Source organism: Passer domesticus, chromosome 3, assembly GCF_036417665.1.
Source record: "Passer domesticus isolate bPasDom1 chromosome 3, bPasDom1.hap1, whole genome shotgun sequence".
NCBI classification, from domain to species: Eukaryota; Metazoa; Chordata; class Aves; order Passeriformes; family Passeridae; genus Passer; species Passer domesticus.
The window spans coordinates 55780774-55841721 of record NC_087476.1 but is presented as its reverse complement, the minus strand read 5'-3'; the positions used below and the strand labels follow the sequence as shown (position 1 = coordinate 55841721).

The 60948-nt window shown below is 39.3% G+C and overlaps 2 protein-coding genes across 2 annotated transcripts; both read left to right on the top strand.

Moving 5' to 3' along the window:
• Positions 1-730: 730 nt before the first annotated feature.
• On the top strand, positions 731-1806 carry LOC135297822 (trace amine-associated receptor 2-like). Its single transcript, XM_064415776.1, is given in 7 exon segments — positions 731-807; positions 846-1054; positions 1057-1161; positions 1164-1375; positions 1377-1470; positions 1473-1576; positions 1579-1806. Coding segments are annotated over 7 exon segments (1029 nt in total).
• Positions 1807-15181: 13375 nt separating this feature from the next.
• On the top strand, positions 15182-46909 carry STX7 (syntaxin 7). Its single transcript, XM_064413208.1, has 10 exons — positions 15182-15312; positions 21762-21902; positions 36339-36408; positions 37938-38028; positions 39655-39792; positions 40447-40499; positions 41135-41225; positions 41875-41947; positions 42917-42999; positions 45518-46909. The coding sequence occupies exons 2-10, from the start codon at positions 21821-21823 to the stop codon at positions 45608-45610; spliced, it is 774 nt and encodes a 257-aa protein (XP_064269278.1). The 5' UTR covers positions 15182-15312; positions 21762-21820; the 3' UTR covers positions 45611-46909.
• Positions 46910-60948: the final 14039 nt, after the last annotated feature.

The window sequence follows — 60948 nt, the reverse complement described above, 5'->3', positions numbered from 1 at the left end:
CTTACTGAGTCTTGCACAATGTTACATGGTTTTGCACAACCAGATACATTTAATTTCCTACTTTTGTAGGTTTATTAATAAGATCTTTTCACCTTCATGCTGCCACTTCAAGTCCAACTAGCTGCATGGGTAATCAAAAATGTTTCTGTGAAATGATTACGCAACACCCTTTGTAAAACAAATTAATTTCTTAAGAGACTGGATCCACAGGTAACTTAGACAGTGGGAACTTCCACGGCCTGCTCCTAGATATCTTGACTTCTTTTTTCCCAGAGGTATAGGAAAAGTCAATTTCCTTAAACACTGGGTGCTCCTAGACTAAAAGCTATCTGCCGTTTAGAGAGGGAGCACTGAAAAGAGAGTGCATCCCATATCCTTTGGACTTCCTCAGTTACCAACAGGAGAAAACAATTTTTCGGGAAAACTTGAGCTTGTCTTTTGCTGTTGTTGCTTTAGCGAAGTTAGCCCAGAGGAATAAAATCCGTTAGTAATAAATAATCAAATAGTTCTCCTCAGTCAGTATTTAAGGCCAGCATGGAAATAATGAGGCACAACATGACTTGTGTCTACCTTAAGTCACCAAAAGAGCTCCCCTAAACATGAGGATAAAGGAATTAATACAGCAAACAAAAACAATGGTGTTGGAAATACAGATACTTGGACACTTGTGAAAATTAAATCTGCTGATGGGACTGCACTTCTGAAAGAAAAGTCTCAGAAAGGATTGACTATGCTTTCTCCAAATATCTCAAAAGATTTGACTGATTGCTCTGAGTTTGGAAACAGATCCTGTCCTGGGAACTTTAGGTCAGCAGGAATATGAGGGGTAATGTACGGAACTTTAGGTCAGCAGAAATATGAGGGGTAATGTATTTGTTCATAACACCAGTCTTCATTCTCACCGTCTTTGGGAATCTGGCCATAATCATTTCCATCTCGAATTTCAAGCTCAGTTCTCCAACCCCTTTCCTCATCTTATCCGTGGCTGTAACAGGTTTTCTGCTGGGCTTTGCCATTATGCCCTACAGCATGGTGAAGTCTGTAGAGAACTGCTGGGTTTTGGGATTATATTCTGCAAGGTTCATTACAGTTTTGACTTGATGCTCAGTTTAGCTTCCATTTTCCAAATTTGTTCCATTGCCGTGGATTGTTTTTGCAATCTGCCACCATGCATTATTTCAGCACCATGACTGTCACAGTCATAAAACGAATAGTGGCTGCATGCTGGTCAGTGCCAGCTGCTTTTGCTTTTGGTGTGCTTTTCTCAGAAGCTTATGCTTCTGGAATTGAGGGCTATGAAATGCTGATTAAATGCTCGGGCTTGTGCCTGATTGTGTTCAACAAACTGTGGGGGGCTTTTTTATTTTATTTACAGTGGTTTATTTGCTTCTGCTAGCATTATGATAGGCATTTATGTTAAATTTTTTACTGTCTCCCAAAGGCACACATCAGAGTTGAGTCAGGCACACAGGCTTTCAAAAACAATAAGAAATATGAGTTTTCTAAGAATAAAGACAGGAAAACTGCTAAGACTTTGAGTATTGTTATGCTGGGTTTCTTAATATGTTGGTTTCCTTGGTTTTTTTTTCAGTCTTAATTGATCCATTTTTAAATTTTTCCACTCCTTTGCCTCTGTTTGATTCTCTAAACTGGTTTGGATATCTAAATTCTTTCTGCAATCCATTGTTATATAGATTTTTCTATCTACGGTTTCAGAAAACATTTAAATATATCTTAAAAGGCAAAATATTTAATTCACATTTTCACACAGTAAAAGTTTTATCTGAAGATCACTCACAGCAATAGATTCTATAAGTGAGACTATCTCTAGAAATTAAGAAGAAATACTGGATTGCTGAATATTCATGTTTCAGTATGACTGCAATATGAATTTTATAAGTCAGTCCTGTAGAATTCTTTTTAATTTCAGAAATTATTTACATACAGCCCATAAACTCAGTATTTCACCTAGTCTTGTATTTATGCAGCTAGTCTTTCTTAGGGTTCACTCTTAATGACTCTAAACTGAATGTATCCCAGGATCATTTTGTGAAGAGGGCATTAGCAGATGTATAGTCTCCTGCTATTCCCAAGGAAATAGAATGGGAGTGTAATTTTGGCTTGAAGTCAATCTTTTCCTCTGAAAACAATACAATCAGGATTTCACCCCTTATCTTCCATGTGCTTTGTACTTGGGAAGGAGTACTCAGGAACCAGAGCATGGCTCCCACTCAGCTCTGTGCTTGTCTGGTCTTTGTTTAGACATCAGGCTCCAGTTGTAAAAAATATGCTTGCTGACAGCTCACCATACCTTCATACTGAACTGGAACCTCTAACTTAAGTCCTTGCCATGCTGACCTCCCTCTGAAATCAGAAAGAAGCACTGTCACTTAAACTAGTTACATGTTTAAAATAAGCTCAACTGAGTTGTCTTTACTGAATGCAAGGCACAGCAGTGTTTTTATTATGAATTGTACCCCTGACTTACCTTTTGCATTATGCCTACAGTGTATACTCTACCCTTATTAAAGAGTGACTACCAGAAAGCCGTCCATTTTGTCCACTTGTTAGCTAATCACATCTGCACTAGCATGCCATGCCAGTGATGGCTGCTTGTTTTCTTTGCTAAAAACTTCTAAATGGATCTGTGGTAACAGGGACATGTACTATTTTGGATCTGGAGAATTCAAATTTCATGTCAGCCCTGAATCATTTAAGACAGCAAGGACCTGGAAGGTCACAGACTTCTCTGAAGTCTTGTTCAAGGCTCTCCCCTTTCCCAACAGAAACATAAGCCCCAAGGTCTTTAATTTGACACAAGTTCTCTCTTTATGCACAATTGTCCATAGCTGAACAGCCAGACCAGGGAACAGAGAAGAGCTGGATGCAATAAAGTCTTTAGTCACCTACCAGGTAGGTAATGTGCTGTCCCATACCATTGCTCCATGCTTGCCTAGGGAGACCCCTGGATTAAACAGAAGGGCAGCCAGAGCAGTGCTTGAGGAGAGCAAGAAAACTGAGCAGCAGGTTGATTGCAGCCAGGGACTCAGTTCTGGAAAGCTGAATCTCCAACACAGCCTAGCTCTGACTTTCAGGGCCTGTGCTGTTGCCTCAGGTGTTTCTAAACTCATTTTAATCTGGCTTTGCTCCTGCAGTGCATTTCTGGGTGTCAGCTCTCTGGGGAAGCAGAGGGCAACCTTTACATACAACACCTCTCACACAACACCTTAGTGGCCAGGAACGTTCTGGTTCTACTTTTGGGGCTGAGCCATGTGAGATACACAGTGTTTGAGGGTGATACATAGGGCCTGTAGTGTGTCAGCAATGGCAGGGAGAGGTGAACTCTCTGCAACAGAGAGTTGCAGCCAGCTGTGCCAGATATTGTCTGCATGCAGCTCAAGCTGCCTTCTTCAGAGAAGTTTGCATGCCAGATTTGTCTTTGTGTTAAAACTAGTCCATGATGGGTTTTTATTGAAAGCTAGTGAATTATGTATGGTTCCTGATATCCTCCCAGCAGTGAGACCATGAGTCAAATGATGAAGCACAAAAAATTATAGCCCTAGTCTCAGAGACAACTACAGATCCTTTTTAAGTGTCTTCACAATGTTTGCTGCCAGCAGTATTTTCCACAGTACTCAACTATCTCTTCTGTTAGTTTCACAAGAATGTGCTACATAAATGTTAGGTGTCTACGTCTGTAAAGAAATGCTTAGGTATTTCTGAAAGCTCTTGTAAGTATTAAATATTTAGCTGGTGACACACAATGCAATTGGAGACATTTAAGTAATGATAAAATTACTTCATTAACATACAGTATAAATACAGTCAACCCAGTACATTTCCTACAGTGACAACTTTTGTCTTAGCACATCTTCAGGGAATAATATTGACCTGTCTGTGAGGTTTCAGTGTGTCATGTCCTTCTGTGTGCTCAATGTATGCTCTTGGATGTTAAATGAGTATCTACTTAGCTAGTTTTGCTAAACAACTTGCAACCTCTCAGTAAGTCTTCAGTAGTTCTTCTGGCCAAGGGCTCTTACAGATCTGCCACATGGTGTAATTTGGCTCTCAAGTGACTTTGTGGCATGCCATGTTGTTCTCCCTGTTGTTAAGCCTGATGCTGGTGCTAAACTTGCTGCTAAAAAATACCCCACTGCTTGGCACAAAATCTAGTGCATCAGAATAAAAGGGATTTTTTTTTTCTGCAGACCACCCCTGCTGGTACACAGTGGAACAGAAGTGTCTGTGTCAGTTTTTCTGTTTTGTTTTGGTGGGGTTTTGGGGGAGTTGGGAGTTTTTTCCATGAAAAGCATTATCATACTTTAATCTATTTTTCCACACTACACAGCAAACTGTTTTAGTATGAATTCTGGTCTATATGAAATACAGACAGTGTTCTTATTCCTCAGGGAATCAGCCAGGATGGTTAGGACGTCTTGATTCTAGCAAGAGTTGACATTGCCCTCAGAGGAAGGGCGATTCTGGTTTCAGGAGGAAGTTCAAGCTTCCACATCCAGGCAAGGGCCTCAGTCTAGGAGCACCTCCATGGTCTTTTTCTTTTTTGGTACATCCAAGTTTGAACATACAGGACAGCTACATGTGGTTAAGAGTATCCTGCCCAGGAAATCTGCCCTCAGCCTCCCTGTTGCAGTGCCTCAAAGAGCAACATTCAGAGTTCTCTTCAAAGACAGTGATTTTTATTCAGAAAAGTGTTATATTTTTACCCTCTAATGATTTGTAGATCAGGAACTCGCAGGTATTTTCTGCAGTGCCTGCTTGTGTTCAGAACAGTTAAACTCTATTTTACTATTTTAATCTTTTCTATCACAGCCTAAATATTGAGGAAGGATTTCTTACCCTCTTGTGGAGTCTGCAGGCAAAAACAGCTTTAACAAAAAGTGTCAACAACACATTATATTAAGACAGGGGTAAAAAAAAAAAAAAGCAAGCTAAATATCTAAAAACTTCAAGAAATAGATTGGGTTAATTTTTGCAATCTGTGTTGACTTTTAGCATGAAGTTTCAAAATTGATTTTTCAAGATTTAAATTAAAAATTTTGGGTTACGGGCATTAATTTTTCTACTGGAAACTAAAATATGCCAAAGAAGTCAGATAAATTCCGGTAAATTAGTGCTTAATAGCATCCATTTTTCAGCTACAATGTTTTTTAACAAAAAAAACCCTACAACATTTTAATCAGCTTTAGTGAAAATTAGGTAAATTAAAGTAACTGTTCCAAGAAATTCCTGACAAAAGAGCATATACAGCTATAACAGTAATATATTACAGTAATTTATTTGTTGTTCTGTTTGCAGAACCTAATCAAATTATCTTCAGATCAGTTGTGTGATCAGCTTCAGAAGCTGAAGTTACAGCCAACATTGACATTAGAAAGGATGTGCAGTTTCTCAAAATACAGCCATGAATCTTTTTAGCTGTATATAAACCAAGAACTTTACAGTTTTTCCTGTAAGAAAGAAGGAATGTTTCCACTTTTATTTTTAATTACCCATTTTTTATTTTTAATTACCTATTTCCACCAAAATGCAGGATGGAGAAAAAAGACTCAAATAACAGATTGTGTACTAAAGAACATCTTTTTCCTTAGAACACTTTCCCCAACAGACCTTTTTCTTCAATGTGTAAGTATTTTTTCATCTGTTTTTTTCCCTCAGGACTGACTGTGTTGCAATACTTTGTTGAATACTTCAAGTTGCCAAATCACAATTTCATCCAGACTCTGGAGCTGATGTAGCATTGGTCTGACTTTGTTAAGATTTCAGGGTCTAGAAATGCAAAGTGTGGGCTTTGCCCCTGTGCTACATGCACGTACACGTGTGGAACCATCCTGTTAAAAATGGTGGGAAATAAGTCTGTGAGTGAATCCATCCATCATCTCCAGAAATCCAGTCTCCCAACAAGTTTCTGGTCTGCTCCATGGCCCATTTCCCCAGTGTCATGCTATGGCCCACGGCATAGCCAGCTCCATGAAATCATGCCAGTACCTTGGAGCTCCCTCCTACAGCCCCTGCACATCTTGTGATGCAGTTGTGTGCAGCACCTCACCTTCCTGTTGGATTTCTCTCTCTTGTCTCTAATTATACCATCTTCCACCCATTTCCTTAGATCACAAAAACCACTATCCCTGTGAAAGAAGTAATTTTCTTAGATAGCTTTTCAATTTTACTTTTGTTAACTGTCAGCTTGGTTTTCTCAGGGTTAAATACTAGCTGGTTTGTACAGTTCTGGTTTGGCTTTTTTTGCTGTTGTTGTTGGTTCATTAGATGTCTTTTTTTGTGGTTGTTGTTCTTGACTACCTTTCTTCAATAGCTGAAATTTTTATCAACTTCTCAGCACCTAAGGACTTGTGCAATGACACCTTCTGGATGGATTATTTCAGCTCTGATTGCTGGTTTATAATTTATGCTTTATCATTTGATTAAAAAACACTTTGAAAATAGTCACTGCAGTTGCAAGACTCAGACTACTCAGACTACTACTGCCTTCCTGTTCTATTCTTTATAAATTAATTAGCAATTCTTGGAATTCCTTTCAGAAAACTTTGCAAATATTTATATATGTTCCTTTATCTTTTCTGTATTTGCATTTACTGTCACATATAGTAACAGGTAACCTATGAGTGGACTTAGATCCAGCAAGACAATACAATAACCTAAGAAACGTTGTATCGGGTTCTGGGAAATGACCCAGCACACTGAAACATGTACAGGATACATTATCCAGATTCTCTGCTGTGTGTACAATGTCACAAGTTACATGGCCAAGTCACGGAAGAACCATTGTATCCATGAGTCAGTGGAAGCACTCATGCTTAAATCACAGGAGGTAGTTATTTAGATATCATTGTCTGAAAATTAGCGCCCTAGTTACACCAATCTTTCCAAATGAGCTAGGGGATGAGAACAGAGCTAAAACCTTTTCCAACTGAAAATACTCCCATCATTTTTACCTACTCACAGGACTGCAGACATGGCAAACCAATCTCAGCCTGATTTTATAAAAGTAATTTTTCATTCTGTAGCTGGAAAATATTTTAAATGTGGGTTAATTTACGGTATGATGGCCTACTTTTGGAAAAACTGTCAGCCTTTCCATGTGCTACACTGCATTCCTTATGAAAATAAGTTATCCTTTAAGAAGGTTGGTTCATTTCCTCAGGGAAATGAAAGGGAATAAATGAAATATAAATAAAAACTCTATAATATTTGTCAAAGATTGCATGGGCAAAGCTTCAGCTATGTCTCCCCAGTGTTTACTTCTCTGCACCCCTTTCCCACAGACAGGACACCGCAGTGATGACTGTGTGCTGCTATGCAGCTATTTTAATGTGTGAGTACAGAAGGAAGGTGACACTATTTGGTGATGCAAAACATTCTGGTGCATCTGGCTTTTCTAATTTTATGAGCTTTTTTTTTTTTTAATCGGCCCATAATACTAGTGATACTGACTTTTATTTCTCACTGTGACAATTTAGCAGAAATCAGTATCTCATTCAAGTAACATGACCAGCAGTGCAACATGGTCCACTCAGAAAGGAAGAAAATGTGTTTCTACAGAGTTTGAAAATCATGTTTAAAGTCTATGGAGCAGCCCTGGACCAGAACACCTCTAATCCTGCAGATTCACCACTGGACAAGCAAGGAAGGAATTGCAGGCAATTATATTGGCCATTTCTGCTTCCTTTGGTGGAAATTGCAGGTAATGAGTGGTATCTGCACAGCCTGGGACTGGCAGTCTGGCTGCAGGTCAGGGCTGTGCTGGTGCCTGGAACCAGCAGAATATGGGAGATGTGGAGGTCTGCTTCAACCCACCTTGCTCTCTCCTACCCCTTGCTCAGGCCAATTCAGCCATCTCAGCCCTTTTTGTACCACTAAAATATTGCTCAGCGTGAAAAGGCAGCTTTGGATGGGCCATATCCAGGTGGTTGAAGGTCATTTGGTGCTTTCCACAGGCTGGACTAATTGGTGACTTGCATTTCAATACATTAATTCTTCATTTATTTTGTTCTGTGAAGCTCACCACCTTACCTTCCCCTCTCCCTTACTTTTTTACCATCTTAAAATAGCCTGAGTTTCTAATTTTTCTTCTGAAATGTGAATTAACAAGTCCTGGTAAGACCTTGCTTGTTTTGGTTAGATTATTCCTAGATGACTTGTGTTTCGCTCATTGCAAGCAACAGCAAAGGGAATTGGGAGCTCTGGAGAAGGGCTGTATTGGTTGTACCTGCAGAACACTTGTGCAGTTTAGGGATTACTTTTAACACCTGTTAGTAACTAATTCTTCTGCAGGGAACTATTGACCCAAAGACTGTCACATTCAACTATTCAACTCTTTTCTATGTGTATTTTGACATTTTCTGTCAATGTTTTCCAATTCCTCTACTTCATCAATAATCACTAAAAACTGTACTTTGGGATCACAATCAGAAGAAAGTTTGGACAGAAAAAAACGTATGAAATATAATGTTTTGAATATGATAAACCATTGGTATTTTTCACTTTATTATGAGATTAATATCTGCAAATTTGTCATAAAAGAAAAAAGACAAAGGATAACATGATCAATAAATTGAAAGAAATAACTTTTTTTTGGTGTTAAGACAATCCTAGAGTGAAATAAATATATAAGTTGTTAATTTCAAAGATAAGAGACAAAATATCTTCTTTTTGTTTACTTTCTGAACTAAATTATCCTTTTTTAAATCCTTCTCTACAAATGACTGATTTGGACAAAGATGCTACAGTTGGAGAAGACAGTGATTTCTTTTCTCTGCATATTCACTTCTAACATGATTTAAGCTGCTTACAGAGGTACTGCTTCTAAAGCTGATCGTGTCAGCTTTAGAAGATGTGTCCTACATGAGCAGTTCAATAGCTAGAAAGCAGATCAATATAACCAAAAGCAGGAAAACATAAAAGCAAAAGTTACATAGAAATAGGATGCAGCAGGTGGAGGAATTTATTGCAAGTGCTTTAGACTAGAATTTTCCAGCTACAAAGCTTAAGGTCAAATCTTTACATTTGTATAACAAGTAGGAAACTGCACACCATATCCTATTGGGACCCCTGTCTGGGAGATGGGGTGTGTTACACCTAGCAGGATCTTAAAAGGAACTGAGAGAGTATTTACTCTATGCACATTCCCACCACTCTGCATTAATGATAAAACACTTAACCAACTTCTTCAGAGGTGGTCACTGCTCACTACTAAGGGATAGCAAGAGCCAGCACTATAGGCTATAATACAAGTGATGGGAGATTTGAGATATGAGTGTTCTAGCTCTGTGTAGGTCACTTCAGTAAGCCCATAGCTTTCTCAAACTGTTATATTCTATTTAAAGATCCCAGACTGGCTCTTTTGGTAGCTGTGAGGAAAAAAAAAAATCACAGTAAAGGGGCACAGATGATGACCCTTTTAGAAAATCAATAATCCTCTGCAATTTTCTTCTTCTATTTTAAGGAACTGAGATTCAGATGTTACTTAGAGGTATTTAGATCTTAGAGGTTATGTGCAGCAGTTTCAATAAAAAAAGACATTGGCTATGCATGACTTCGCTGCAGATTGAGCCATATCAGATAGTTCACTTATCCTATTTTTGGGGGTTTTCCTGTGGATTGCTGGGCTGCATAGCACATTCAACAAAAGTTCGATTTGAGACTGTACCCAGCAATTTTGTCTGAAGAAGGAAGAGAAGGAACAATATGATGGGCAGTTTTAAATTTTGTGATAGCATTCTTAACATTGTAAGTTAATACATGATAAAAATCTCTACTTGTTCCAAATTAGAAAGATGTAAATTGTCATTATTTGACCCTTCTCTTAATTGTGAACTCGTTTCTTTTTCCATGATCAGATGAGAAGGGGAAAAGTACAAACACTAGAAGAAAAAAACCAGCTGCGGGAAGCATGCAGCTAACAGCGAGAGACCAGCAGATGCCTGACAGCCTGTTGAAAGGTGGTAAGATTTTACAACATGCAGCAGGTAATTGAATCAGGCCCTACAAATGTAAGAAATAGAAAAAGGAATGGCACGGTAGATGTTCTGTAGGACACCAGTGCAATACGGTGATTGTTTTAGCTGCTACATATTTTATTGCACATATTTATATATGTGCAAAAAAAATAAATGGTAAAACTATTTTACCTCTGTTTTATCTTGTCATTATTTTTTGAATGTCAAGAACAATTTCCTTTCTTAGTACAAGTTAGTTACAACTTTGAGATTATGTAATATGTTTTGACATCTGTTTATTTCAAATCCTTTTTGGTTTTGTCCATAAGGTTAAGACTCTGGTCAGAGAAAAAATATTTGTATTCAAAACATGTGAAATTAGAGTAAGTATCTGAATGAAGGAGACCAGAAAGAGGATTTACGTGATATTTTTGTGATTTCCTGAATAGAGAGTAATCATAAATTTATAGTGGTTTTAAACTGTGATTTATAGGAAGCCTTGTGCTTGGAATTGGAGTGTAATTCAATTTTACTTCATTCTCCCAGTGTCTGATGTCCCCCCATTTTGCCAGATTAATATTCATTGATTCTTGGAACAGAAGCCAAAGCTGCTTTTACTTTTCTTCTGTCCATTCATGCTGTAGCAGAAGGTAAAAACCTGTCCCATACTGCCCATAATTGCAGATTTTCTATAATAAATGTCACATAAGGTGTAACAAGGAACCTGAGATGCCTGCACAATAGCTGAGAGCCAGGTGAGACACATCTGGGCATCTAAAATGGGGCATCAGGCTTAAGCAAGGCAGATAACAGAAGTTTTGACATTTAGCAGTGCAGAAATCTGCAAGCCTCAAACCAAGTCATGACCTAGGGGCAACTTAACAACCTTGACACCTTTAAGAACTTACAGGGACAACTTTTGCTCTGAATTCACTGCAGCCAAGGCTATAGAGAAAGGGAACATTCACAAAGTTGCTAATTTGTTTTTTAGATATTATCTACCAGTCCTTAACAGATTACCGAGGCTATATGCCATGAATGCAGTCAATTAGGTTGTGGGTGTTTTTTTTTTTGGTTTTTTTTTTCTTTTCTTTTTTTTTTTTTTTTTTTTTTTTGTTGAGTCCCTTTGCATAATCTGCTTTCATAGTTTTCTTCTGTGGAAGTGGACGACATTTAGACCCTTGGTGGGTGACCACCATCTATGCTGTTGTGTGAGAATTGTACCATAATATCTTGTGATTGTTGCTAGATCTCCTTTTTGGCTAAGTGCAGGCTGGAATGATGGAGAAGAGGAAAGCAGAACCCAGAGTACTGATGTGTGCAGTAGCAACGGCAGAGCAGGTAAGTGAGGAGCAAATACTGCTAAAATTCTGGGAGTAGCCAAGATTGCCTGATTTTCTGACACTACATTTTGGAAATATCATTAAACAATGTTTTCCTTATCTTTATAGCTTTGTCCTGTGTCCTCTTACCTTTGATATCTGTTTGGTTTACCTAGACAAATTTTGGCAGGATTCCTTTGTGTAAGTTTCTTCTTTTATTTTGCATGGTTCCTGAAAGCAATTAAGGTAATTATGAATTGAAAATGAAGAGACGGACAAAGATGATGATGAGCTGTAAAATAATGAATATTGGTTGCTTAATAATAACCTCATTTTCCAAATGAAAACCTATTGGATTCTATCAGAGGTAGTTGCTGAATTTGCAGTCCATAGATTCTTTAAATTTTATTTTTTTTTCTTCTGTAGGGTTGTATTTCTATATCTGAACAAAGCAATGCTGTTTGATTTTATGCCTTTTATAAATGTTAATTGTTTCACAATGGTGTGTGTGAAGTTAGAGAAAATATGTATTTTCAGGTACTACTTAATTAAACATTGGGCTTTGAAATATTAATGTCAACTCATTTCACTACTGCAGATGAAAGTATAACATGTCTTTGAAAATTAAACTGTTAGGGAAAGAAAGATTTGAAAATAAGTTGATAGTGAATTTTTTTCTTTTTTTTAAAGGAAATGTTATCAATATTGGGAATAGAATTCTCTGTTTATTTAAAACATATGCTACTATGTTAATTACTATTGCTGGAGAGCAAGTGCCAGCCTAAATAACATGCAAATGGTCAATGCTTTTCTTTTTTATTGATTTATTTTTTTAATAAAGAGGTTTTACAGGTCATTCTGCAGTATAATAAACCTATAAATCTGTTCAAGCTGGAAACCATCATCCATCATAATTATGGGCAGGCCTGGGTATAATAGGAACTTAATCTCATTTCAGGTTCTCGAGTGGATATTTTGATTAAATTAGCAAACAGAGATGACAATGATAATAACAGGAATTCTTGCTGATGGTGGAATGCATCAGTAATAACTGTCTGGGAAGCTCTGCCAGACTCTTTACCAAATACTGAAAACATTACTCTTCCTATGTAAAGCCAGAGGTGCACAAGTGAGATGTGATGGCAGAGAATGAAACTGGCCCATATGGTAAATTACACACAGCTTAGGCACTGCTTCTGCCTTGGAAAGAGGATGCTCATCAGGAACATGAGACCAGGGCTGGGCTGCTCCCCTTCATTTCATCATGCATGGTGCTGGCCCAGGGAGCTGCCTGGAAATGAGTGCCTCATTTCTGCGTCACTGGTGGCCCTGGAGCTTGTGCCACCCACGCTGCCGCGCCTGTGTGCCTGCTCATTAGGGGCCAGGGCAGGAGCAGGAGCTGGGAGGCAGAAATACAGTCAGGAAGGTGAGTCCTGATCTGGATACTGGGTTTTTCAAAATCACACCATGCTGGTGTGGCTTAACTTCCATCTCTTTCAGGCGTTACATACCATACTGGGCATGGATCCCCAAACGGGACATACTTTCATTTTCGTTTTACACACATGGCAATATAAATGGCAACGCTCTGACCTGTCATTAAATATCCAGAGCATCTTCCATGGTACACAGTGACTGTACATAGCAGGGGCTCAACATTTCCCCTTTTCTTTACCCAGAGCTTTCCCCATTTAATTCAGTCATTTGAAATCGGATTACGTTCCACAAGGAACAGGAAAGGTAGGGGAATGTTGATTCTTAATTCAATTCCCAGGTAATGCTGATGTGAGAGCTCTAGAGAGGAGCCAAATGCATTTAGAGGCACAAATGCATCAGCATCTCTGATAACACTCAGCCAAGGCTTCTTTACAACCCCTATTCATGCACGATTGCTAGAATAGGAAACAGAGGGAATATTCTGGTTTTATTTAAAAGGGTGAAACAGGGCATGTTCTCCCTGTCAATGGCTTTTCTATAGGAGTTAACAAAAATATTCTGAGGGCATACCATGCTCTTAGCAGTTCTGATCAATAAGTATGATCAATAGTCTAGTAACTGTACATTCATAATTATTTTATGATTCTATTACAAAGGCTATTTAGGTATTTTTATAGTACAGACATTTCATTGAAAAAATTATTTTATAATCCATATAATCCTCTCAGACTTTTATATTATTCTTTGACTGGTTACTTTAAATAGTCATGACTTTGAGATATTTAACAGTAAAATGTGGATGCTTATGATGTGAGCTAACAGCAGGTGAGGAGCAGAATTTTCTTCATGAAGCACTCAGCTTCACTAGGAAAGTGTTTGGATACCCTGTTTCTATAGGATGAGAATCAACATTGATCAGCAATGACTGGGTCTTACCTCTGAGCCTAAAAAAAAAGTACCCGAGTGGTGACCTGCAGGAAAAGTATTCTCAGGGATGAAGGGTCACTTTTTTAAGGGGAAAAACATTTTTGAAATCATAAAGTGAAAGCTGTACTATTTTCTGGAGGAAAACTGACAGTGATCTCTGCTGAAGTTTTATGAAGCGGGAGTGACTGGGTCAATCAATGGAGTTTATATGACAGAAGTAATAATTGAGGCAGGCCCTTAATTTGGAAGGAATGTGCATTATACTCTCATTAGTGCACCATCTAGTGGGATTTTGGGGGAAACACCCGCACATGTAGCAAAGCTAAAATCTTCACTAATAAAATAGCCTGGTAAAAATAGATTGGCTATGTATACAGCATTCCTGCAGCAAAAAGACATATCAGAACGGCTTTTTTCCTTAGTAACTTCAATTCATGAAAGGAATAAAATGGCACTTCCAAACAATTAATGTCAGAACTCTATATAAGTTTGGGAGACTATGTTGCCTCTCCCTTCAGCATGCTTTGAGACCCAGCAAGAACCACCCATGTGAGGTAAAGTGTAGTCTTGCCTATTTCAGGCCTTTAACTTAACACTCCATTGTGTCTGCAGTTTATTAGACTTCTCTGTTATTATTGGGTTAGGATGCCTAGTGCATTTTTCACTGCTTCAGCTATTTCTAAATTTTAACGACCAAGATGTATGATGAAGCAGAATTAAGCTTGCAGTTCCCAGTTTCTGCAGCTTTTGCTCAGGCGAGGCTGGGCTGTGTGGAGGAGGCGGCATTCCCAGCAATCGGATCTGCGGGCTCTGCGGGCTGTTTGCTCTGTGCTATTTAATGCGCACGGGGGTATCCTGCAGACGAAGCAGCTCAGCCCCGGGGCTCTGGGGAGCGTCCCTGTCATTGTCCCTTTGAAGAGGTGGGGAGGGTGCAGAGATGCCTTAAATGCTGTGCAGGCAGCCTGGAGGCTCAGCTGTCACTTCTCAGGTAGCTGGGCCAGGAGGAGCCCTGGTGCTGTGGCTGCCGCATCCTCCTTGTCCTCCCGAGCCCGGTACCGGCAGCCGCGTGAATTCATCCTTCGTTTTTCGTGCTCCTGGCATCGCTTGCCCCCCATCCCAGCTGCATATTGTGAATCTCTGCATTCAAAGGCACCTTTAAAGAGACCTACAATTTACCACGCACTCTCTTTGAATTCCCCTTTAGAGAAGAAACAACCCCAGCAGAAGGCAGGGCGGGCAAAGCAGGCTATTAACAAAGTAACGCCGCATTTTTCACTGTAATATTATATCCTTGCCCAAGTTTTCCCCTTGCTTCCGGATGCAACAGCAACCATGCAACACCCTGAGGGACACTCTCCCCGCCCTTCACCCTCACTTTTTTCAATCTCATAGGGCTGCGACTGCCGGGGCTGCCCCTTTCCCCTCGGCAGCCGCCGGGGCCCGGCAGCAGCAGGGCTCCCCGGCAGACCCGGGCGGAGCCGCCCCTCACTGACTGCCCGGCCCCGCTCTCGCAGCCGCCCGGGCGGGCCCGCGCCTTCCCCCGCCTCTCTCGTCACGGCGGGCCGGGCCGGGCCGGGGCCTGCCCGCCCCTCCCCGCCCTGCGCCGCCGCCGCCCCCAGCCGCGCCCCTGGGAGCTGGTTCGCCGGGGCCGGGTAAGACCCGCGGGAGCTCTGCTGGGGCGATGGGGGTACCGTCCGCCGCAGGCAGGGGGACCTGGGCGGTGTCCGGCCAGCCGGGACGGGGCTGTCAGGCCCGGGGAGCCTGTCGGAGGGCGGCGGGAAGGGGCTCGCTGGAGCCGGGGCCGCGCCCCCGTGCCCGGCTCTGGGGCGAGCCGGCGGCTGTGGGCGAGGCGGGGGTGGCGGGGCCGGGGCTGCCAGGGGAGCGCGGTCGGTCGTGCCAGCAGCAGCTCCTTTCCCCGCACCCTTCCCTGTGACACCCACGGTACCAGGGCTTTGGGCTTGGCGATGCTCTCGGGGCCTGCGGCCGGTGTTTTATAGCAGCTGGTGTGGAGCTGTAGGGTAGGACGGGCACCCCGGCCTTGTGGAAATGCTCCCCTTGCTGCTCCAGGTCCGAGGTGAGCATGTCAGCGGGAGAAGGGGACAGTACAAACGTGGCCGATGTAAATAGTGAGCCCGGGCCTGGCGCGCCGGCCCCGGCCCGACCTTATCGCTGTTTTCCTGGTGAATCACTCGGCGCTGCCTCAGAAACGGGCGCCTCTTCTAACTCAGCAAGTCAGTGGAAGGTTTCACTCCGCTTTTTATGCAATGCAGGGCACTACATCTTAATTGAAGACGCCCGGTGTTGAAATCTCAGGATACTTGGGCAGAAGCAATGTGCTCCTGTGCTGAGATCCCCTCCACAAGCCGTTCAAAGGCAGCGGGCTGTGCCAGCAGGGCGAGTGGAGCCCTCCTGACGGGTCATTATACTGTACAGGCTTGTGCTTTGCATAAGGGCAGTGCAGCCCTGCTGCTTGGAGCCTGGGGTTTGTGCAATTGCTCTTAATGGAAAAAAAAAAAAAAAAAAAAAAGAAAAATGGGACAAAAAAAATTGGTCAAAATATGTCAAAATTAGAAGAAAGTGGTGCTAAATGGTGGCATTGTTATAACCTGTGTCTGTGTTTGCCTCATGACGACCCCTTTTGTAGTCTTTGGAAGAATATGAGGTAGCACTCTTCTTGGTGGCTTACACTGAAGTGAAACCCTTGAGAGAGAAGAAGAAAAGAGACCATGAGCTATATGCAGTCAGTAGCACCCTGGTAGGCCTCAGAGAGACTTGGTATGTGTTGCAATCAGATTTTGTGCAAAGGTAACTTCTCCCTCTGTGCTCTTGATCTGTTGGTAGCGAACAAGCTACCATGAATCGGGCTTCTCATCCATCTTCTTTTTCCCATGAAATATTGTTTGCCAACCAGCTGCACAAGAAACTCGGCACTTTGAAATGGTCATCAGGTCCATTTTCAGACTTCCCATTCCCTCTCTTCCCCCATAGTTCCAGTTCCCAGTGTTCATTTTCCTATTCCTTGCTTTGTTGTAAGACTTTTAAATGCCTTGTGCGCTCCTAGGAAACATAATTCTCTTACTTGAGGCATTTTGCCAAACACTAATATGTTCTCTTAGGCTTGTGAAAGCTATGCACTTCCTTCACCGAGTTCATCATAAATATCAGTGTGGATGAATCAGACAATTGTAAGCATGTTAATTTTTATCCATATATGCTAAGCTTTGATGATGCGTTAGGCCAAATAGAATTTCAGGCTTCTGTAATTTAGTTTTTCATTCTGAGCAGTTTAAATGCTGCTGCTTTAAATTGCGTCCTTGTTCAACAGAATCATTTTTAGGAAAAATGACTAAAACACTGACCAGTGTTACAATCTAATAATTATTTCAGAAAACTCCAAACATACAGGTGTTAGATGATGTGAGATTGCTTTTGGTAGGTTTCAGCATCAGTAATGTGGCAAGGCTAAGAGAATTGTGCAGAGTAGGTATGCAGTTACCTTTTGACATCTTTTCTGTAGTGTTGATGCAGTTTTAAATAAACTTTGCTTTTTGCTACCATATATGGATTTAAGTTTGACTTCTACCTAAAAGTGGAGGATTTAAAAAAATAGTCTGGAAACTCTTATTTTAAGAAGGCAAGAAGAATTTAATGCTGCTACTTTGTTTGCTTATTTCTTATGCTCCATGGTGGGTTTTGTATTATGGGGGCCTACAGCCTGCCTGTGGACCAGGATTTCAGCACATTAGAAGTTGTAAAAGCAGAAAGTGGGAAATGTAATATCAGTCTCTAAATATTTTAACTGAAGTATAAAGGAAAAAGAGACATAAGTCCAGGAAAAAATGAAACCTCCCTTATCCCCTAGCAAAAATAATGACAGATTTAATGCTTACCTGTGTCTTAAGTCAATTGCTAAGAGAATCCCTCTGTTTTGAGAGGGACTATTCTCTCTTATGAGAATCCCTCAGGAGCTGTAACAGGAGGTCCTTATCTTTTCTGTAGCTAACATTGTGACTTGCTGAAATTTTTGTCCAAGGTTTTCAGTAGTTCATCACTTTTGCTTGAGTTTTCACCCTGCTTGAAGAATTTTGCACTTTTTTTTTTTTTTGGGAGGGGTAGTTTATAAAGGAAGCCACATATTGTTTAGGAGAAACTTTGTTACTGTGACCTTTATTTAGGGAAAAAAAATATCCTGTAAGGAAAGTCCCATGACTTGTTTCTGGATACTTAAAGGCATAAAATCAGGTCGGATTTAAATTTTCAAGTGTTCTATGGAATGCAGTATGTATTTTTGCTTTCTGAAAGTTAGGGGTCCGTGTAAACATTCTAGGTCCTAATGCTATAATATTGCTCAAACAGTAAAACTGTTGCTTAAGTGTTCTTATCCTAATGTATCTGGGTAGATATCTGTGAGAAGGAGAATTCCTCAAATATCTAAATGATAAAATACGAAATAGATTAGGTGCTTATTAACTGTATCTTATTGGGGTCTGCAAAGTATTTGTGTGACTGCTGTGAAATCTGACATGTGCCGTGCTTGTCACATCACTTCCTTTTGTCCTGATGGAGCTTTCAGGAATGACACTGGGGAGCTGCTTAGATATGGAGACTTTCTTGTCTCTATATTCATAGCCAATGGGAAGGTGGATTTTTTGCCTGACAAACACCTTTCTAGAAGATATGTTGGTACTAAGGTTCATTTTTTGTTTTGGTGTGGAGTGACCATGTGATGTAGGATCTAGTTAATGCAGAAATCATGAAAAATATATTCAGACCTTTGTAGTCTTTAAACCTCAATGTACAGTGAGGTCCTGCTTAGTTAGTGTTAATAAAATGTTCTGATTTCTCATTTCATTTGTGCCTGTAGACTCAATTCCTTGGACTTTCTACAGTAGCTTGACTAGCTGAATTGGCACTAGATATACTCCCATTCAGAGGCACTGATGTTGAGCAGAAGATAAAATGTGCAATCAGAAACTCACACCTGACTGAAACTTTTAGAGGAACTGAAGACTATCACAAATGCAGCTCGGTTCCAGTTTGAAGGAGAAGTGTACTTCCTGCAACTGCAGCAGGCCTTCAACTTCCCTGTTTTGTAAGTTGTGCAGCCAGTCATGCCAAATACATCACGACAGAGTAGTTAAATGCTGTGAAAGTGAAAAGGTAATTTCTATGGAAATTCAGTGTCTTGATGAATGCTCCTATCATGGATGGAAAGAAGTGCTTGGTGCATGCCTGTTTTGTTTCCTGGTGGTTGAAACCCTGACCTTGTCTAGGTCATTAGCAGTTGACTTTCCAAGGGCGCAGCTTATCTGTGTTTTCAGAGGAGTTTGAGTAACTCAGCACTCACAAGTGAAGGAGTTGTGAATGGAAGTAGGGTGGTCATCTGGTTCAGATGCCCGTGTTATGGTGAGAACTAGAGGGAGGAAGTGTGGTGAAGACCGGGAGGTGATGACAGCTGATGGCTGTCCTCTTACCTCTCTTTCTGTCTGTTCCCCAGACAGTCGCTTACTCTGTCACCTCCCTGTTTTATTGACATACTCAGGAATAGCTCTGTTAGCAGAAGAATGTGCATGGAGTAAGCCCTCAGTGAATTTATGTGGCTATCCTACAAGTTTACTGTAAGTCTCAATTCTTAAGTATGTGAGTATGATAACAACTCTTAAGAGTTGTTATCATACTTAATTCTTAACTATGTGAGTATCAACAATTAGAGAGACCTACATGTGCAGATGAAAACCTGAACTATAGCCTGTGGATTTGGTACTCTGTTATCTGACCATCTTCTTGCTATCTATTGTGTTTGGCTGTAGTAGAAAGTTGAACAATTCTTAAGTCTTATGTATTGAACAATCTGCATGCTTGTCAGTGTACTGGAGTGTAACTTCTTTAAAGATACTTACAGTTAGCTGTATAAATTTGCAAGACAAAAAAAAAGCAGTAGCTACTTTTGTCAAGACTTGGATGAAATATTCAGTGTATATCTCTTGATTGTAAAAGTATTCCTGAGAACAGTGTTACAGGCAGATGTTTGGTGAATAGGAATACAAAAGAAGAAAAACCAATCATGAAGTATTGTTTCAATTCGTTCTACACAAGGTAGCTTGGTCTTTTGCCATCTCTTCTCCTAAATGCAGTGGCATTTTAACATTACCATTAAACATAAAAGTTAAACAACTTTTAACATTAACTATAATATTTAACTAAAAAGTTTTTTAGTCAGTAGCATTGTAGTTAGCTTGATACTAAGGTATCTAGAAATAGTAATAACTTTTAAAAAAACCTGTCAGCAGTTCTAAGAAATCTTTTTCAAACTTAGTTTTAGGGTGGTTTCTTTGGATTTTATGCATATTATTGTATTTTTCACTCAATTGGTAGATTTCCTTACTTAGTCAATACACTAAGGTATAGAGCCATTTATTTGCTGTAAAGGTTGCATGAGTTTGCTCTTGCAATACAAATTCAGTTGCCTGGAATTTCCAAAAAAATCAAGGGTTGTAATTCCAGCCTTGGCCCAGATAAGTGAGACTTAGGCTGGCTGGCAGACTGACTCCAGACTTCAGTCAAAATAACTTGAATCTGCATGTGGTACAGACAAAGGAAAGGACAGTGCAGACAGTTATCATGACGCTCAGGCAATGGTGCAGCAAGTAGGAGAGTGCAAATACACTCCCTGTGGCCTCGTCTGCAGGCAGGTTGTTCATTACTAGGCCCTGAAGACTCCAAGCAGGGCTTGGGATGGTAGTAAAGCAGCCATTTCAAAATCATGCAGAGTTTGTCTTCATGGTAGCAGCAGCTTTTTCATGGGGCACAGGTGATGTCACCTGCAGGGCAGCCGGGGTGGTCCTGACCTCTGTAGTTACATCCCTGGTGAAGTTTTGGTGGGATGTACCTTGTCAGGACCAGTACCATGTCTTGGTTCCACTAGAGATCATTTCATATGACAGAGATATGAAATCAGTTGTGTTTTAAAACAGCCAGGGTATTGCTGCCTGTATTAATACAGGCATTTCTAAAGGTGAAAGGAAATATCTGGCAACAAGGACTGTTAATTGTTTGTATTTAAAAAAAAGTTTTTAAGGACTTGAGTTTGCAAATTGTAGCACAGCGGCTGTCATACTTGACAAATCAGTTGGCCTTTTCATTTCCTTCTTTTCACACAGTGAATGTGCTTTCTTTTCCTCTATACATGAAACTGAGTTTTAATGTTGTCTCTTAACCAGAAGCTGATGGGCCAGGAGGAGAGGACATTGTTTGGAAGGCACGTGGTTTGGGTTGAACAGTGGAAATGTGGGGAAGTGGTGAAGTTAAAATGTTCAACCTGTGAAGGTTGTGTGCAGGAAAACGCAGCCTGGATGAAATTGTGGGATTGTGTTGGTTGTGTTCCACTTGATTATTCTGCATTTTCACTGCAGAACAGATAAACTACCAGTTTTGTTTTGCACAGGTATTGTAATCTATGTCTTGTTAATTTCGATTTAGGATATGAGCACATGAGCTTGTGCTGAAATCTGATCTGTATGGATGGAAAAACACCCCTAAAAATGTTTTTGAATATCCAAGTTGTTGAAAAATTAATTCATATCAACAAACACAGCAGCTGAAACAGGATAAAGGGCTAATTCATAGAATTTAGGTGACACTGGATTAAACTAAAACTGAAGTTGATACAAACGATTGGTGTTTGGAGAAAACTGGTTGCTGCCTTTTTTATGGTGTCTTGTGTGATATCTCCTGAGGTTTTTTTTTCCAGTGGTTACTTATGCTGGATTTTATTGGTGGGATGGGTGATATGTGGTATGTAAATAACAATATAATTGGTTTGGGATGAAATTATTCAGAGGGTTTCAGATTAAGTTTCAGATTAAACATACAGTTTTTTTTACTGGAATGGTCAATGCAATGAAACTTACACTCTTTGATTACAGTGGGGAAAATATATAAGAAGTTTGACAAAGAATAAACTCTATCTTTGAAGTACAGTGCTTTCAGACAGGGTTAACATTAGTATATGGAGTTTTCTTTAATTTTCTCCCATGTATTCTTTAAGAAGATTAAGACCTTTATAATCCAGTGACCAAAACATAACTATTGTTTTCTGTAGGTAGAGACTGCCTGTTGTTTTCTTGTTGTGGATGACCGTGACAGCACATCTACTCAGCCATGTCGTATGGACCAGGTTTTGGGGATCCCAATCAACTAGCCCAACGCATAACTTCTAACATCCAGAAGATCACACAATGCTGTAAGTTGCATTTGTGCATGTTTTGTGTAAAATTTCAGTAATGGTGATGGCTCTACTCGAGGTGAGTGTCTCAGATTCATTCGTGGGAATTAACTCCGATTCTGCCTACTCATTTGGTAGGTTTGTGGCACCCCACACACCATGGCCATTCCTTCCTTCATGTGTATTGTTAACAGTGATCTGTTAGCAAGTACAGATAGTATCACTCTGTATTCACCAGTTTTGGCCTGGCAGCTAAAGGACACTTTAAGATAGTAGGTTGATGTGCTTGCTGAGCAAGGATTGCATCAAGTATTCACTGAAGCTTGAATTTTTTAGCAGGGACAGAAGCTGTGGCCTTGCAACTTCCCCTTGTCCCTTGTATGTCTTTGATATGTAAATAAGATTCTGCAGGTTTTAAAATACCAGTGCTTATTTTCATGCTACTTAGTATTTTTTAGCCACCTAACTAGTGTATTCAAGCTAGAGGTTAATTAGGCTGCTGGGATTTTCAATCCTATTTTCCTTTTTTTTTTAATGTGTATGTATACAAAGCAAATACAACTTGATTCACAAATTATGTAAAGTATATGATTCATCAGAAGGGAGGTAGTCATGAACAACATGTGGCTAGTTTTGGTACATGTGTTTTATGTTGTGCAGGATGCAGAGTGCATGCAGAAATGACTATTTCAATGTTAAAACTTCTAATGAATTCTGGACAGTAAAGTATGTCAGTTATTATTAAAATTTTGATCTTTGTTTTGCAAGACAAATTCTAGAAGTTGATATTTGTGGCACAGGTTAGTGGCACAGATTGGGTTTTTTCCTATTTTTCTTCAGTTACATTTTCTATTTTCCTCCAGAAAGAATTTCTTAAGATCTCAACAGACAGGAACAAAGTTTGCAATTTTGCCTTATTGAAAAGTTTCTGTACTTCAGGGTGGTATTTCCACAACCTAAAGTTCACAAACCAACTCTGTAAAAGTTCTCATGCTTTATTTCCTAAAATCTACTCAGTGAATTCATTCAGTCTGATGCTTCTAACTTGGTCTTCCAGAGGCAGCTGTCAACCTGTGACAGACACAGAGGCTCCAAGATGTAAAAGGGTTTTCTGTCAGATGAAAACATAAAGTCAGTGTTTGAAACTGGAGTATTGTAAAAGTTGCTGAACATAAGTAACTGTCCTGTGCTGGACTGAGTGATTCCTTAGTCTCATCTTTCCCCTTCTGTCCCTTCTCTTTCTTCTTCCGTGTCCCCTCCCCAAGGCATGCTAACAGCAAGCTGCCCATACATAGATAGGAGATGTGCCAGAAGAGTTATCTGCAGTCCTGCTGTCTTTTGTATTTTGAAATTTACATTGCTAAAGTTGCTACATGCCAAGACCCAAGTCCAAATGTCTCTTAGCCCCACTGCTGCATGGCCTCAGAAACAGGAGCTTTGCTCTGAAAAGCTCCAGCCAAGCACTTTTCTAGTTCTGGTAGGGAGACAGCTGGATTCCATCCCTTGCTCTTCTGTAGATCTGACTGAACTGAGTAACCACTCAGCTACTTTTGCAGTCCATAGATTTTTATGAGGGTCTGGATACTATGGACATCTTGAATGTGTTTCCTGAAATGAGGTCTCTAAGGACTTATGGACTCTTTTCTAGCTTTTTTTTTCCCTGTGTGTAATACCTGTCCAACTTCCTATTGGAATGTGTGAGCTGCAGGAACTTCCTGGTCAGATGGGAAGAAACCTGCAACCTTAGACAACCTAGTGCTAGTGAGATGCTGAACATGTCTCCTAGGCTGCAATTTATCATCTTGTTTAGGAAGGAGAGGGAAGAGAGAGGAATCTTGACCCTAAATGCATGTGTTTCCATCTAAGCAGTTGACTTGGTTTTGCACTTCTGCCCAGAAATAAGTATTTGTGAGAGGCATCAACACATTTGAATTCTTCTTGGTTAACCTGGAGGTGTGTAGATACTCTGGTTTTCAGAATGAGATTAATAGAGGAAATTAATTTCATTTCAGATCATGAGGCTACTTCAGGAGGTACCACAAAACTGGTTCACACTTCTGCTAACATGCAAGCAAAGTGGGAATACTACTACAGACATGGAGATGAGATGCAGATTAGTTGAAAGGAAACTGGCCCGTCCAGCTACAAGCTGGCCCTTTAACTTGTTGGAGAAATACAGAACTTCCTATATTAGATGACATTGTGCAGCCAAGATTTCGTAATATACCAGAGTTTATAGGAAGTAGCATGGATGAGAACAAAAATCTTGAACATTTCTTCAAGATTGAATTATTACATCCTCACTTTCCAAGTAATAAAACTGATCTGTTTCAAGAGAAAATACTTAATATAAGTACCTCACTCATAATGCATGGGCAGGATGCTGCTGTTGTATTAATACTGTCATTTCTTTCCTAGTTCATCTAGCCCACTGTTATTGATTGGCTAGGAAAGCTCCTCTCTATGCTAGTTTAACACACTGCTTCAATAATTGTATCAGTTACAAGATAACTGCAGTTTCCATTAACCAGAACTTTTTGGTTCTGGGTAATGGAAAGACCTACATTTGTGTTTGGTAACATCTTGGTTAGCCGTTTAACTTTAAAGAGCAGATTTTTTATCTGTTGATGCAATCATGCCATTGATTGTGTTGTTGAAGGTGTGTTGAGAGCTATAAATCACTTCTGCCTTGTACAAACCTTTGTTCAACTACTGCAATAAATGCTATCTGTACTGGACTGTTTGAGTTTCTTTGGAGGAGAGGGTGCTGGTGAGTCCTTTTTAGGACCTTGAAGATTGAAATTGAGCTAGCTAATGGGAAGCAGCTTCTGCTGCTGCCTGTATGGTGAGTTCTCTTACACCTGCCTTTGTTTGAGATCCCCAACCCCAGATCATTCTGTGTGTAGAAGCTTTTCTCAGCTGTTCTTTAGAGAATGATGTGCTTTGTTTCACTTTTCCAGCATTTCTGCAGAAATAAGTGATTATAACATCACTTAACATCTAGAGAACAGTCTGCTTTGCTCAGCATGAAACTCACATTTTATCAGCAACATATCTGAGCTGAGATTTAGGGAACTAGTTTGTGGGGTATTTCTCTATTACTTTTGTTACAGCTGTTTCACTGAAAAGCTGGAGTTGCACAACTTAAGGCTGCTCTTGACATCCAAAGAGAGTGGAGGGCCTGAGGCAGGAGAGGGAGAGTTAGGCTCTCAGACCCACTCTTGGAGTTTTGGAGTATCCATGTGACTCTGAGCAGTGCTCTGAAGTCTGGGGAGTCTGAATCACATGTGCTCAAATGAGCTGCAGTGTTGTGTGCTGAACCTCAGTGAGGTCAGCAATGCCTGCAAGCCATGTCTCGCTGGTTTGGTTTTGGGTCTGTATTAACAGTGATGAGAAGCAGATCTGCAAACAGCTAAGGGAGCTTCAGATTCAAATAATAAGGCCAAAGAAATGTTTAATGAGCTAGACTTGGATAGCTGCTGAATTTCTGTCTTGCTAGAACACAATTGATGGTTAAGTTTTGATGGTCTGTCTGGATTCTAGTCCAAAGTAGCTGTAATTCTCATTCCAGGCCTATATTATATCTGTTTATAAAATCTAGGTGACCTACATTTCATACTTTAAAAGTCTGTTGCTTTTAAAGGTGGTTGAGGTTTGTCCCTAACTTTCTGAACATGAAGAACAAGAATATGGAGGAGAAAATATGTGAAAGAATATGTAAAGCTCCAACCTGTCTGGCCTTTGCAGAGAGAGAACCTGTTATCAGGGTGGTTTAATCAGTTTACTGAAGGAGCAGTTGTTCTAGAACTGGATTTCACAGGTAGCACTCTCACCTATTTGTCAGCTTAATGGCAGTGCTATTAACTTGAGACAAATCTAAATGCCTTCCTTCAATATTTCCTTGAAATATTTCCTCTTGTTTGCTTGTCTACAGCAACTGGATAGACAAGGAATGAGTGTGATGCAGAGATACAAGGTGAGCTATCAAAATATAATTCTCTGTGATAAAACAAATTTTGCCTGCTTACAAAACTGTATTCCTAACAGGCATGTTCATTTACCCTACTGGGATATTCCTAGGAGGATGAGCACATTGAATCCATATGTGACTGGTTTCTTTCTTTTTTTTCACCCCCTCCCTCTCTTTTGGAAGGGCATAAAATTGTATAAATCTGATCTTACAACAGGTGGACAGATGAAAGTAGCTTAAACAAAAACAAAAAGCCTAATTTAAAGACTTTAAAACATGTAACTTTCTGCCTTCTCACAACTGAAGACGAGGGGGAGCAGTTCTTTGAAATCTGACCATCCTCTATGTTTTAAAGAACTGATTCTCTTTATGTGGCTAAAAGAAGGAAAGCAATTTATTTAAAAATATGTTTCCAAGAGGGAGAAAAATGGGACTTGCGTTCCCCTACAGGAACAACTTCATAATTATAAATGTAGGAAGGATACAATTAGAGGAGTAGGTGTCTCTTCTGCTCAGCTGGAAAGATTTGATTCATGTCTCTGACAGGAACTGTGCAAGAAATAGGCAGCCATGCTTTTTCCTCCCCCCACATACAGTAATTCTACTGTGTGTGGGTCACTGAGGAAGCAGGCTAGTATGCCTTTATTTTGCTTTGTAGTTAATATTTTATTTGTAGCTACCAAATATGTTACTTGGAGCAGTCCCTGAAGAAAAGAAAGAGCAGTGCAGGCTAGATTTGTAACTATCAAGTCTCCACTGGCATCCTGAGCTGGGCTTTAGTAATTTAGAAACAGTTTAGAATGCTGCCTTTTCTTGGGAACACAGAACAAAGCCTGATATTGGTAAAACATACCCAGTCTTTGGGTTTTAAAACACTTCTTTTAAAGCACTTTTTTTTTTGTTTGCAAACAGTAATCAAACTAGAGAACCTACATTAACTGTGGTAATGGATTCATATTCCTTCTCTATTAAACCCTTCCTTCACTTCCCAACTCCTCCAGGTTGTGTCAGCGTTTTGTGTAGAGTTGGTTGCAAAGCCAGTAAGAGTGGCATAATCTAACCTTGCTCGGTGTTGGTGTGGTAGGTCATTGATAGAGTATTTGACTTGGTTCATTCGCACTGAAGATCAGCCCAGCTCAACAAACGCATTCTCTGCATGCTGCAAGGTAACACAAATGAAATAAAAATAAAATTCAGTGGCCACAATCCACATGTGGTTGGAGGGGACTGGCTGACTTTGAGAGATACTTTCTCATAGGGACTTCTGCTTTCTGCTGGCATCCTTTGCTGTTTGTTAAGGCAGCACAAGTATCAATTCATATAGACCACATTCCTGGAAGGTCAGCTTAAGCCAGCAGAGATCCCTCTGTCATGTGATACCTGTCCTGTGACAGGAATTTTGTTCCATTTCTTTTGCATCTCAAGTTTTGTGTAAGCTACTATTCTCACTGAATGTTGTTAAGATGGGAGTCAAAATAGATCAATCATATGATTTCACCTATAACTTTATCTAACTGTAGAAAATAATAAATGTAGATTAGACCCTGAAAAATATTAACACTTTCATTGGATGCCTTTATGTTGTGGTTTAAGCCCAGTAGATGTTCTGCTAAAAAGGCTGAAACATTCACGAATATCTGTATCTGTCACTATATTTGAAACACCAGCAGGTTCGCATGATTACTCTTGGCTAAAGAAGAATACAAGAGGGGGCACATGAAAAGTAGATGAGATCACTGAGGTGTTGAAATCACAGCCTGTATGAAAAGAAAATTCTGTTTTGTCTATATATAAAGTGTGGTTTTGTACAGGTGTGCTTCTAAAGAAAACAGCCTCCCAGTAGAGCTTGTTGAGGCCTCTAACAGTGGTACTGTCAGAAATTTCCAATTAGCTGCAGTTAACCAGATTAAACTTTGTGGGAATGTACCAGTTGAGGCAATTTTTATATTATTATTGTTGCTGTTGTCCAGAATGTTTCTTGGATATAGAATGAAGTTTCTATAAAACCTGGAAAAGGCTGGTTATTTAGAGGTTTTAAGCACCATTGTATCCTTCCACATTTCATTTTGTGGACTTCTTCCAAGGCTGAGAAATTGAGGAGAAAGTTAGTTAATTTGTGTCTTTCTAAATGCTTTTTTTTGCAATGAGGTGAAATTATGAAGCTCACAGTTCTTGTAGAAATAAACTATTTCTCAAAATAGAAATAGAAAACCTGAATCATTTCCATGCAATTCTTAAAGGCTTTTTTCTATGTAAGATAGCATATACATTTAAGGAAGCATGCCTCACAGATTTGTCTATGAATCTGGAAAGTTTTTTAATCTTTTTGTGTTTTGTCTTGTTTGTCTTTGTCTTATTTGGATGACACTGCACAAGAGGAACAGGGATTTATTTATGCTAGCAGCAGAATAGAGTGAAAAAATGATTTTTCCACGTATGCTCCTGCACACTGTTGGTGTCAATATATGCAGAAAAGGGAGAGTTTATCCTTGACTGACGTTGTATTGCATTGCATTACAATTATTATAAACAGCAAGGTGTCCAGTGAAGATATCCACAATTTTACTGCAACTGTTGCTTTTGTTGATGGAGCAAGTATAAATGGACTGGACTCACCTTGACAAGGTAACTTTTGCAAAACAGCCTGTATTTGCAGCAGAGGAGAAGGGATGTGACCAGAGTCCTCATGCTTCTTCCTGTCCTTAGAGTTGTTTTTCAGATCCTCTCTAAGGTACTTAAAATGCCTATTGCAGCTCAGTTTTGTTGGATTTTCCTCCTTGTGGACAGGAGACTGCATAGCAGCTTGGTTACACAGAGAGCCCTCTATCAAACCTGCTATAAAACTGCTGTGCTGGGTGCTGGACACCTGTCAGGGCTTAGAATAAACCCAGGTTAGTGATCGATTGGGAGAGACCCTGCAGTAGCAGCTACTTGCTTGTGTTGACCAGTATGTGGTGTGTTCTGTCTCCTTCCATGTCAGCTCCTGAGGATGCTGCAGTAATGAGCTGGCTTCTTAAAAACCAGACTTCCTTCATGGAAGTGGGTTGGGTTATGGTGTTTGCGCAGTTACTTTTACTGCAGAATTATGCTTCATTTTAATAATTTAATAAGCAACTGGTATTCTTTAGAGAAGTGCTCAAATGTCTGGGTTTCAGGAAGTTACCAGGGGCACTTTAGGATAAGAACATAAAGTGATTGATTTAATGACTTCCCCTTGGCTGAGCTGTAATAATTGATTTCATGATCAGTTATTGTGCACTATAACAATGTGTGTTTAATGTGTTCTACACCCACATTAGAAGAACAGCCAATACTTCAATCCCTCTTCACTCTGTCCTTGAAAGACCATTATAGATGGGAGTACACTAGAATGAAATAATTACAACAGCACTGAAAAAAATTAGGGCAGATCCTGAACTTGAGACATTGTTGCTGGTGTTCCTGGTCACTCTGGGGCATGATTCTATTTAGAAATGCCAGAAGCTGTAACAAAATATAAAGAAAAGATTATAAGATTGGATGTTTTCCCACTCTTTCAATCTTACTGAATCTTTAGTCCTTAGAGCTCAGAGGACAACCTTCAGGCCCATCCTCACTTTATTTTCTCCTTCCCACACATACATCAGTTACTGTTTTTATGTGCTGGTGCATTCTCTTGTTTTAGAATAATCAGTATTACACACTGAATTAAGACAGAATAAAACAAATTACTTAAAACCAAATGATTGAAATTTTTGGATTTCATTCCAATTAGGTGAGTTGCTGGGGGTGCTTTTTAGTATAAGCTGGTATCTTTTGACTGGTGTCCTGGATTTGATTCCTCTGATAAACTGTCACTCTTGGTTAAAATAGAATTAGCAAGATAGCACTGTGGCATTATGATTTATGTAAAATTTGAGCGAGTGAACTAGATTAATAGCTTTAAAGAGGGTCTTACACAGAAGGCTTACATCTGATGAAGATATTGCAACCAAATCAGAATCATTGAGTCATAGAAAGGCTTGGGTTGAAAGGGACCTCATAGTTCTTGTTTCAACCCCCGGCCATGTGCAGGGATGCCACCCAATCTATTGTGTTGCTCAAAGCCCCATCCAACCTGGTTGTGAAGATTTCCAGAGATGGTCCATCCACAGCATCTCAACCTGTTCCAGTGCCCCATCACCCTTACAAGTAGAGATTTTTCTTCTGTAAACCTGCTCTCTTTCAGAATGAAGCCATTCCTCCTTGTCCAGTCACTAGGTGCCCTTGTAAACGGTGTTTCTCTTAATTTTCCTTGATCTAGGAATGTTTTCTGCTTTCAGTCAAGTACCCTCAGCTGAAGTGCAGAAGGAAAACACATGGAATTGGATTTTAATAAATTGAGGAAGTCTGTTGTCCTCAGGTAAAAGCAGTTTGAACTGGTGTAGTTGTAACAAATAATTCTTTTGTTCCAATAACCTGCTCTGAAGGGACTCTGAAGTTTATTGAATTCCACACAAATTAATCTGTAACTGGATGTGCTGTTTGTTGACTCACTTGTTCAGCTGGAAAGAAGTAGGAGATTTCTTCATAGTAACCCACCAGGTTGCAGCATGTGTGAGGTATTTGAAAAGCATTTCTGCAAGGTGACTGTGCTGGTGCTGTTGTCACTGCTTATTTGCCTTATGAAGCCATAGCTGGAGCATAAGGCTCACATGGAGCAAATCAAATGTTGCGTTAGATGTACACAAAGGAACTCTTTGCTGATTCTGTTTATTCTCCTTCGGCTCAGGAATAAGGAAAGTGACTGAAAAGCAATGTCTTTAAATATCTGTTGTTGCTATAGCCCTGTGAACCTCAGACAGTAACTAAAACCCTGTCTGTCACTTTTTAAGTATAGGATGGCGACATAGGTGGGACCATTACAATTAGCATTCAGGAGGAGCTGTTCTGCTCCTTCTTCCTGTGAGGTCCCAATCCTTGCTGTTTTGTAAGGCAGGTTTTGTTGTGCTTGCTCTTCCTGCTTGTCTGGTTCTTGTCCTCTGCAGTGCAGTGCCTCGGTGTTTGTTGCTCATGTTGCTGTTGGTGTTTCTTCCATGCACACCCAGTGAGTGCCACATTTTCTGTGCAAGCATTAGACCATAGCTTCATGAAACTGGGCAGTGTGGTGGGTCTCACTGAAGGAAGCTGAAAGAAACAGCTGCTGGATGGCTATAAAGCAGTTTTGTGTGATTCAAGTAAGAGGTGAAGTTACTGCAGTGGGGTAATAAGCAGCACTCATTAAACACATTTGTCCTCAGTTTCATGCTTCTATATTGAGATATATTTTTTAGAACTCTCAGGATTTTCTTGTTGATACATGTCATCTCCATCTGTAAAGCTGCAACAAGCTTGGTCCTGGCCACTTGGGGTTTTAAAGTTTGGTTTTCCAAATGTGAAATAGAATGGAGTTTAAAGCAGGAAGACAGCTGATTGTGGGTAGCTTGAGAAAACTTCACTCTTGTAGCTGAAGTTGCTGGTAAGCATTGCAAAGTAAGACCTTCCTCAGTTTCCTTTGGCTAATGCTGTATATGAGCATCAGTAACAGTGTTTGGACACTTCTCAGCCCTGCCAGAGGAGGTAGGTTACCTCCACTCTGTTCTTCCTTTCCATTCTCTTAGTTGGTGCATTGCCTTTCAAGCATTAGGATTTTACTGAAGGATTTGGGTGGGGATTTTTTTACCTTTTCTACTGCAGCAATGCTGTGGTGTTACACTTTGTACAGTTATTACTAATTCACAGTTTAGGATTAAGATTATTTGCACCCATGATATTAGAGGAAAGAAGTTGTTTTGGTCTTCATTGCATTAATTTATTTGTGCCTGTATTTTAAGTTTTAAATTTCCTATGCCACCTTTTAAATGTTCTGATTTCAAGGACTGGAACCATCAGTTATGTGAACATGGATTTACTTGTAGTAATGAAACAACTTTGCAAATCTGGCTGAAAAACAAGATGAGGAGGAAGGAAAGGAAACTTTCTTTGCTTGCCAGCCTAAAGCAAGGGTAGTTGTGTGATCCAATATGTGAAACATGGTTTTATCTATGAAAAAAAATTGTATGTATTACAGATCAGTCAGGAACATGTTTTTGAAGTACTCCTACTTGTTAAACATTGTAAATATTTCCACTCCAACTATCTCTACTTTCATGACTCTTGTAGAGAAAAGGTCTTTTATATCAGAGACTACTACTTTCCTTTTTATGTTCTCCTTAACTAGAGGAAGAGCCTTCCACTGACTAGAAATGGAATGACTGTTTGGCTTAGTAAAAATCAACATGAGCTGACTCTTGAATAATTTTCCCTGTAGGAATTCAGGTTAGGTCTTAATTGTTTCTCTGGCTCATCATTAACCATGTCTGACCTATTTCTGAGCATGTGACCAGCCTTAGAGAAGCTGAGTAGCTTTTACAGCTAATAGTTGTGTATTGTGAGATCTAGATCAGGAAGGCTGCAAAGACAAGTGAAAAGTCTTCTTAATATCATGGTATTGCTTCTTTCTAAGACAAAACTAATTTTCAAGTGAAAAAAATGGAATTACTAGGCATGCAAGACAGCAGTTTCCTGGGAAAAAATGCATTTTTCTTTCATGGTGTCATATACTCTGCTTCCTGCTCTGCTCAATTTCCAAAGTGGACTTGCTTTCTTATATTGCCAGCCCACAGCTGGCAAGGTGCTGTTTGTGCCAGTGCAGTGTGAGCCCTGACAGAGCTGTTGATTTCCATTCTATGCAAACATCTACCCTGATGTGCAGTGTGAAGTGGCTGCAGGAGTTTGCAGATTGTTGCCATACGCCGGTGACTTTGGTAAAGAATGCCTGCATGCACACGTGGTGTGTGCCCTTGTGCAGCTCCTGAGCAAAGTCCAGCAGCCACCTGTGTATGCCAAGGAGCCTATGTGCTCACGTGAGCCAGTGTCTGACTTTGCACTGAAATTAATTAAAATCATGCACGAGACCCAGTCAGTCTCTGTGGCAGGATCGGTAATTCCAGGACAGGAGGGACCTTGGATTACTCCTGTCTTTTGGAACTCTTTGGGATGTTTGAAGACTTGGGAAACTGGGGAAGGGAAAATCATAAAGAATAAAGTTGCCTAGGAACCTGTTAAAGCTGTGCTGTGGTCTTGGGTCCCTGACTGTTATGAGTATGTTTGCAGTGCAGTTGTGATCTTTGTGATCTTTGTGGGCTTTGTGATCTAGGCCTGAGCCTTTGGGACACTTGAGTACTACTGATGGACTGAGGGGACCGGAGCAGATGCTGTGTGCTGTGATCTGCCAGCCTGAACTCCCTACACAGGGCTGAAAAGCTGGTTAATGAAGGAAGGAGGCTGTACCCTTACAAATACAACCATCAGCAGTGAAATCAAGAATTGAGGAACTTATGTTTTCCAAAGAGTAATCCCAGGTTTTCAGCAGTTTTGCTCTTCATTGCCTGCTTGGTTCTTCTCCCTGCTCGTTTCACAAATGGAGCAGTGGAAGGAGCAAGCAGAGATATTTCTGCAGTCTAACCTTTAGTAGCAGATGCTAAGCTACCCTGCTTTTCCCTTGAGGAAAGGAAGGGATATTATCCTATGATCTAAGAAATTGTAGAGCTAGTTTTTGCTTTTAATCAGATTCTGTGAGGCCTGTGCGTGTGGATGTGAGGGAAGAAGACCCTTTCCCTCTGTGATCCCCATGGTAATATCTTAAATCCTGTTAAAAACTTTGTTCATGAAACTATCACTATAAACTGAATGTCTATAGTTTAGGTGGCTTTGTGGTTATATGTATAATATATCAAATATTTGAATGAGAAGTAGCTACAGTGAGAAATCAGTAAAAAGAAGCCAAACTAAAAGAGTTAGAAGTCTATAAAGGATGTATTTTTTAGTCTGTATACATGCCAACATATTTCTATTAATAAGGAGTACAAAGACTGGATTTCTTTAACTTGTCAACCTGTAGGTATATACTGTAAATCAGGATTTCAGGAAAGTCAGCTTCTCCACTTCCTTTGTTATACTGGCCCTACCAACTTGTTTTTCACTTTTTTATGAAGCATCTTCCGGAGTGCTTCCGGAAGCTATTGGCCAAAATTTACTTTTTCTGCTCTGCCTTTTTTTCTATTTGTTTACTCAAATAAGCATTTTCATTTTCCTATGAAAATATTTTTGGCTATACTTCATATAAACAATAATTTATTTTTTTCAATAACACCCATTATTGTGAAAGTTTATGGTGGAAAATACTGAATTACAGGAAGCATAGAAAAAAAAAGCTATTATTTCAGTCCTTAGGATTTGTTCTCTAATTTTTCCCCTTGTGATTTGAAGTCCTATTAGAAATTTGCTATTTTTATGCATACTTACGGACTTCATGGTAAAATGTGTTTTAATTTTATGCTAAATTTTTGAATCACAAGACCTGAACTGCCACAAACTCTGCCTCTGGAATTGTATATCTGACCAATTTTGCAGTGTTGGCTTTTAATTTTCTCTCAGCTACCTACTTGTGTTCAGCTTTAGAAGCTTGGAATGCAAATATTTTAAGTATAGGCCATTTTAGGTGAATTTTTATTTAAAACACAAACCTACATTTTCTTCACTTGCAGTTAAATAATGCACCCCTAGGTGGCGGTAGGACTTCGACACCGGGACTTTTTCTGTATGTTTTGGTTTCCTTTTTACTCTCCCTTTTAAAAGCAGCTACGAGTAACCGTGCCCCTCGGCTCTGGAGTCAGAAGGCAGAGTGCTTTGGAAAAAATACTGTTGATTTACTTTTTAGTCTCCCTTTAAAAAATACATACGAAAACCCGAGCCCCTCGGCTCTGGAGTCAGAAGGCAGAGCGCTTTGGAACAAATATAGAATAATTAGTGTCCAGTTTTATAGATATTAAAACTCCATATTCTTGAAGATAACACCAGCCAGTTATCTTTTTGTTTGTTTTAAAACAATGCATTACACTGGCCATAAAAAAAAAGAAGCTTAATTACCCCGAGTTCGTGTTAATCAGTGTGTGTGAGCAGCTGCATCTGCCCAGAAGTGCGGGCAGGCGGACACTGCCTCGCCCAGCAGGCAGGGGGCAGGGAAGGGCTGGTCCTTAGTAGCCAAAACCAAAAATCTTCACTCATGGCTTGCTGTGTTTCAATTCAATTCAATTCAATTCAATTGAAACACAAGCCGCATGAAACCCATCTTACAGGCCTGCTCCCCAAGGGAATTCTGCTAGCAGTTTATGCCATTCAGTTATCTCAGAAACACTTGCCTTAAGTATTTGATTTTTTACCTCATGTAAATGTAACTTTCCCATTTTGATGTATTCATTACCTGGGTGTGCATACAAAGTATTGGCTGTAGCAGTTGTCAGCATTGGGATGTTTTGTAAAATAGTGTAGATAATCCAGTATCATCTATACAACATTCACTGGAGATTTGTTATGCAGCAAAGATCAGAATTAATATTATTAATAAAAATGCTTTAAGGAATTGCAGTTTTACCTAACTGGTCAACATAACTCATAGCTTATTTTCTTATTTTACCTGAAGTTCTGTTTCCTACAGATCACTTCCATAGTGAATAGAAACGTACTCTCTTTTTAATATGTTTTTCTTCCTTATGTAGAGTTGTCATTTACTGCATTTTTAACTGTGTTTAGGAAAAACAAAAATAGATAGTGAGCTAATGGAGTGAGGATCCCACATAATATTGAATCATATCTGTCTGTGTGGTAACCAGTCTGTCTGGGGAGAGCCACAGAAATACAGGGAAACTAAGTTTTGCAGTGTGAAAAACTACCTATCCTTTAAGTTTCTGTCCATTTTTCTCCTTGCTTTTCACATGTCAGTAAAATATATTAGGCTGAAAATAAGGCTCAGACAATATGTTGCTTCCTGCTGTTCAAAACTAGTATGTTTAATGAAATACACTTAAAAATCACTGGCAGTTTGTATCCCAGACTTAAAAACGTAAGATGCTTAAAATTGCAATTTAAACCTGGACACATGAGTTTTATTTCCTTTTTAATTGTACTGTTAATCCATGAATGCTTTATTGCTGTCTCTTCATTTATGCATGGATTCTGAAATGTTTGTGTAAGATAATGTTATAGAAGTCTTCCATGTGGATTTCCAAAATGATATAAATAAAATAAACCAGAATAAGAATGGTGCTGTTTATTAAAGAAAAAAAAAATCATGAACCCCCTGATTTAGACTTACTATAATTAAATCATTGAGTAATCTTTAAATTGCCTGTTTCTACCTAAAGATTTTAATACATTCCTATCCTTCATAGGAAACCTCATGTTTTGTCTTTGACATGGCAAAAATCATTCAGTAGTTAGTTCTTCTGGGACTTACAAATGGGATCTCTGTAGTACGTTGAAAAAGTCCTGCATATCTGTTTCTGTCAATTTATTTATATGGCTTTAGAATTGTCAAGCAAAAATGCATTAAACTGAATAGCAATTGTCTCTGCCCCATTCAAATTTTTCTTCCTCTTCACAAACAGCTGCTGAAATACAAAGAATACTCCATCAGCTCGGAACACCACAGGACACGCCTGAGTTGAGGCAACAGCTGTGAGTACTTCACATCATAACACTTCATTTCATTGCATCGTAAACAATCTCCTCTTAGGTGATGAGGTAGATTTCTGTTAGGCAGAGTGCTTGATTTCCTTGAGAAAGGTGAGCATAGAGAAAGATTTGAAACTTGGATGTTGAGATGTACTTTCTAAAAGTAGGGTAGACTGTAAACTCAAATCAGCTGATTTGCTCAAGCACATTGCCTTCAGTATCAGTACAACTATAAAACCTGTGCTGTTTGTTAGCAAAGTGGCATAAACAGAAAGCAGTATCACTGCTCAAAAACATACTCCCACACCCTTCCACCACTCCAGTCAATGCTTCCAATCTGCTTGAAGTGTCACAAGGTAATGAATACATTGGGGGGGGGTTTTTGTGAGGTGGAATACTGGGAGAGGAAGGGGAATGTTGTTTTTAGTGATGAAAGCTACAGTAAGGGGTGACATTATAGAATAAATACCTACCAGAAATAGTAACATAACAGAAGTGAAATCAGACTCCAAGGCAGATGCTCTGCTGGAGTTCAGTCACTTAAAGGTGGACTTTCTCTAATATGCCTCTAGGAGACACTGCCGCTGCTCTCTGCTTCTCTGCATGGTCTTATGAACCAGTATGATTTTTTCATTAAACTCCTTTACCACATTAATCTCAGCATCACAAATGCATGTAAGCAACATGTGCTCATCCTGGCATTTTTTGTGTTTTTCATGCTTTGCTGTGGCCATTGACTAGTAGGGGGAGGTGTGTGTTGGACCAAAGTTGTGATGTTCATTTTGGTGAACAGCCAAATTTCTTCATAATAGCCTGAGTTCAGGGCCCATAACGTTAGTCAGGTACAATCCACAGGGATTATTCTACTTGGGATGGGAATAGGTGAAGAGCAACATACATACACAGTTGATGCAATAACCCAATCTAGGCATAAATTCATACCTAAACAGCACAGAAACTGTTGTTAAGGACATGCTTCAGACTCTAATTGGGATAATTGATGTATATATAGTAAACTTGCTTGAGTTTTTATCGGTCTTTCACTTGTCTGAATATTTGGCCTTTCCAAGAGTTGATTATTTTAAATATTGGTGCTGATGGCTGGATAATAGCTTTCCAGATAAAACCTTTTTATATATACTGGACACAGAAGATGCCAAAGCAGGTAAAGAATTTGAGTTGCTTCAGAAAAAAATAAAAGTGAATATTGGTAAAGGATTGTGTGATAATATCAGAAGTATAATTGCGTATTCATAATGACTACAAATGTATTACTGCACACAAATAAAATAGAAGAAAACTAAGGGGAAAAAAAAAGTGAGTAATTATTAATTATGCTGTCACACTGCAGAATACACCTTCTTCAACACCTGTCCTGACTGGAATCCATGATTTCGTGCCTTTACAGAGAAGAACAGACTAAAGTTTTGTGTGCTTCAGAGAAGCTTTTAGTACTGATGTTTTTTTGAGAATCAGTGAAATTCAGCAAAGTAACCTGATGGTCTCTAATGAAAATTTGCATTTGGTTTTAGGCAACAGAAGCAGCAGTACACCAACCAACTTGCCAAAGAAACTGACAAATACATTAAAGAGTTTGGATCTTTGCCTGCAACAAGTGAACAGGTATAAAACCAAAAAGCATGGCTTGTTTGACTAATATGTTGGCTCATGTGAAATATTTGAGCCACTTCAGTTCTTTATTCCTGTTTTCAAAGCACTGTTTATTTAGTTAGTCAACACATTTGCACAATGTGGGAATACACTAAAATGTAAGAATATTTTGTTGCCGTTCAGACTTGTCCCAAACTTGTTTTTATGTATCAGGAATGAAATAGTGTGACTGAAGTAGTGGAAATCAAGGCAATGTGCTATGCCTTTCTGCTTTTTCAGGTAGCTGGACACTTTGTAATCCATTGCAGTGATGCTGTATCTGACTCTGCCAGCACTCCGAGTGCTTCCAGGGTCAAGGAATTGTGTGCCAAAACACTGTTCACTCACTGTCTGAATAATTTGATTATCACAGTATGTCTGTTCTGCATCACTCAGATCAGCATATGCTATGTCTTGTCACAGGGTTTTCTATTCTCAAGAGGACTAGACAGGAGCTATTACTAAATCAGCCTTCTTTCTGAGGCCTGTGTAAAATCTTTCAGTCAGAAACATGTGAAGTGGCTGTTGTGGTTAGCACAGTCCTGACTGCCCTCCTGTGGTTTCTTATCCTAGCAAAATCTGTCACTTAAATAAGGGAAGAACAACAGGATCCTAGAAAACATGGATTCAGGTTATTGTCACTTAAACCACTAGCTTGTCTGTGGGTAGTTACTAAGGAGCCTTTAAGAAAGTGACATTCTTGAAATGCTGAGTTCAAATGGCAGGCCATGTGTGCTCATCCTGTCAAGCTGTAAACTTCTGACAGCAGTGTTAAAACTTGGGCTTGGTATATAACCTCTAGTTCAGCCAAAGAGTCTTTAGCTTGTTGGGTTTTTTTCCTGTTTACTTATCTTGGAGTTGAAAAGTTCACAGTGAAATGCTTTACTGTTTAATTTTACCCTTTTATCAAAGCTATTTCTTAATGAAATGCATAAATAACAGATTCATGAATGGCAAATGACAACCTTTCAGATATTTGTAAGGGTTGATGAATGCATATATTTAGGAAAATATGGTGGAGGCTCTCCTGAGTGCCCAATATTCCCCTTCCCTTCACTGCATCTTAAAAAAAACCCCAAACCTGAAAGGTTAGAACAAGTATTTCTGGATCTGTTCTAAAGCACTTAAGGGGGTATTTGAACCCACTTCTGGATTCATTTCAATATGTATGTACAGAATTTATGTAACATACATATGAAGTGCTCTGTTCTTTTCTGCACTCTTTCTCCCTTCTATATTCAGTCACCTCTGCATATTTTTGCATTCCTGTCAAAATATTTCACACCAAAGCAGAAGGTTTTACAACCAGCAGATAATAAGGAAAGTAGAAGTTTTCTAATCATTGCTCATTTCTCATTCCCAGGTGTTAAATGAAAATAAATACATTGATTTCCTCTTTAAATGCCTTAATTGTGTGGTTATGTGATCTCAGAAGGAAAGAAGGTTTGTCCATGGAATTGCAAATGGTTTTGTTGACAGCCTTCCCTTATACCAATTTAGAAGAAAGGGTATATATGCCTTGGTATTTAGCAGATTGAAAATAGTGAAGCCTTGAAAAGCCTGAGCTCATTTGACTTGGTAAAACTTTTTCTCCTACAGCGTCAAAGAAAAATACAGAAAGACCGTCTTGTGGGAGAGTTCACCACAGCACTAACAAATTTCCAAAGACTCCAAAGGCAAGCTGCTGAGAAAGAAAAAGACTTTGTAGCCAGAGTAAGAGCCAGTTCAAGGGTGTCTGTAAGTATCAGAAAATGTGCCACTATATTCTTTACATTGGTGTTAGTGGTGTTCTGTGTCAAATTTGCTTCTACAGTGCTACTTAGTTTATAGCTGAATCTAAATTCTTCAGAACATGTGCTGTATGATTTTATAGTAAAGGCTGCATTAAGTTGTAATAACTTCCCTGGACAACTGTTACTTTTTCCTTTCCTTTGTCACACAAAGGAATGAACTGACCCTGTGTTCATGCTGTAATCTTGCAAAAGCAACTTCTAGTACATTTTGAAATGCTTTTGCTCTACCTTTTCATATCAACGGATTTTTTTTCCTTTGGGGAAGAATGACTTGCCAGATTTCAGGGGAGTATTAAGGTGGAGAAGTGCTGAGTAGCTTCAGATTTTCCTTGTCAGTATATCAATTTTGCCTTTTCACTCTGTGCCAAATACACATTCTGTACTTGTAAGTTGTAGAAGGCAGTTACTGAGCTGAATGCTTTTGCTTGTATTTCAGCCTTATGCGTACATAAAGAAAAATCAGGATGGGAACGTGTTGAATCATGTTTCAGTTTGACTTACTAGAAACCTCCCAGTATTGAGTCCTTATAGAAATGCTGCCAATGCTCTTTTCAGGGCTATAATGTTTTATTTATATTTTTAAACACTGATCATGTAGGGTGGGGCTCCAGAAGATAACTACAAAGAAGGAACACTTGTCTCTTGGGACAGGTAGGTTGAATTACTTAATATGCCTTTTCCTAACTCAGAATAATGAACGGCTTACAGGGAAGCAAGCTGCCCATGATTTTTTTGGTGTTTAGAATAAAGATACTTTGATGGCATATACTGGGAGAAAAAGAAGCAGTTCACATGATGTACCTCCTTTTTTTCCTGATGCTTCAGCTGCAGCCATGTCCTTTAGCTCCCCTAAGCTGCATTGGGGTTTTCTGGGACCCAAACTTAGGGAAGAAGAGTCCAACTTGTTGTGGTAAGGGCCCAGTGTTTACTGGGAACTCCCACTACTTCCATATTGTTCAAGAACTGTTTCTTAGTCTCAGATTCTTTTTTTGTGGCTCAGATAGATGTAAATTCTGCAGTTGATAATTCAGAAGGAACTTTGGCCTTGTATTCATACCCAGAATTTCCAGTCAGTCACCTGCTCTGTGCAGCACTGCTCCAGCAAAAGCTGTGATGGTCATACAATTTCTGTTAGCCAGGGACAGACAAGGGTAAAACCACACATTTTATTAACTGATAATGTAAAATAATGTGCTATGCATTTAACTGTAGTTTTATCCTTCTGAATAATTTCTCATTGTATTCAATTCTGCGTGGGTATTGGTTTTGTGTTTTTTGTCTGATAGTCAACCACAAGCACAAGTGCAAGATGAAGAAATTACAGAAGATGACCTCCGTCTTATTGAGGAGAGAGAATCTTCCATTAGGCAGCTTGAAGTAAGTATAAGTGGTTTTAGAGCAGAACATGCTTTTGATGTTCCAAAGAAATAGCATTTTTAAAGGAGCATGAGCATTAATTGGAGACATGAATCTTGAGGAGTTTGGGTTTGTCTGTGGTGTGGTTTCTCCCTTCAAAACTGCAAATATTGTCTTTAGATGTAAATGTACATTTAAAATCTACTGTATGAAAGCCAAGTTTTGATATACTGTGTTTAACTTCAGTGGTTCTGCTGTGGAATAAGAGTGCTCATGTGATCACAAGAAAAAGTACTTACAATTTTTTTTCCAATATGGGCATATTGTAGAACCATTTTAAACAGTGAATATAAATGTAGCAAAATTATATCTCTCCTCACACGTCGTCCCAATGTATTATTCAACATGTTCATTTTTAGGTGGATTTTTTTTGACATTTCTGGAAATACAGAGATTTTCTGTTTCATTTAAACTTTTGTGAAGGTTTCCTAAACTCAGTCTCAAAGTACCAGAAAAACCTTCAAAATAAGCACATTAAGGTTTGTCTTTTTTCATCCTGTAGTATAATGAGTATAATGATGCCCACCCTGGAGGAGAAGGAACGGTATTTATATCTAAGTGCACATAGATGCTAAAATGTGTGATGTACATTAATGATTTCATTTTGCAGGCTGATATTATGGACATCAATGAAATTTTCAAAGATCTAGGAATGATGATTCATGAACAGGGTGATGTGATAGGTAAGCCCAATTCAAATATTACCTCAATTTTTTTTATTCCATTTCTCTGAAGAGCTGCAGTGTAGAACTCCCTTTTGCTGGAAAAATTCCTCTAATGACACTACCAATGCTAAAGCAAATCAGATACAGCTTAATAATGGGTAGACTGGCTGAGATGATTGGGAATAGAGTAAGAAAGAGTGCTTAAAAACATGTAATTTTCCATGTGTATAAAATGTCTTTAAAGTAGTTTTTAGAACTGTTTGGACATAAAATGGGAGTTTATGTAGGACATTTTACTGTATTTGCTAATGGATCTAAGTGTGCAGATTCAGCAGAGAGTCCTGCTTTGCCTTTCGTGCAAACAGGTTTATTGTTTTAACAAATTGTGATTGGAGAATCCATTTTCTATGTCAATTGCTAAGCCATGCTCTTATCTATGTCCAGAATATATTTTCAGGGCTTTTTTTTAATCACCTTGACCCATAATCGGTCCATGTTTTTCTACTGAAAAAAATACAATCTGTGTCCATATGATAGAACACCAATCTAGAATCGTGCCTCTTGGGTGTTGTTTGGTTCATTGCCTCTGTTTCATAAACCTTAGGATTTCTTTTAATCAGAGCAGAGAGCAGTCAGTGGCAAATTGGAGGGCAAGTAAAAGATAATTTAGAAAGGAAAAAAAAATGGTAGAAGTATTGTAAATTTCTGCCTTTGTTGATATCAAAGTTTTGGCCCTGCATGTAGAACAGGAGAGCTGTTACCTGACATGAATTTAGCCAATCATTGCCAGGGCAGTTCTGGAATGAGCTCAGGCATAAGTGTTGGATGGGTCAAGCTTTCATAATACAAGGTACACTGATAGATACTGATCAAGACACCAGCATTTTGGGGCAGCTGTTTATATGCTCTCAAATATATTTCAGCATTCCAAACCTTTGTCTGGGTTATGACTTATCAAAATTTGAAATCTTTATTTTCAAAACAAAGACAGCATAGAAGCCAATGTGGAAAATGCAGATGTACACGTGCAGCAAGCAAACCAGCAGCTGTCAAGAGCAGCGAACTACCAGGTAATGCCAGTTGTGTGAATCTGTCCTGCAGTAGTCCTGACTTACACTTTCTTATGCACTTCAGATTTTGCCTAGCAAGTTCCTCAAGGCTTGAAGACTTGAAGGTTTATCTTGCACTACAATGGTATTTTTCAGTCAATATGAAATAAGTCAGTGACTTCTGAAAGCTTTGGGTTTGCTGTGAGGCTGTTTCCAGCCAGACTGTTTCAGTATCTTCTGAGATTCTATGAGAGCTGGAGTTACACCTTTACTTAAAACAAGCAAACAAAAATCCCAAAACCAACAAATAAAACCTTACACAGACAGATTCCTACTTTTATAATTCAAGAAGTTCAAGGTTGCTGTATATGGGAGAGCAAGCCTTTGGAGATCACTGGAAGAGTAGAGAGCATAGGCAGGAAAATCTTCTGAAGAAGTGGCCAGTTAGTACCAACTTTTGCTGTCTAAAATCTTCTCGAAGCTGTATATATCCAGCTTTTTTTACTTGTTACTTTGATGCTAAAAACATATTTCAAACTGTGAGGCTTCTTTGAAAAGTCCTTAAAATACCATTTCTTTATAACATTTTTGGAACTTATTAGAAATAATCGGATTAGTAATTAATCTTCCACTTTAAGTTAGAGTTAGTCCTTAGACTTTTTTGTAGAAATCCTCTTATGTGTGTTAGTAGTAGCTAGGGCAGTAAATGAGTGACAGAATGTCTGAAAGACTGCCTGCTGATTTCAGAAGTAGGAGAGGTTGCATCCTTGAAGTGTATTCTCAGCGGGACTAATTGTCAAATTAAGTATGTTTGATAACTCCTATTCTGATACTTCAAAAATTCAGGAAAAAATATAGCAGCCAAAAATTTCAGTGTGAGGTATAAATTTTTTGGTTGAAATTTAAAATGAAAAGCTTCATGGTTTATTTTGAGGAGGAAAGGATCTTCCGATCTCAAAGGTAACTTGACAAGCTTCTGTTCAGTGGGTGTTGGAGGAGGCACCAAACACTGCAGAGTTGCTCTGTATTTGGATGAAAGGACTGTGTAGTTTGCTTTGGATTTGAACTTTTCTTTGCTTGAAAACTTATCCTTGTTCCAAGGTGCTGAAAAATTTCAGCAACTATTGTGTCTGGCCTGACCCCTCAAGGGAGTGTTAGAGGCCGAGGTGTGCTGGGAGGGACAAGGCTGTTGATACCCCTACAGCTCCCGCTTGTGGTTGGATGAGCTCTGTATCACTCATCTGCCCTGTGGAGTGCATTCACACAGCAGAGCTATATGGGAAAAGCCAGGCTGCTTCTGCACTTGTAGAAAGGATGTATGTCGAAATAAGTTTGCCATGCCTTGCTTAAGTGTTATTACAGGGGAAATGTTTGACTTCAATGCTTTTTTGGTAAGAGGGGGATCAGCAGGATGCAGAAGGAAGAGGTTGTAAGGAGATAACAGACACAGGAGGAAGGTACTCCGGCAAGCTGATTGAGTTCTAGCAAATAAAACAATGAAATGAAGAAATCTTAGCCTGATGGTGGGAGAAGTGGCAATGAGACAATAAAACTAGAAGAGGGAATTGTTATGAAATTTGGTGGTCTGGCTATTAGTGGTCAGAGAACTGACGGTTTCAATGAAGAACTGACACAGATGTTGTTCTTCAGAGAGGAAAATTTTAAAACCCCCAAAACATCAAAACCACCCAGGCAGAAGAACTTTTGCCAAGTACAGCACAGGCTGGCTTTACTTCTGGAACTATGGCCTAGAATCCCAAGATCTGAGTTGTTATTCCTTGGCTACCAGCAAGAGCCCGAGAAACCCATTGGGTCATTTTCTTCCATCCTTTGAAGGAAACCTTCAGATTGTATACCCTTCAGATACAGAATGAAATACTGCTTCTCATCTTGAGTGCTTTGGTATCTCAAGTTACAGACCTGTATGGAAATGTGAAAGTTCTCAACATGCTCATAATTTGGACTTTATTGTAGTGACATCCATTTAAGTGGTTCTCTAGTCATGTCTCTTTGATTTGGTTTTTTTTTGTTTGTTTGTTTTCTTTAAGACCAAGTTCTACCTTAGAACTTGGCAAAAACACCTTTAAAATAACTGTGAATGTAGCCCAAAATTGTAGTTTGTTGTTCCCTTCTGTATATGCACTAATAGTCTTTTTCTTTTCTAGCAGACCATTTCTGCTTTCTCAGTTGTGCAACTTGATTGTCCATTTTCCTCTCTATGCTGTCACCTGTGCTCATGTTACTTCCCCCAGAGTTCTGATTACATCCATTCATTACATTACTGTGTTTTATTTAATTAATTTATTATGTGTACCAGAAAATACCACTGAAATAATTCTTTTGAATAATATAACCATAAGGTAATGTAGATAGCTTTTTTTTTTCCTTGAACATCTTTAGATGTCTAGACCATCTTTATATGTAAGGACACTATTTAGTTAGATTGCACAAGCAGTAGGACCATAAAAGCATTTGAATATTTTCTGATGTTCTGATGTGGTACAGTTTTCAATCAACTTTGTTTTTTCTCTTTTGCCAGCAAAGATCCCGAAAGAAGATGTGCATACTCATTATTATACTTGCTATTGGAGCATTGCTTCTTGGAGTCATCATATGGTTAATTGCAAGATAAGTCTCTGGAGAAAGCTTTGTAATTTGTATTTAAATTAGGAAATTCATAATCATGGTTTGCTCATTGTGAAGCTGAGTAAAATAGTGGTTCTGTACTTCATCACACTTATTTTTTTTATAAGATTTTTTGTTTTAACCTGAGAAATAATGTTCTCAGTACTGCCATCAGTATAGCTGCCTGGCCTCTCAGAAATGGGTGCTGTCTTACCAGAAAAAAACAGCCAAGATCATAAACTGTTCCATTAACTTAAACATGAAGCATCTTAAGGTTTAAGGGGCTAATCAAAGTAATGATAACTTGTGTTGACAGGGTTGGTAATTATCTTTTGGGGTATTGCTAAATGTTGCTGCCAAAAGAAACTCCTGAATTGTTGCTTGAGGCAACAAATTCACATCTCAGAATTTATTTTTAAGTTAAAAATATATTTCTTCTCTCTTTCTCTTCCATCACATTCACCTACCCATTTGATATGGGTGGTTCAAACATAAAACATAGGTTGCTGAAGTTGATGTGATCTCTCTTTTATACCTGAAGCCTGTGAATTAAACCTTCAGTTTGCTTGAAATCTTTTAAATATTCCATTTATCTCTATATCTGGCATCAAGTATGGCTATGTCTGGAAGCCTTCTGGAAAGGTAGGGAGGTTGAATGATGTAGTTATGTGAATTTTTTGTTCCAGTCCTTGCATTAACAAATACTGGTTTTTATTGCACACATCTAGTATCTTTGCATCTGAAGTGTGCATGGGTGAATTTGGTTAGATGAAAATATGCTCTAGTCTGTGACTTCATAGACTTACTGGGAAGAATAGAAATTGCCAACTTCCTAAGCTGCACTTAAATGTCACTGTTCTGAAACTGCTGTGATTTAGTTTCCATGAACAGGTGCGAAATGTGATAGCTTAAAAAAAGAAGATTACAAGTTCAATTCCAAGTTCAACACTGGTATTTGAAATTAAGTTAAAATCTGACTGAAAGCATTTAAAAAGTTTGATGCTTATAGCCTTTAAAATTACCCTTTTTCCTTTTGTGCCATTTTGTACTAATATATTAAAAATGTAAAACCACTTTTTTGCCAATTAATCTATTTGCCTTTTTACTTGTCTTGATGAACTAATCTGAAAAGTGTACAGATAAAAAAGTCACTTAATCTGTATTTTATAAAGTTCTTCCATACCAGAATGATAGAGAATACACTGTGTACATGGTGAGCTATGAAATATTATTTGGGAAGAATCTAACTGTAAGCATAAATTAATTGTAACCATGCAACCAAAATAAAGGTCTTTTAAAGAGTGCACTTTTCTAGTAGTTGCTTTTTTTTCTTTTACAGAATCTGTCTTTAAAAGCACAGCTGTTTGCCTTTATGTGAATGATTGAAACTTCTCTGAACAACTCCAGAGAATTTTAGCTCAGCTGGTGAGGTGGCCCCAGGGAATCTCTATTCCTGTACTGTACTTCACATTGTTGATGAAAATTCTCCTGGGTCTTACATTCCCAGCTAGTGATGCTAATGCCCTGGGATTTTTGGTTTCAGACTACACCAGTCCAAACTAGAACAGCAGTCAACATTTTAGCTGTAGCTAAATGTGTAGCTTTCTTACCAGTGAACTGTCTAAAACTGACTTTGGAAATTTCCTGGCTTTAATGTATAACAAACATATTGTGCTACTGCAAACAGGCACAGACGGATGACCTAATCCTGTTTGCCCAGGAGAATCTTTTCCCTGTTGCAATACCTCATATCTGCCTCTGTCAGTGACTGATTCCATTGACATGCTGAGGAACAAAAAGAGCTCTTTGGCAGCAGAACTTCACCTCTGACTCCTGACAGATGAGAAATTCTGCCTATGCTTGATACTTGTTACATTGCATTTGTTCTTGTTTGGTTTTCTATTAGGAGGATTCTCTACCAAAATGCATACCACCTTGAAGAATATTGTTGTTAGGAAGAGATGGTATATTTACCATCTTGTTTGATTGTTTACCTTATAAAGGGATGAATACTCTCATTACTGAGATTGTCGAGCAGTGACTGCAAGGTGGGATAGCCAGTACATAAAAGCTTCCACTATGAGGAGCTGGTGAGAATCAGGCTGGGGCAGCAGCACCAAATAACTTGGAAATTCTGCAAGTTTCACAGCATTACATTTCCCAAACCCCTGCTGCAACCTGCCGTCTCTGCTCTTCTGTGTCTGATTTGTGTGCATGTCTTTATTTCCCACATGGAATTGTCTCTTTATTTTCAGAGTCATGTGCCTGTTCAGCTGCTCTCTGGTGTTAGTGGTTGGGGCACTCCGAGGGTAAGAGTGCTGCTGAGAGTCCCCGTGTGTGCCTTGCTAGCTTTCATTCAAGATTTATTGAAATAAAACACTGCTTGTTGTGTGGGGGTGCCTCCCCCACATGCTCTCAGATGAAAGAATTCTTCCTTGAATCCTAGTGGAGGTGGGGTACTGGAGCCCTTTACCTCTGGATGAAACAAAGGGCCAGCTCTCAGAAGTCACAGGGACAGCTCTGGCAGGTATGGTGGCTGCTGCTGCTGCCACCCCAGGGGTTGGTGGGGTGGTCAGTGCTGGAGTGTTTACACACAAGCTCCTTTACCTGTTGGAGAGACCAGCCTGCGAGACCCTAATTGCACATTAAGTATCTTGGTGCTGTTCATTTTCAAACTTGATTAGGCAGAAACAAAATGCTGGTAGGGGTTGTATTTAGAGTGTTCATGTTGGGGGGCATAAATACTCCTTTCTAAGCTGCTCTTAATGGAGCTTCTCTCTATGGTTTTCCTCCTCTACATGCATACACTCTTAAATGTATGAAATGCAACTTCCAAGTATTTAAAGGAAGCTTTGATATCTATTAAGAACCCAATAAAACATCTGGGTGTAACATGTACGAGTCAATGTTTTTAGAACAAAGATTTTGGCTGTTCTGAATTATCCATCAATATCTGTCAGATTAGGAAGGCCAAAAAATGCAATCAAAGCACCCTTCATTTTACTGAAGGAACCTGTTAAGAATAGTTCCTTTGTAGTTATCTTAACCCCGCACCAGGGTGCTTTTCTGTTCTTTCTTACTTTCTCAAAGAGCTGAAAATCACAGGGGCACACAGCTTTTTAAAGGTTTTTCTTTTCTTTCTCCCTGTACCCTTTTAAATTGTTCTGATAATCAGCAGGATATGCAATATCCCCCAAACTAACTTCATACCTAGGAGCTTTCTTAAGTTACCCACCCGCACAATGTGTGTGCATTGTCAGCAAATATGTTTGGTGTCAGAGGAGTGGGCTAGATTTTGGATATCATAAACCATGAAAAAAAAAAAGTAAGAGGTCTAAAGGTGGGGGGAGGAAGAGAATGACATGATCTGTTAGTGAAGTTGAACCAATACCCTTGTAGTTGATCACTGGCTTAGGATGTTTCAAGCACTGTTGTTGGGTATCAAATTTGAAAGACACGACTTGCTTTGCTTTTGTTTAATTCTGATTGAACCTCGTTGATGATTTCAAGAGCACCAGTGAGAGGAAAGTGTGGAGATCTCTTTGCTGCTGGGTATCAACAGTTGATGACTTTCTGTTTCTTATGGTACCTGTGGTGCAAAGTGGTGCTTAAGTGGGTACCATGCAGCTTTCCCTTTCAGTTTGCAATTAAGCCCAGAGCTCTCACCCAAAGCTGTTGTGGAATGAGGACTAATTATCCTCTGATGAGGTGCCCACCTGCAGAGCCTTTCTAGATGCTATTGCAATATAAGAGTTGCAAGAATAAATATCTGAAAGCAATCAGCTTCCAGGCATCTTTGTCTTTGTAGACAAAGGGTCTCTGAGGGGGCCTCTGATGCTGCAGAGGTTTCTGTAGCTCAAGAATGCAGATAACAAAGCATTTACTTTATGTATCCTGATACATGATATCCTTCATATAAAGGGAGTTATATTTGCTTAATATTAAAGAACTCCACAAATCCAGGAATAACCAGAAAAGTTTGCAAAATTTTCAATTTCTAGAGGCAGAGAGTCAACAAGTGATGCTGTAACTTGTTTCTTAACTCATTCTAAACTTTTTCTGTTGCCTGTATTGAATGTCTAGTGTTGAGCACAGCTGTAGTGATTTGGTTTGCTCCTATCATAAGTATCACTATTTCAAATATTAGAAAGGTACTCGGGAAGGGGAATGCATCACACTTGTGGGTATGGTGCAGGTACAGAGGGGGGCCACAACATGGCTGGAGCACCTCTTTTCTTAGGTCTGAGGGAGTTGAATTTGTTCAGCCTGGAGAAGAGTCCAGGGAAACTTAATTGTGGCTTTCCTGTACTTGAAGAAGTCCTCCAAGAGAACTGGAGAGGGACTTTTTACAAGAGTGTGTAGTGATAGGACAAGGGGGAATGAAAGTGGGTAGGTTTAGATTAGATATAAGGAAGAAATTATTTACAATAAGGGTGGTGAAATGCTGGGATAGGTTGCCCACGATGGTGGTCGATTACCCAGCCCTGGAAGCATTCAAAACCAGGCTGAACTGGGCTCTGAGTAACCTAATCTAGTTGAAGATGTCGCTGCGCATTTCAGGATGGCTGGACTAGGTAACTTTTAAAGGGTCCTTCCAATCCAAACTATTATATGATTCTGCATTTGCAAGAATATCCTAAGAAATATTCTGTATTAGTGTCTGTTCTTTAATAGTCATATCTCTGTATATGAACACAACACTTCTTTGCTACTGCTGATAAAATATATTTTTCTGATTTAAGACAAAAATAACTTAGATTAAAATGATTGTTGACACAAGAAAAATAATAATTTTGAAGCTTTTTCTTTTTATTACTCTCACGTTTCAAAATATGTCTTTCATATTTTAAAAAATGTAAAAGGGGAAAAGTAAAAATAAGCACAAAGAAAATTGGAAGGAACTAGCAGCACATTTCACCCCTCCTTCCTCCTTCAAGATTTATTCTGGACTGAGTTGTAATTGTGTTTTCCCTTTATTTAATGTTTGTGCAGAAAAAGTTTGGTGTTTGGCAGTACTGATTGAAGTCTGAGAGGTAATAAGGGTGGGAAGGAGTAGGCACACTGCGTAATCCAGGAGGTGTAAATGATAATCTACCTTCCCACCTTTACTCATAAAAGCTGCTGGAGCTCACTGTAGCTGCCAAGTTTACATCTTAGAAGGAAGGACTCCAAGACCCACAGGGAATTCCTCAGGAAGAGCTTCAGCTGCTCCCAAGTCCTGCAGGCTGGATGGACCTTTATCTAAAAGAGGTAAGCAGGGACAAGGAGAGTATCTATTCTCCTCTAAAGGAGAACATGAGCCAGTAACCTGGGGAGAGGGTAGATGTACTCCTTGCCGTCTGCACCATGTTTGCTCCCTTCCCACCCACCCCCTCTCCCAGACACAGATGTTCTCAATGCAGAGGAAACTGAAACCCCAAAGTTGGGTCCTCCATATCTTGTCTTCAAGAACTTCTCTGCCACGGTATTACTGAAATAGGGAGATGCCTCATTGTCTAATATTCTGTTCTCCAACAGCTTTTCTACAATTAGATAAAGAATAACTGTTTAGCTACTGTGTTGTCAGGGAGAACTAGGCTGAAGGAGTTTGGGGGATCAGAAAAGCTTATTAAAAAGTAGATTTGTACTGTGTTTGTAAGATGACAAAAACAAGTTGCTTATCACGTATCAGCCATAGTTTTGATGTCTTCAGCAAATCATTATTTAAAATAATCAAGAGAACTTTAAATAGAGAATTAGACCATTTGTCCCTGATTTGCATTGTTTCTGTTAGTTTACAAACTAGTCTGGAAATTCCCAAGCAGGAAAGGCTTGAAGCTCTAGGGGAGGGAGATGTCTGCTCAGAGAGCCACTATCATTCATCTGCCCTACAGTAGCATCCCTGGAAAAGGGCAGTCTGGCACCTGAGCTGCCACACGTAAGAACAGGACATCACTAATTTTCAATTATCTCAGGTCCAAGGAGAAGTAAACAGAGCTGGGGGAGAAGAATGTATCCACAAGGAAAGTCAGCTCAGCAGCTGTCCAGAAAATCATCTCTGTCTGTTTGCAGCAGGGGGAGGCCATAGCCCACAGACTCATTTGCTAAGGCCAGGTGTACACACTCTCCTGCCAGCTGAGGGAGAGGAGGAGAGTTTTGGGGTGTTTGGGGAGTTTTGGCTCAGTTGTAAAGGAGGCAGTTCTCATGTCTTAGAAGGGGTCATTAACCGTCAAAGACCCTCAGACTCATTCCTGGGGCCTTCCACCAGAGGTCTGCTCTCCGCCGGGGAGGAGGTGTTGGGGCATTCCTGCATATATCTGAACATATAATAATCCATTGAACTCCGTGTTTCCTGGGGCCCCCACTGGGAGCAGGGTGAAGAGGAGCAACAGAATGCCACTGGATCCATGGGGGTGGTGGCTATCTTCCTACTTTATCTGTTTCTCACCCTCTCTGTCTCTCTCCACCTGACATTTACTGTGAAATAAAATCCATACTATTGACTTTGGCACGTGGTCTTACCTGCATTTTAGTTTGGGCAGAGGAATCTCTCTAATAAGCATAATCAAATCTTAACATTGTGTCAATTCACCCAAACAGGAAGTAATTTTTTTTTTAAAAAGCAACACTGCATGACTTGTCCTGATCTTGCCTTTTGTACTGGCAACTTTTCCTCTGCTCCAGCCTTTGCCTGGCAGCCTGTACAGGCAGAACCAACTCTGCTTTAAGGCTGTGCCCACCCCACTGTGACGACTTTCTGCAAATAAGGTCAGTTAGGTTGGCTACATGATTGCTGTACAAGTCAGTAGTTCTAGGCTGGGAACAAACATTTTATTCACTCACTGTCAAAAGCATTCAGTAATGAAGCAATTTGACATCATCAATTCAGAAACTTCCATGAACTTCTCAACCAGTTATAGCTTTCATCTTAGCACACTCTTCCCAGTAAAGAGAAAAGTTCAGATTGTTTATTCCAGCAGATACTGGAGTGAGACTTTTTTGTTGTTTTATCCCTGCAGTTCTAATTTTATGATGGAGCTGCACCTGAAAAAAAGGCAAGTGCTCAGTGAGCCAAGCACTTCCTTGCAAAACAACCCTCCTGTCATCTCCTCTCCCCACCCGCAGTCCCAAATTTACGTCTGAACATTGCCACGACCATAGAAGTTTGACCTCAAGTTTCTTTCCCCTTGGACATAAGATATCCATAAACACTCTAGTTGAACTTCAACTCCTCTGCATTTTAGGTAGAAATTATTTCTCAAAAAAGAAAAAAAAAATTGTGAGGTTTATGATTCATCCATTTGCAAACACAGCTCTACAGAAAAAAAAAAAGAAAGGCTAAAGGGATATTTTGTAAGCCACGCACATAGACTAGAAGAGTTCTGGAAACCCAGAAATATTACAAAAAGACCACAAGACTAAATGAAAGTAAGAAAAATATTTGAGAGGAGAGGACAGGATGAGGTAGGGGAGACAGAAAAGGATCTTTCTATAGCTTGTGCTACAGAGAAAGGCAGAAACAAACGTAACAACTGTAGGTCTGAGAAACTGGAGGTGACTGTGGAGGGCTGTACTGAATAACACTATGCAACATATTCTGGGCAATAAATGGTAGCTGACTGTACAGATGTCTCAAATTTTGGAAATTACTCTTCTATGAATAGTCTTCTGAAGCTAGCCTTTTCTACAGCCAGAAAAACCATCTTTGCTGTTGTTGTTTTATGGCTTTGGGAGGGGAAAAACAGGAGCTGTTCTGCATGTTGTGTTTCATTTGATTCCTGAGAATTCAGTAGTTTGGTGGAGTCATTTTGGCTATGACTCTAGGGAAGTGGTCAATTCCCTGAACTTTTATTAACTTGCCAGTTATTTTCTTGTTTTCTGGGAGGGCTGCATTTGGAGTAAAAATGCAATGAGAGCTGGAGCAGAAGCAGGACACATTAGGAAGGTTTGCAAAAGGATTAAGAACACCAAAGTAGTAGCATTATAGTAATATACAGAAATTGAGATATAGAGCCATAATTCAGTTTGGCTATGCATGAGTTTTTGTGAGACAAATGTATGTCAGTCTCAAAAACTTAAACACTTAACAACTCAGATACTTTATTAAATCATATTCAAAATATCAAGAAGGCATAAATATTTTTGCCTTGAAAACTTCCTTGAGGCTGCAAAGTCAGAGGGTGTTGTATTTTAATTACTTCTTGTTCGTCATTACTTTTATGCCTCATCTCTTCTGCCAGGAAAGTGCTGTTGAAATATGTGTTCCCTATGCAGGTTTGTTCATTTGTGCTTTTCAACATTATTCCTTTGCACCAAAATCATATCTCCAATACTCCTGTTCCATTCTGTTGGGATGTTTCTAACAAGAACTCTGCCCCGAGCTGTGTTCTTTGCTTGTATGCAACAATTCCAATCCCCAAAGGAATGCAAGGACATGACTCTTCAAGACTGATATAATTTGAAAGGTGTGTACAAAATACTATGGCTGGTATGGAAGAGGTAGTAAAATCTTATGCTAATCTGACTTGCTGGTCTTTGATGCTAAGGACACCTTGAATATTTTTATCAGGCAACTGAACTTTTTTTTTTTTTTTTTTTTTTTTTTTTTTTTTTTTTTTTTTTTTTTTTTTTTTGTGAGACACAAATTTGAGCTGGCCTTCAGAAATTGTTTCTAGAGGGAGAAGGGAGGAGGTTCCTCAGCTAAGTGCTGTGTCTTTCCTCATTAGGTTTTGCCATGTAGGTACACAGAGGATCTTTTGATGAGGTCCTTAACAAAATCAGACCAAAAGCATTTAAGGAAGGCAAAAAGTACAACGTTATGAAATGCTTTACCAGGAAACCATTTGTCTGATAAAATTTTCTTTATCTGACTGATGAAGCAAAAAAGACCTGTGAGGTTTGTAAATCAAAATGAGAATGGAGAATGCAAATTGTTTAAAAAATCATTTAACTCAGTTCTCATTTAGGAGTTGCTTGTTTTGTTTTTTCTACTTATGCAGGGTTGCAAAATTTTCCATGGATACTCATTACAGAATACTTCCCACTGTGCTCAGTAGTGCCTAATGACTATTAGTCATTATGGTGCTAATAGTACTGATTTGCTTTTAATGGGTGCCAAGGTAACTTGAGTGTTTATTCCGTGAAAGATCCTGTGGGCAAGGGGACGAAGAGGACTTTACAGGATGGCACAGGACTGGGGCTAGTCTGGGCTGCTGCATGGGAGTCGTCTTGGATGAGAACAAGTATGTGACCACTGCACCTCTGAACTGTGCTGCTTCTGAGGTAGTGATGGCGAAATAATTTATTTTAAAATCCACCAAACCAATAAGGCAAATCAACAAACCCAAAGGGTCAGCTTGAAACTCAGGTGACAGCCTAGCAGTAGGGACTGAATCCTGAGATGCTGTGGCATTCCTACTTAGGCTGTCTTCTCCCTCGAAGAGGATCAAACAACCTGGACAAGCTCCACACCAATCACTCTATTGCTGGCTTCTTTCCCACCAGATGTAAGAGCAAGGGCTGGTGACACACAGGGCAAGATCTGCCCAAGATCTGCAGATGTTATCTGGAAAACCCTAAAGAACTTTTGTTTTAAAATATTAGTCCAGATGCAGGTTTTCTGGAAGAATAAACAGGTGACTGTGGACATTCCTTGAGCTGGCAGCATGGTACTTCACAGAGAAAACCCAAACAAGAGGCTGTGAGCAATAAACTAGTAATTTGCAGGGAAGTCTGGGTTTGGAGTGTAACCTCACATCCTACCAGGGATAACAAGAGTACGGTGTTAAAATAACACAGATGCTTCTGAAAATGCTGAGGAGTCAGACTCTGGTCTATACTTAGCACTATGAAATTGCAGTACAGCACCCACAAACTAAAATCCATCACATGTAGACCTTCTATTTAATTGAAAACTGAGATTTTGGCTATTGCAATGTCAGGCTTGTAAGAATAGAGAGAGATGAATGAAACTAAACAAAAAAACGAAGTAATTATGATTTAAAGTCTGTGAAATGCCACTACTTACTGAAAATGACACATTGTGTATCTAGGTTGGAAAGAAGAGGTCAACAACAGCGTTGGTATCAAATGAGCCTTCTGAGGTTGTGACCACAGATGGATGTGTACTGTGACCGCCTTTTCCAGCTTCCAGAGTGTCTGGGAAAGATGCTGAATTCACTTTTTCCTTGAGAAGGTCTAAAGCACTAAAACTCCTTGAGGAGTTTCTAAAGCAGAACCATTATGGGTCCAGATATGTGACCTCCAGAGTGTTATGTTGCCAGAAAAAAATGTTGATCTCACTATAGTGATATTTTTCTCCTGCTGATTGAAGAAAAAAAAAAAAAAAAAAAAAGAAGAAAAAAGGTTAAAAAGAAGAAGAAAAAGAAAAAAGCTTCTTTTCCTGATAGACTTGTCTTCAAAATGCTGTATCATAAAAAAATAATGGACTGGAGAAGAACTTTCTGTTTACAAGGTGCTTATAAATCAAGCAGCAAGGACCCCAAAGTGGTATCACCTGCAGAAAGTGTTGACTACAGCTCCTCCCAGAAGTCCCCACAAATAGTCCATGGTTACTGAGTTCAGCTAGTACAGCCACATGTCCAAAGGTTGCTTATATATATAGTCTGAGTTTCAGGCTACGCTCTCATGGGTATAGTAACAAACCTGTCATCACCAAAAATTGAAATAACTTGTATTCATGCTTTGGATTCATATTGTGTGCTCCAAGCAAAAATTATTTTAGTTATGTTTGGAATACTCCAACTTTGGTAAAGTGAGCCCTAATTTGAAAAGTTTGTGCCTAGGAATGTTAGGCAGCTGAAAATCTGTACTGTAGTTCCTGTATAGGAGCATCAGACAGCTGCTTTTCTCCTGATGTTTAGAAGAAAAATCTGCAGTAGTCTGGAATTCAACTTTCTCAAAAACTCTAGAAATCTGTCCATCATACCTACTGTTTTTCTGCAGGCCTTGCATAGTGTCTTTGAAAAAATGTCAGTGATTTGTAAAATAACTTGGTAACTGTATCCTCAACATAGCTGTTTTATAAAAGAACAAGAACACAAATGTATAAATAATTCTATTAAAGTAACTCTTTATTAGATTATTTATTAAATAACCAGACTGAGTATCAAACTGCCTTTTCAGTGTGTGGATCCTGGGAGAGGGGACACAGCACAGCAATGCTTGTCTTTTTTCCTGGTGGCAGAGCCAGTTCTACTTTGTCTCATTGTTTCACACTGGAAGTTCCTGCTCAGTACCAAGGGTTAATACCAAGGGTCAGTCTCTTTCAGCATCACAGCTTGCAGGCTAATTTTTCTATCATATACCTGTGGCTTCATTTTTTTAAAAACTTGATCTTCTGGTCCTGCATTTTTTTATTCCTTCCTAAGGCTGTTGTATCCTTGGATGTTGTTGATCCATCGGTGCTATCATTTGTTAATTTTAGGATTTTCAATTTTATTGCTTTTTGTTGTATTCCTTTCACTTTCTTAATAACAGTGCTTGTCATTCTAGATGTAAACTTGACAAAAACATCCACGACCATGACAAGCAATTCAACAAATTCAGGAGAAATGTCCAGACATTTTCATGATGGCCCTGCTGAATATCATCTCTTGGAAATCTTACATTAAACTCACCATCGATTCAGCAGGCAAGAATCTCATCCTTCAACCTGTGTACACTTTATATGCACACATTTATTTATAAACTCCACATTTCAACAGAATTTTCTTTGCTTTAATACAAGTCATCTTGTGTGTGTGTGAGTGCCTGGGGGCGGGGAGAGGAGTGTTTTATTTGCAGGAACAAAATGTATTGCATCAGTTCAAAGTAAAAAAAGCTCATCAGAATGCTTAAAAGTTTTAGAGATGGGTATTTTTTTTCCACCAAAAAACATCCTCCTTCTCAAAAGAAAGGTTACTTTTCCTATTTGCATTAGGAATTTACTACAGTCTTCAGTGAAAACAGGTTTGGGTTCAATATTTTGTTGTGTTGAAAAATTCTGGAGACATTTTCCTTGGACGGAGTAACTGCAAGCTAATCTTAATTTGTGGGAAAGACAGATGTTTCTGTGGTTGTCCAGAATATGCAGAGATTTGGTACCCTCTTTCTGCTACATTTTTTATTTTTGTGTGCATTTATAGCCTTGACTTGCTATGCAGGCTCTTTGCACAGAGGGTAGAGCATGGGGATGCTCTCTCTCTCTGCAGAGCATGCCCCCAAAGGCACCAAGATACTCCCCCTGTTCTCCTTCTGTTTTGTGTTTGTTCTGCTAATTTTAACATAAACAAGAGGGAGAAACTAAACCCAAAGGTCAATTATGCTCTCTGAATCCATCTGTCCAATTAGGAAAAAAAAAGTAGAGACTGTTAATCTAGATTTAGAATACTGGATGTCTATTGAGCTTTGTGAAGGTTGCACAGGAGGGATGCTCTTCATTTTCTTTCAAAAATCACACAGGCTGAAAACCTATATCTACCAGCTGCTTTCTGAACGAGATCAAGACAGAAAACAAGGCAATGAGAGGTAGGGGGGCCAGGAAGTGCCTTCCTCCCCTCCAAAAGCAGCCGTGTTGGCTTCCACACTGTCAAATAAATATATAAGGTGCAGAACGGCAGTCGTGGGCCTAAACTGCTGCTTCCAAGGTCAGCCTCCAGCACAGCTTTCTAACAGGAGGAATGATGATGGATCAGAGAAGGAGAAAGGAGAAGAGAAAAAAAAAATTGCACTGATAGACATCATAATTGGAAGGCTAGACAGACACCTCTCAGGTCTGATACAGGAAAAAGGTGATCCTGTCATGAGTCAGGATTTGGCTTAGGTGGTCTCAGAAAGTTAATTGTTACCTGGGAAGTGCATTACTCAGATAAAGACTTATAATGAGTTCTGGAAATGTGAAATACACTTAGCTTCCTGGTTTTACCTTAGTGAGGGTGCTCTCAGATGCTGATAGGAGATGAGGAGCAAACAGCAAAGATCATTGATCCATAGAATGGTTTGGGTTGGAGGGGACCTTAAAGATCATCCAGTTTCAACCTCCCTGTTATGGCCAGGGACACCTGCCACTAGACCAGTTTGCTCAAAGCCCCATCCAAACTGACCTTGAACACTTCCAGGGATGAGGCATCCACCACATCTCTGAACAACCTGTTCCAGTGCTTCAGCACTCTTACAATAAAGAATATTTTTCCTATATGTAAGTATTATATATCTATATATCTATATCTAATATCTAATGCTAAAAAGCATTTAAAATGTCTGTGTCCTGTGTGGCAGATGGACAGACTGCTGGAATTGTAAATTACTTAACAAAGGTATATATAAAGCATAAGCAACCATTTTAAAATGTTACTTTATCCTTAAAAGTACATATGTTAAAAGCTATTCCTCCTCACAGAACATCAGCACCAGAGAAGATACACTCAGTGAAAAGTAAAAAACCTGAAATTAGGTTAAATTCAAATGAAAGGGAATTAATTCTTTCCCACACCTGAGGAGACCTGTGTAGAAATGCCATTGCTGAGGTATCTGCTTGTGGGACTTGCTATGAATCAGCGCCCAGGATTACACTGCACCTAAGTGCCTCCTTTTGCAGAGGTGCTCGTAAAAGAGGGGAAAAGACAACAACCACAACCAAGGGAAATGAGAAACTCTTTGCTGTAAAGCCTTCTGGCTTTTCCAACTGGTCTAATAAAACTCTTGCCCTCCAGTTTTCTCTCCCAAGAGAACTAAGAAGTTTTTATGAACTTGAGTCAAGGTATTTGGAAATTTGGCAACGTCTGCAGAAACCAGCCTGCTGATGAGGAAAAGAAAGCTAAATCACTCTGCTTTTGCCCTGAGCACAGGGCTGGATAAATATTCTTTTTCAAACAATGATTTTATTTTTGTCTCCTCAGGCAAGTAATTTAAAACACCAACAGACATGAGTCCAAACTCATCATAAGAATACCTGAAAGCAAACTAGTCTTTATTTATACTAGTTTGAGATTAACAGAACTTTTAAAATGTAGATTGTAGGTAGCACAGCAGAGGTCCAAATCTATCCTAACCTGAGCCAAAGTCAGGCTGAGTCAAGAAAGAAAGGTAGAAATGGTTCACCTCTGTACTCACTGGTCTCAAACTTTGCTTCCAGCTCTGGTGATTAATGTATATCTCTTCATAAGAAGAATTTGCATCTCCTTAGTATGCCTATCTGGAAGCAAAACCAAGTGTCTTCTCTACTACTCCCTGCAAAGAAAAAAAAATTCAAAACAAGGACATAAAATGGATAGAATGAGAATTAAAAAATTCTAAAAACCTTAATACAATTACTCTGTCTACAGTGATCACTTCAGTTGCAGGCATTTTCCACTTTAAAATGTAAAAACAATTTTCAAGTATTTAGGAAATGGAGCAGGGGAAGACCAAGATGGGAATAAAGCTTTAGAAACCAATACACAACTTATGCTACCTTTACATGGCTATACTGCTATTCTCCCCAGTGCATCATTAATCAACATTAATAAAATAAGCATGGTGCTTTGTCCTTTCACCATAGTTAAGGAGGTTAAGGCAACAAACAAAATTGGAAGGTTTTTTTTCTTTAAGATACATACTTTAAAGCATGTTTAAGAGCAGCCAGGTTATCATGTGTGCCCAAGGAAATGTCTGATGCTGACAGAGGTGGAATGTGTCCCCCTTGCTCTTCTTGAAGCAATGGACTTGGATCAAGACAGAAAAGTATTCTAAATCCTTCTACCTTTGCTGGCAGTAATTTTCCCTAGGAACCCATCATGCTGGCTCAGCATTCCAAAGACAACATCCAGTTCAACCCGAAACCTTTCCTGCTCTCGGTTCCCTGTCCACATTGAACACAAACTGGATTGTCAGTGAAGCTGGTTTTATTCTGTATAGGCATTACCCCAATGTAAAAACTTCCAGCTGGATCTGCAAGATGCTTCTCTAACCCTTTTGCATTTCACTGATGTCAAAATCTGAATTCATGGAGGTTATTCCAGTGATAAAAATCATTACATTAAAAAGGTAAATAAAAGGTGATTAATTTACATTTCACAGGTGAGAGCAAAATTCTTATTGCCCTCTGTTAGAAAGATGATGTAGCTATTGGCTATATACTTTGCAAAAAAAAATTATAAGACTTTGCATTAATTATTAGTATAAAATCAATGTTCAATATTCATTAATTTCCTTCATGGAAACTAAATTGCATAAGAGAAAAGCCAGCAGGAAACTAACTCAAAGCATGCCACATAGTACAGGGTACATTAGAAATAGGCTGAAACCAAACCTTTTTATGCCTTTGAGAAATCCTGCAAATGGACAGGACACACAGCTCTTGCTGGGCTGCTCTCTAGCAAGAACACC

Excerpts from the sequence above, each read along its gene's own strand:
- STX7 (XM_064413208.1), top strand. The coding sequence starts at position 21,821 with ATGTCGTATGGACCAGGTTTTGGGGATCCCAATCAACTAGCCCAACGC. Across the intron at positions 39,793-40,446 it reads GAGCCAGTTCAAGGGTGTCT|GGTGGGGCTCCAGAAGATAA; the intron begins GTAAGTATCAGA and ends CTGATCATGTAG. Across the intron at positions 41,948-42,916 it reads TGAACAGGGTGATGTGATAG|ACAGCATAGAAGCCAATGTG; the intron begins GTAAGCCCAATT and ends TTCAAAACAAAG.